Source organism: Chaetodon trifascialis, chromosome 2 (assembly GCF_039877785.1).
Source record: "Chaetodon trifascialis isolate fChaTrf1 chromosome 2, fChaTrf1.hap1, whole genome shotgun sequence".
NCBI classification, from domain to species: domain Eukaryota; kingdom Metazoa; phylum Chordata; class Actinopteri; order Chaetodontiformes; family Chaetodontidae; genus Chaetodon; species Chaetodon trifascialis.
Genome location: NC_092057.1, coordinates 13,056,837 through 13,127,777, shown reverse-complemented (window position 1 = coordinate 13,127,777; position 70,941 = coordinate 13,056,837). Strand labels below are relative to the sequence as shown.

At 41.4% G+C, this 70,941-nt stretch overlaps 5 protein-coding genes across 7 annotated transcripts; 2 read left to right on the top strand and 3 right to left on the bottom strand.

The window, feature by feature from the left end:
* The first annotated feature begins 14,274 nt into the window (after positions 1–14,274).
* On the top strand, positions 14,275–19,581 carry cdk2ap2 (cyclin dependent kinase 2 associated protein 2). Of its 2 annotated transcripts, XM_070977542.1 has the most exons (5): positions 14,275–14,329; positions 16,432–16,587; positions 17,008–17,099; positions 18,000–18,120; positions 18,498–19,581. In XM_070977542.1, exons 2-5 carry the CDS (start codon positions 16,533–16,535, stop codon positions 18,563–18,565), a joined length of 336 nt encoding a protein of 111 aa, XP_070833643.1. In that variant the 5' UTR covers positions 14,275–14,329; positions 16,432–16,532; the 3' UTR covers positions 18,566–19,581. The 2 variants fall into 2 exon arrangements, with proteins under 2 accessions (XP_070833643.1, XP_070833635.1); XM_070977534.1 differs by lacking the exon at positions 14,275–14,329 and having other exon boundaries at positions 16,316–16,587; positions 18,498–19,257.
* Positions 19,582–19,652: 71 nt separating this feature from the next.
* aip (aryl hydrocarbon receptor interacting protein) lies at positions 19,653–23,459 on the bottom strand. The gene is made up of 7 exons (XM_070977523.1): positions 23,329–23,459; positions 22,583–22,765; positions 22,312–22,500; positions 21,813–21,989; positions 21,567–21,708; positions 20,883–21,106; positions 19,653–20,773 (listed from the first exon to the last, which is right to left on the bottom strand). Exons 1-7 carry the CDS (start codon positions 23,425–23,427, stop codon positions 20,768–20,770), a joined length of 1,020 nt encoding a protein of 339 aa, XP_070833624.1. The 5' UTR covers positions 23,428–23,459; the 3' UTR covers positions 19,653–20,767.
* Positions 23,460–25,001: 1,542 nt separating this feature from the next.
* Positions 25,002–28,631, bottom strand: tmem134 (transmembrane protein 134). Its single transcript, XM_070983781.1, has 8 exons — positions 28,440–28,631; positions 27,701–27,960; positions 27,559–27,626; positions 27,382–27,468; positions 27,221–27,297; positions 26,690–26,734; positions 25,479–25,532; positions 25,002–25,363 (listed from the first exon to the last, which is right to left on the bottom strand). Exons 2-8 carry the CDS (start codon positions 27,914–27,916, stop codon positions 25,281–25,283), a joined length of 630 nt encoding a protein of 209 aa, XP_070839882.1. The 5' UTR covers positions 27,917–27,960; positions 28,440–28,631; the 3' UTR covers positions 25,002–25,280.
* A 2,237-nt stretch (positions 28,632–30,868) lies between these two features.
* Positions 30,869–34,764, top strand: serping1 (serpin peptidase inhibitor, clade G (C1 inhibitor), member 1). The gene is made up of 10 exons (XM_070986570.1): positions 30,869–30,916; positions 31,055–31,163; positions 31,265–31,426; positions 31,550–31,852; positions 32,085–32,297; positions 33,115–33,258; positions 33,388–33,591; positions 33,674–33,813; positions 34,137–34,359; positions 34,517–34,764. Exons 1-10 carry the CDS (start codon positions 30,869–30,871, stop codon positions 34,762–34,764), a joined length of 1,794 nt encoding a protein of 597 aa, XP_070842671.1.
* A 337-nt stretch (positions 34,765–35,101) lies between these two features.
* Positions 35,102–70,260, bottom strand: doc2g (double C2-like domains, gamma). Of its 2 annotated transcripts, none has more exons than XM_070982369.1 (11): positions 70,071–70,260; positions 67,284–67,689; positions 66,688–66,767; positions 66,018–66,092; positions 59,923–60,032; positions 53,055–53,181; positions 52,694–52,750; positions 51,870–51,994; positions 43,561–43,642; positions 43,182–43,278; positions 35,102–38,358 (listed from the first exon to the last, which is right to left on the bottom strand). In XM_070982369.1, the coding sequence occupies exons 2-11, from the start codon at positions 67,669–67,671 to the stop codon at positions 38,219–38,221; spliced, it is 1,281 nt and encodes a 426-aa protein (XP_070838470.1). In that variant the 5' UTR covers positions 67,672–67,689; positions 70,071–70,260; the 3' UTR covers positions 35,102–38,218. The 2 variants fall into 2 exon arrangements, with proteins under 2 accessions (XP_070838470.1, XP_070838478.1); XM_070982377.1 differs by having other exon boundaries at positions 67,284–67,794; positions 70,071–70,190.
* Between the last annotated feature and the right edge of the window lie 681 nt (positions 70,261–70,941).

Here is a 70,941-nt window from a genome sequence, read left to right as displayed (position 1 = left end):
GAATATGTTGTAAATGAAACAGTGGTAGGAGCATCTTAAAGTGATCTTTTTGTCCATTTTCTTGAAGAGGGCTGGTGGCACCCTCCCTCAAATTGCCCTGCATGCATCACTTAGATGTTCTTCCACAAAGGAACCAAAACCCTCACTGAACAGCTCTTTCAACCTGACAATCTGCTCCACGTTATGACGTCATTCTGTCACTGACGTCACAGGTGATCAGAGCCTTTCAGCTGACAGAGGTCATCCTGACCAGCAGTGTCCACTCAACACCTTTACAAAGCAAACACTTGCAGGAGTTGCATGTTGGAGGCATTATGGGACAGAAACTAAATGCATTCTGAGGATGACTCAGCCTTCATTCGATTCCGCTGGCACTAACCTGCAGGACATTTGCCCATTATGAAAATGCCACAGCCATATCTTTGTAATGGTGGAAGCAATTTTACAAAAATTACTCGCAGTTGCATACTAATTTAACACATTTTCTGCAGTTTACCCTCAGGGTGTTTTCCTCTGCCCACTCTCACTGATGTAGACCTCTTATTCTCTTAGTGATGATCCCTCACCGACTTCCCATTTGTGAACACTGCAGTTTAAAGTGGCATCCAGCCAAACACAACTTCCAGCGTTTGTTCAGGCTTCTGCTTTTATCTTTGCACCATCCGAGTGCACCCTGGGTTTTATATAATTCTGATGAAACTTTTATAAATTCCAGTGTTAATATTCATTGGTATTTTTCTAAAAGTTCCTTTTGAATGTGACTTTGAAGCGAGCTGCCACTTTCAGTGAACCACAAGAGGTCTGGGGTTCACTCACGCTAATATTTTGACCCAGACAGTGAGACTTATTGTATCTGACTGACATGACACTTCATTGCTAAATCTTCTATGATGTGTTATTCTGAAATTGTTTTTGTTGCAGTGCTCCTTACAAGGATAAAATGTTGGCATATGTTAAATTTGGGCTGCACGGTGGCGCAGCAGGTAGTGCGCATGCCTCACAGCAAGAAGGTTGCCGGTTCGATCCCCGGGTCAGACGGGGCCTTTCTGTGTGAAGTTTGCATGTTCTTCCCGTGCATGCGTGGGTTCTCTCCGGGTACTCCGGCTTCCTCCCACAGACCAAAAACATGCTCATTGATTGATGACTCTAAATTGTCCGTAGGTGTGAGTGTGAATGGTTGTTTGTCCTTACATGTGGCCCTGCAATCGGCGGCGACCGGCTCAGGGTGTACCCCGCCTCTCGCCCATTGTAGCTGGGATAGGCTCTAGCCCCCCGCAACCCCGAAAGGGATAGGCGGTATAGATAATGGATGGATGTTAAATTTGTATGTTTCATACATATATCATTTTTTTTACAATAAGTATCAAAGTGGTGTAGCTCAGATCACCAGTACATGTTTATGAGCAGTGTTTTTCTTACTAGGAAGGGGGCACGGGGTTGATGAGACGACTGCTAAGCAGCAGAACGCTGTTCGAGCTGAGTTTCTTGTGATAAAACTGGGCATTTTTAACAAGGCATCAGGAATTTTTCCAGCCATGTTTGTAGAAACAAACCTGGGTATATTAAGCCAAAAAAGAGAGATCTTTTTCTAACACTACCAAGTGTTTTTTGTGCCTAAACTAATATAAAAATAAAAGCTGATTTGTAAAGAAATGGAGAATTTGAATATGAGAAAATGTAAAGTTTCAGCATACCTGTGGTTTGCAGAAACATTTTGTTAGTTTGATTGTTGCTTATTTTGTCATGAATATTTGAACTAGGTTAAGATCTGACGCCGAGATTTCAGGAGTTTTAACAAATTTCAACATTCCTGTTTAAATACCTGAGGGTCAAAACTCCAGCAACACGTAGTATAGAGAAAAACTTTATCATCAGACAAACGCGTTTCAGCTTGTGGCCATAATCGGGGTCAGTAAAATGTTGCTGGGCTTTTGACCTCTTCAGACCTTCTCTGGTCTCCATGACACTTGGAAGAAGGTGAAGTTGTGCCAGAAGTAACCGTCCATGTTTGAACAAGGACAGCCTTTCAATACCTTGTGTCATTTCAGTTTATTGCCAGGCAAATATTCCACAGCTCACATGAACAGCACTCAGCATTCAATGTGGTGCTTCAAATCAATGGCACATATTGATGCAGCAGTGATGGCAATAATGGGACTAAGGTCCGTCCAAGACTGGAATTATATATTTGTTTTCATCTGCAGTTTTGAAATCTGACATAATTAGCATTAATTCACCAAAGTGACAGTGGTGATGATAAGCTTTAGAAAAACCACAGCACTGAAACTGCTCTGACAAATAAATAAGGACGTCAGACTAAATTCTGATGAAAATAGACTCAGTTCTTGTCCTCTTGGATCAAAGTGCAGCGTTTGATACAACTGACCATCATATCTTAATCTTGAACAGTTGGTGGGTCTTTCTGACTGTGTGCTAAAGAGAGAAAGTCCTACCTTAGTCCTGCAGATCGTGTGTCTGAGAAACATGACCGCTGCTTTGGGGTTGAGAGCTGCCTCGGTCCATTTCTGTCCTCACTATAAAAGCTGCCACTTGATGATGTCTTGAAAGAACAATATATGTTTCCATAGTTACACAGATGACACACACTGTACATCCGTGCTGAACCACACAATGCTGCAGCTATAGACTCCATTACTGACTGTCTTCTGGCAATAAATGAGAATGGATGAGCAATATTTGTGTTTAATAATTTGGGGAAATTAACTCCCTGCATTAAATCTGAGGTTACAAATCTTGATGTAATCCTAAACTCAGATCTAAGCTTCAAATGCGACATCAACAAGGTGACAAAAACTTCCCTTTTCCACCTTAGAAACATTGCTAAAATTTAAACATTTCTAAATTAAAAAGATGCTGAAAAACTGATTCATGACTTTATTTCAAGCCAACTAATTTTTACTGGTCTCCTGAAAAAAACAAAACAAAACAAAACAAAACAAAACAAAACAAAACAAAACAAAACAAAACAAAACAAAACAAAACACAGAGCAACTCGGCTACTAAACAGAACCAAGGGGAGAAAGCACATTCGTCCAGTTTGAGCTGCTCTGCACTGGCTTCCTGTAACACTCAGGGTTGATTTTAAGGTCCTCCCAGAACACTGTGACCATCTGCTGCTGGACTACTGGAGGTTGAAAGAAAATCAAGGATGCGGCCTTCGTCCATTACGCTCTATTCAGCTCACTGAGTATTTTCCAAACAAAGCTAAAAACTCATCTCCTCACTTCAGCCGTTCACTAACACTTCCTGATGCAGGTCTAAATCTTTGTGCTGTGGCTTGTGCTTACACACTGCTGCATTCCTTTTAAAATGTTGTATTTTACTTGATTTCATGCATTCTGTGTAATCTCTTACGTACATTTCATTATTTTATTATGTGCTCTCATGCATTATTCTATCTTACTTTACAGTCATTATCAAGTGGGTTTTATTCTCCATCTTATTTTACATTCATTTATCTGTTTTTAATGTCCTTTCTGTTTTTTCTATGTAAAGCACTTTGAGCTACAATTCCTGTATACAAATAAAGATAAGATTTTCAGATTTATCATTATTATCATTATTACTACTGTTGTTTCAGTTTACATTAATGACGCAAATGAACGTCCAGCAGCGCCAGAAAAGTTGAAAAAAAAAAACCAAAACAAAAAACCAACAGTTGAAAAAAACAATTCCAGTGAAGTTTTATTCAGTTGCCTTTTATTATGAAATACAGTATTTCTTTGTCAGTATAGGAGCCAGAGTCAGATGGTTTTCCCCCTTTGTCTTGTGCTCAGGGTTTAATGAAGACATAATGTTCCATAGTGCTGTGAGACCACACAGAGAACATTTCATTTTTCCAGCTTCTGAAATGTGACTCTGTCCTACTTTTCAATTCATCTTTAAAATGAGCCCTGCTTTGTATCAATAATAATACTTTAATGGTCTCAAATAGAATAGTTTAACAGTCACAGGGCCCACTTTCCAGCATTAAGTTCTTTCATATTATAACACTGTAAGTACATTTTCCGAGCTATATTTATATATAGCCATATTTTGAGTGAAATTTTCTTACTTTTCCTCCACCTGTTTTCTCTAGTAGCCACAGCAGATGCATGCGTTTAGGTGCTGATTCAGTCACTCAGTGGATCTATTAAAAGAGGAAGACACCCCACTGAAGTTACATCTGCACAGGGCCCAGACATTTGTGATACTTCGCTTTAAGGGTCCTTTCAGGTACATTGCTATTTGAGCTGCTGGGCTCAGCGGTAATTACTGGTTACTCGATTTCTTTGAGGCAGCAAAAGCTGTTGTGATACTGTACAGGACATTGGAAATAATGGGTTTCAGAGCACAGCGGTGCCGTTGTCCTGCTGTGTTATGAAGTCGTCTGTTGAGACCTAAAGGTTTACTGGAGGAAATGAAAGAAGGTCTGTCCTTAGTAGACTAAGTGAGTCGTTAAGTCTTTCAAAATTGTTTCTCATTTTATCTGCTGTTCCTTCCATCATGAAGTACGTTGACATTAGATTAATATTCCCATGCTGCCTTTGACATTCTACCGACAATACATACTGGTTATATGAGCACTGGCTCACATGATGATGGTTCTGTCTGTTTCTAACTCAGCTCAGTGTGGGTGAAGGACAGTCCTTCCTCCTGAACCTGCTCGCACAGAACTTTTCAACACAAAATTTTTCTTTCTTTCCTTTTTTTTTTTTACATTAATGTTTCAGTCACATGTTAATATTTCTCGCTTCAAATCTTCTGCATCCGCTGGTTGACAATGTGGACGTCAAGAAGACATGATTTATTTTTCTTTCACTTTTTTACTAATCACATAAAGAAATGCAAATAGTGATCATTCATCAATGGTGAGCAACATGATTTAATGATATCCCGCATTGATTCATGCATTAAATCACCACGAGTCATACTTTATTAAGCATTACTTAAGTATGCATGTTAAAGTTTGCAGGTTTGTCACTTATTGTAGTGGTTATAATTGGAAGAATATTATGTTGTTTCATGAACATACACGAGATAAGTGTTGCTGAGGCAATTGAAATAATCTGTTAGAGGCTGATGTGTTATTGACTGGAAAAAAAAAAGACGTGGACATGAAAGCACAATCATAAAAAAGTGGCCACTTGCAACAAAGAACTCTCAGTTCCCCACTATAATCTGGCCAAGTGATAGTAACAGGCAATGTTGTGATTAACAGCGTCACACTGCTGTGACACTGCAGACAAGAGCAAACAATTGAGTTTATATGTGGCTTCTACAATTTATAACTTGTACATGTACAAAGAAGGAGTCCTTCCTGAAAATAATTTTCCTTCTTCTCCATGCTGATTGGTGTCTTTTAAGACTCAGAAAATCTGTAGTCCTCGCTCTGTGCAAAAACACATTACTTGGCTCTAAGCATGTACTCATTATTATGCACCTGGAAAACTCACATGCCAGAAAGCACTTTGTCTTTGTCTTTGGACTCCCTCAATGGTCTCATTGAGGCTTCATTAGCGTATACTGTTTATAATCATCATCATTGTCTCACTGTCGGCGGTCTAACAGTTTCTGAAACATCCCTGTTTTTCCTGTTTGCCTCTGGGTGTTTTTTTGATCAGCCCTCAGTTTACTCCTCTGGTTTAATTTCATTTTGTCTATTTAATCTACCTGCTGCCAACTTTATCCCTGCTTACATTTCTGAGCAGTATCTCCTGTCACATTTGTTTCGCCCCCTGTGTAGCACGGAGGAGCAACAAACAAAATGTGCCAAAAGAAGATTATAAGTAGAAATGGGGACGAGCCAGTCAGTCAGATAATTGAGCTACTTAATAAGGACACTGTGACTACTGTGCGTACAGACCAATATCAAAGTTCAGTGAAACAAACAACTTTCATTAAAGCACGAGTGGAGGCACAAATGTTATTTGCATGTTTACCAACCTGGCCACTTATTCTCTGCCTCTCCATTCTCGTACCTTCTTCAACACATTCATCATCGTACTGGTTTTGTATGCTCCACTTGCTACATGTATGTGCTCATCTACATGACTGAGCAGCAGAGAGTTGAGCAGTAGGAACCTCCAAGGTCTTTCTGACAACGTATACTGTGGATGAAATGTTGACAGCTGGATGTCAAGAGATTAACACACTACGGACACAAAGCCACAGACCCCTCCGAACACCAAAATAACAGGAAGCAGAAAACGAAAATATGTAACAGCGCAACGATTCTGTCAACGTCATTATAAAAGTGTATAGAAAGAACAAGCAATGTTCAGATTCGCTGTTTTCAGTTAATAGCAGCTGGGGGTCTTGGTGAAGCATGTCATGCTCTCACCTCCAGAGTCAGAGTCTTTTCTCCTGGATTGGATGTAATGACTTGTTTCATATGGCCGCCTGTTGAATAGAATAATACTGCCTTTCACATGAGTCCCCATTCTAAATCTGAAATTTAGAAAATCCTTAATGAGTGGTTGGTTTCCTCGTCTCTTCTTCCCGCCTGAGTGAATGATGTGCTTGAGTTCTGCCTCTTTTGTGTTTGCGTCCTCTTTCCTGGTCTCCACAGTGGTTGAGAGGATGCTGTGCTGTGTTCTATTTTGTTTTGCCTCTGTGTCCTTATTTAAGAAAACTGTAAACCCAATAATATATTTTTAGTCACGTAAGCTCCTTGCACTAGCTCCAGATGCAGACAGAGGTAAGGGATAAGGCTGGTGCTATTTTATATTTTTACTATGAACAAATTCCCTGCCAACCATAAATTTAGGTACTCTGTGTAGCCAATGGCTGATTTAGTCTGATATGAGAGATTTAATAGCTAAAAAGACTCATCATGCCAGCATCTAAATCAGTGGTGAGAGGTCTGGCAGTTTTCTTTTCAGGAAAAATAAAATCACATTCTGTGAAAGCACTTTTCCTTTTCTAGTGTCTTTCAAAACATTGATGATCCTCTTCAGAGAATCCTTGGCCAAAGATAATGAAAAAGTAGGACCTTGATAAAGCTGATAACACTTGTCTCACTCAAACACAAATTTAGTCTCATCTCATATTGACCGTCTGTCTTATCACGTACTCAGTTCTGTCTACTGTAAAAATAGAAGGTTTCTCGCCTTTCCCTTTCATTTACTTACATTGCTTCACTCTCGCTCGTCTCTCTTCCTGGCCTGAGGCAGCAGATTAGTCTTCTCCCTTCAAAGGCATTAATACAGGAGAAACACACTCCACATCACAACCAGCTGGAATCTGAGAGGAATTGAGCGGAAGGTTGAAGTCGCCTGTTGGCAGTGCATCAACATATTATGACAAAATGGAAGAAAACTGACAAAGAAATGACCACTTCCATCTAAACTCATGGTGGCTACCTGCCCATGCATGTGATTTTCCTCCCTTCTTGCCTCGCACCCTAAAATTGGCTGTGCACCGCACGTCACTGCCTGATGGTTGACACTCAGAAATGTCAAAAAAGCCGGCAAAATAATAAAAAAATAAGAAAATACAAGTAGAGCGGCAGGATGTCAGTGATCATTTCACTGCCACATGAGTGAGTCAAATCGATGGCTGAGAGGGATTATTTTATGAGCATACGCATTGATTTTTAGAAAAATCCTGCATAGAATACCTTTAAACCAACTGCAGCTATACACACTCTTGCCTTTTGAGGATGTTTGCTTGAATGAGCAGCAGGAGACGCTTGCCTAACCTCTATCTGTGATTCAACCGGCAAATCTCTGCTCTCACCTTGAAATGTACAATGCGTGACCTTGGTCTGGCGGCGGCAGCAGCAGCAGCAAGGTGAGCAGTATGATTATTTCCATGGACAAAAGCCTCCTGAAGTGAGATGAGCAACTATAATGTGATGATTATTGAGGTTCAATTTTCATGAAACATTAATATCTACTGCCTATGCGAAGGCCAAGGAAATTATGTGAACAAGCAGAAAGCTTTCAAGAGTGAAATTATCAAGTTATCTCCTCCATACCCTCCTTGAGCACTTGACTCCCCTGGCTGCTATGCTATTGAGTGACTGCTTTGAGCATCATCCAGGAGATGTCTCCAGAATGTCAACAAGACTAAGCAATTCCTCAATGAAACACTGCCCCTTCTCCAATCAACAGTGAGTCACTGGAGATGGTGGAGAGCTTCAAGTACCTTGGAATCACCCTAAAAAAACTCACAACTAAGCAAAAAAAAAAAAGAAAAACAACAACAAAAAAAGCCAACTCAGGTTTAACAGTTTCTCCACTGACATTCCACAAAACCTGCATATATTTGAATCAACGTTTTAAGGTAAACTGAATTTATTTTTTCAGTACACTGTCAGAGCAGCACACAGTGATGTATGCAGAGACGCAAACGAGAGGAAAACTGACCTCAGCACATTAACTACAGTAATGACTGCACTTTGAAAGTGTCAAGGCAAGTTTTAAACGATGAGTCACAACTTGGTTAACAAGAAAAAAAAATCTCGAGCACTCTTTCTTCTGTAGCTTGTCTCCATGGAGGCTCCTTGCATTAGATACGGGTACAATGACACAAAGGAGAAAATGGGCAGAGATCAGATTGCATTGACTTCCCAGCAGGAGTAGCTCATGCCTTTTAGCAGTTCAGTTCTCATCAAAAAGGTGTCAGATGCAACCAGTAAATAGTTAAGTTACTGGGGGGGATCAATTGGTTTGTTGCTTGTCTGAGATGGTGATGCCCTTTGATTGCGGTGATATTGCAACTGCTTTCTTTCAAGGTTAAGGAGAGTCTTTCCTTCTCTAAATACCTTAAATTCAGTTTATTTAACCGACTGCACAGTGTTAAAGTCTGACAACTATGACCTGTTGACAACAGCTACCCACAGCGCCCCCAGCTGCAAATGTGTTGTAGATGCATTGCTACTGCACCATGCTAAAACCACAGATGAGGGATTAGTACTACAATGATGATGCAAAGTGTCACCCAGTGGTTTTGATAGTTAACTCTTCGACTATACTGTGAAATCCCTACTTGAGTTTGAGATGGATCACCTTAGATGTGAGATTAAGTGAACAGAGGCCATGAAAAGGGTTTAGAAACACTGGACTGAAGTAGCTGATTGTAGTTCAATCGAGCTCCACGTCAACCAGCTAAAACAATAAACTGCTGTTTATACATTGATGCCTCAGGACTGACAATCTAAATGTCATGTATCAGTTCAGTATTGCTGAACAAATAACCTACTTTTACTTTTGTTGTTTTAGGTACTGTTAATTTAGCAGATAATACTTAGCACTTTTACTTCACTAGGATCTTTGCATTATTGGTACTTGGAATTTTAATTTCCAGAATGTTTTTCACAAGTCAGAGTTACTTTAAGCATGCATTAATTTCTGTGCAATAATAGCATATGTATGGCTCATCTTCTGGACGCTTATTTTTCTGTATTAGCTATTTTTGATTTATATTTGAATACTGATCAGCCTGCTGCTGTTACCGACCGCTGTTGCCTTGTCATCCTCTGCTGTCCTCATCCAGTTCATTTTTATTCTCTGTTAACCATCAAAGATGCTGAAATCTAGCAACACTGGGGAATGTAACCACAGGGGAATAGCAGATGAAGGCTCAGTCGAGCAAACAACAAAACGAGGTTGACAGCATTTCTCTGTGAGCCATTTTCAACCTTGCAACACTGTTAAAAAGCATTTCCTGTTTGGTCTTGGATCTCTGATCCAGGTGAATGTTTATTCACCAGCTCTCACCACATTAGTCTTAGTTAGTAAAAGAGTAAAAACCCCTTTTTTCCCCACAGAGTATCATATCAACACCAAGAAATACAGTTGCTTGCTTTTTCTTGCTGTGAATTTTGTTTTGAATTTCCCTTGGGGATGAATAAAAAATCTATCTAAATGAGTGCATTAAATGAATCTTGGTGAACATCTGTGCAGCAGATAAACCTAAAGCTCTGTTTACAGCAGCGATTACTTTTGTCACAACAATACAACAAACGCTCTCCCAACAAAACAAGATCCATTAGTGCCACAAGATTATAGATTTCTGATATTTTCCCCATCTTCCTTCTGCTGAAGGAGCTTTAGAACTACAAAGCTTACAAAAGACCACACTGTCCTCATGATGTATTGCTAACACTAGATATTATTGTTCTCTTTTATAGCCTCCCATCTATATATATATAGATTTTTTTTCCACTTCCATCACTGAATCTTTTCCAGCATTTTCTCTTTGCTTGGAATTTCACTAGGCATGTTTAGAACTTATCATACTCTGAACTGTGTGTTGCTTAGCTTTTGCTGTGTCTCAGTCGTCTTTTGCTGCAGAGGAATACACCAAGAACATATGGTTTCTCGTTTCAACTGTCTACAACCTCATCACTCCAGTCATAAAGAGTCACAGTCAGCTACCACCGCTACCTGTATCCCTTCATTTGTGGTGTGGAAACGGTGCACTAATGTGTGAACACTTGTTCTCACCAGAACTCTGACTCATTCCTTGTTAAAAGGAGTTGTCATCCACAGCTTAGAACACTGCAACTCTGTCTTACCACAGCTTTCTGAACTAACAACATATCATCTGGGTTTCTATGGTGCTGACCTCCTCCAAGTCATTTTTTACTTTGCTCTCATTGTGAAGATTCAAGACTCTCTGAAATGTCAAATACACCTCAATGTTGAGCCAAATACTTGCTTGTAGTTCATAGAAATTGTAGCCAATGTCTGCTCAAGTATCTCTGAGCAAAAGCCTGGATACATTCCATCTTAATTACTCAACAAATCACTCTGCACCCAGTGAAAGAAATGCCTCTGACGTCAATTTGTTCTCTGCTCGCTTATATCTACTGAGAACCTCTGACATGTCATGGAGTGATTATTTTAATATTCTATGCCACAATTAAAAAGTGAAACAAATACCCTGTAATCATTCTTACTGATTGTGACTATTATTATTATACACTGTAGCTAAATAGACAAGTATGTAATCTAGATCTAAAACATTGTATCAGAAAAAGGAGAAAACACTTTTTTTCATCTCATCTTAAATCAAAAGATGCAATATCTTTTTTCTCAAAACTGTGTGAAAATGTAGGTAAACAGAACAAAGGCCAAACATTTGCAAACCAATCCTATTGTCCTTGAATCCTATTATGTTTAAAATACAGCATGTGTCGTGATGTTGCTAAAAGTGGAAACCTTTAAGTCAAACAAACAGCAGGTGAATATGACAGAAATTTCTGTCACCTTGACAGGTATTAGTCACATTTGTGCGACATACATGCGAGTACATGATACCCCTACGGGTCAAACAAGGAACATTCTGCTCTTTTCTTGTTTTCTTTTCATTCACACATTCTTTCAGCCAGGAAGCCACATTGAGAAAGAAAAAGGGCCATCGCATGCGCAGATAAATAAGCCCTATTGCATAATAGATTGGAAATCATTTTCACACTGCTAGCTGGCTAGCTAGTGGCTCAAAGCAACGCAATCTAGCGAAGCTGTACACTTTTCCCACTCAGTTTTAATGATGTAGTCCTTTTATATGCATATTCAATGAAACACAAATACCGATAAATCCAATGAAGTTAGCCTGCCCACTTTAACAAACGTCAAAGCTTTACCATTCCAATGGCCCGTGCGTGGGAAAACTTAGATTATTTGTTGTTCTATGTCATCGATTGACATAAATGCTACATTCACATTTATACTCATACTCTAGAAAGCTTAGATTCATTGATTGATGCACCCCATGTCAAGAGATAATCATAACAGGAGACACAATAAACACCAACAGCAGACAAATTAACATTTTTGAAACTGATGTTACATTGAGGCAACTCACCATTCAGGTCTCTCTGTGATCACAGATCAACAACACTCCGCCAAAAAATGACCTGGCAACTTGGTCCTGATGATCCACTGCAATAAAATATTGATATATATTGATAAATATTTAGTTCAAAACATGAGAATAATGCATAGAAAGATGTTTTCTTCTTTTAAATTCACAGCTGATGTGCTGGTCTTCTCCTTGTCACAGGATTCAAAAGACACCTCACTTGACCATTCGCGGTCTGCTTTGTGAAGCCTAGTCACCAGAGAGGCCAATAACAGTCTGAGTTAAACAGCAGGGGCTTCTTTCCTCCCGTGAAGTTCAAGCCAATCTCAACTGATTTTGCAGATGATTGATGTTTCAAATGAAATTCTGAGATTTAGGAGCGAATAGCATTACTACTAGATCATAGGTATTGCTTGTAGCAACTTTAATTTCAGACTTGACAGATTAGCAGCAACAAGTTCAAAGTCTCTTGAAATGTTTGATAAACCAAACACTAAATAGTCACAGGCAGACAAAGATCCAGGAAGTGCAAACATCAAATTTCAGAGTCTCTTTCAGCATTTGGTGAAGCACACACACCAAACAATCACAGGTAAACAACAGTCCAGGGGCCCGTTGCACAAAAGTACGATTAAGACATCCAGGATAAGTGACTGAGCTGAGCTCAACCAATCCAAAACATGAGCGTCCAGGCTTAATCGGTTGCACAAAGACCAAGCCAGGGTGAGCAGACACAGATTCAACAAGCCAGGTGAAACCTATCCTGGATAAGTATGTGCACGCGGCTTCCTCAAATAGACCCCGCCATCGATCACAGATTCACCGATTCACCATGGCAACTACAGCGGCATCCTTTTCCCCGTCGGAGGCCTCATGGAGGCTTATGAGGAGGTGAAACACCAAATTAAAAAAAGGGCAACACCGCCACAGTTATAAAACAGCGAGAGAAAGCGTAGCAAAGTATTACAGACCGCCTGAATGCGTAAGTAGTGCACAAATACCCACTCACTGCTCCGCTGAAACCATCACAATTACAATCCAAATAGTTAATTAACATCTCCGAAAACGTAGTTGTACTCTGATTATGAATCAGGTGAAATTGTAAGTGAAATTGACTGCAGATGTGAGTGAAATTGTGTAAATGTAACTCCATCAGACTGCATAACTCCTTGATAATTTCCCTTTGGGATAAATAAAGTTGATCTTATCTCATGTATGCAGTTTCATTTGCATATATATATATATATATATATATATATACACACACACACACACACAAAGTGTACCAGGGAACAGATGAAGTCAAAAACAGGCTGGTTCAGCAATAAGAGCGCAGGCCAAAAGTAAAGAGAGTCTTGCATGAGAGTGAAGAACAGTCTGGCCCTGAGCGAGTGTGGGAGAGCAGCTTAAATACTCAACTGATTGTGAATGAATCTCAGGTGTGTGATCAGGTGAGTGGGCAGGTGGACGTGGCTGGCAGGGGAGTGAGAGTGGAAAAGTACTGACTGCGCATGTGAACAGATGAAGGACAGTGGCAGCAGGTAAGAAACTCAATATAATGTGACAGTATGATACCTACAGGAAATCAGGGAATAAATGTCATGATATCTATAATAATCTATATCTATAATTTATGACTGTTTTCCTTTTACATTGTTAAACTTTTTTTGGGAAGCTCCTTTTAAACATTTTTGTCTATTCAAATATGCTTTATTTGTTTGACAGAATAAATAGTAATGGGATTCTCTACATTAGGTATTGTACATTTGTTCTGAAATAACAACTGCATCATCAACATTTTGGAACAATAATAGAAAAAGGAATAGACAGTATAATCAAATTACACAGATATGAATGTGACATTGTATTTGTTTTTCTGTCTTTCAAACTTAATTGAGAACATCATCACACTTGTTACATGAAAATTAAAAACAGACATCCATTTAATCATTGCTGTAATAAATAAATAGAATAGTTGCACAGTGACTGTAATTAAAACAAAATTCCAAGACAGAAAACTAGTGTAAATAGAAAGTAGGAAAAACAGAAAAAGTAGAAAGGATGACTAATAATACTACACAAAAAATAAGGTGCAGAAGGAATTTAGTTAAATCCCTTTGAATAACTCCTGAAGCAGCCTTGTATGCACACATTTCTGTCTTCTGACGAGTCAAACAGATTGTAATTTCCTAATTCAGCAACACCTCATTAATTGAGTAGATGAGAGAGATATTTGACTTTTGAATATGACATTTACGTTTAGTGAGTCAGCAGTCACCCGCTCTTGTTTTCATTGTAGCCAAAGAAATGAATTTCATTTTGAATGTTTGGTGCTGAAGAGATCCTGAACACGTTTGGGACAGACGTCATAGGAGACTGCCATCATCCAATCGTATGGCTGGAAAAGTAAAAAAAAAACACAGTAGTACACTACGCTTCTCCTCTGCGCAGACTCGCGCACAGAGGAAGAGCCAGTCTCCCTTCCCACAGAGGATTTTAAGTCTGCTTACAAAAGGTAAAAAATACCAGTCGTTTGGGTCGTTTGTGGTCTTCTCAATGATCTCAAGCGCAGATAACCTTTGTGTCGTTCGCTCTCTTTACGTAAAATATTAACGCTGTAGCGCGACTATTTCTCTGCGCGTTCTACTTATGTTGTTATGCTAACCGGTGAAAGCTAGCTAATGGAGCTAACATTACCAAGTAGTAGTTAGCTCGGCACCTTCCTCTCCAGCTAACGTCAGCTTTTGTCTCATTAGGCACCCCTGACTCTGGTTCGTTTGCCTTTGAGCGATCACGTTAAGAAGTCTTCGCTCTGAAACGTTATTACGTACCCGACGACACGAGGCTGATCAAGTAAAATTAACGTGTGACTAGTTATCAGATGTAATATCTAACGTTAACTTACCACATTTGAATGATATTGCAAGCAGGCAGGATGAACTGCGGTGGTTATCGTTGGTAAACCTCTGTCTCGTCTCACACATACACATGTATATAAATTAATACGTCTGTTATCAGTCTGTACTGTGCCAGCCCGCTGCTCACTATAATGTACTGTAAGTAAATGGCAGAAAAGCTCCCCGTGATCTTATTTAAGCAAGGGACGTTCATTCGTATAGTAGGCTACATTTCAACCAATGAAAGACAATTCAAATTGCTTTACATAATACACAATCGATGTTAAATACATCAGGTACAACATGTATTAGACGTTTAAATGATGGTAACCACTTTAACCACTGGGAAATGATCATAACATAGCCGAAGGTCTATATTGCTGTGTGGTGCAGAGTAACTAGATGCTTTAATCCAGTAGACACTGGGAATGATTAGCGCCACTAAGAGGATTCAGTACAGACACTCATGTGTTTTACTTTAGTTGGTGATTTTCTAGTACACTTTAGCTGTTAAAGGGAGTTTTAGTTACATCTAATGTAACTTTATATGGTGCTGCTTACTAAAGCTAACTACTTCGAAGTCGTCAATAACTCCATGTGGCTAGTTGCCATCATGAATTGTAATTTTGATTAACTGCTTGAAGCTGGTGTTGCATGACAAGGCAGGGTCACAGACAACATGGCCCACAACAGCCCAGATTTGACTTTAGCCAGGGACCTTGGTTGCATCTTTCTACTGTCCATTATAAAGGCGCAGAAACATCCACAAAAGACGCATAATAAACCTGAACCTCAATCAAAGCTGGAACTGTGTATAGTGACAGGTCAGAAGTCTTGTTCTATAATGTAGACATGCCTGTAATCAAGGCAACGTATGTCATTTTCACCTTGGCGTTGGCAAAAGTTTGGAGTGCTTTCCCATAAAATGTCAGAAAATGAGAAATGTATCAAGGTTTGACCATTGCTTTTTGCTTTTGAGCCTCCTTTTTAGATTGCTGTATACATCCCTGATTCCAAAAATGTTGGGATGCCATGTAAAACAAGTAAAAAAAAATGCAATTATTTGCTTACAGTGGTTTTCCAAAGTGTTCCAGAGCCCATGTAGTAATTTCCTTTATCCAATCATGTGTTCACAAAGTGGTGAACCTCTCTCCATCCTTGCTTGTGAATGACTGAGTCTTTCCAGGATGCCCCTTTCAGACCCAATCATGATACTATCACCTGTTACCAATGAACCTGTTTACCTGTGGAATGTTCCACACAGGTGTTTTTGGAGCATTCATCATCTTTCCCAGTCTTTAGTTGCTCCTGTCCCAACTTGTTTGAAACATGTTGCCTCATCAAATTCAGAATAAGCATATATTTACAAAAATCAATGAAGTTGATGAGGTCAAACATTAGATATATTCTCTTTGTCCAGTTTTCAATGGAGCATATGTCAAAAAGTATTCGCAAATTATTACATTCTGTTTTATGTTTTACACAGTGTCCCAACTTCCAAGTCTAACTTTTTCCAAATCAGGGTTGTATAGCCTTGTGTTAAACACTCAACACAAAAACCAGCCAGTGTTAGTTGAATTTTACATCTCGCGTCTCAAATGAATATTCACTACTCTGATAATTGCAAACCTTTGGGCTTTTTGTTATTGTGAGGATGAATATAAATTTGATACTGTCTCCTTTTATTTGTTTATGTGTGAACTTATTTTCTTTGTATCAGCTCTTAGGAGCGCATCACCACCAGTAAAGCTGTATAAGCACCGGGTTGACGGGACCGAAGGAAGTGGCGCATCGTACGGGGAGCTGCCAGCTGAAATCGCCATGAGTTACAAGCCCATTGCTCCTGCGCCATCTGGCTCCAACCACACACCTCCAGGTTCTAACATGATGTAGCTTTCGTGTTGGGCATGCAATTATTTGCCAGTTTCCATTATGGATACAAAATGTTTCACACCAATTGTCATGGAAAATAATTCAGGTCAACAGTTTACCAATATAAATCAATGGTAGACTAGCCAATATTACACTGCATTTAACCATTATTATCATGCTGTGATACTAGTTAAATGTGGTGAGTTCCTCTGGTTTCACCATTAGTCAGCTAGTTTAACTATGTTGCCAGTGATAAAGCACTCATTGGTGTCTTTAGTGCAAAAAATAATAGACTTTGCTTCATCTTATGTGTATCAGGGCCTTTACAGTGAATTATTACTTATAACTTAATGGGATTGAATAAAACGGGCAGGTTTCTTCTCTCAGCTCTGGTGTTTTACATCCATTCTCCCCTTCTGTCCAGGCTCTTCTGTGCCCTCTCCATCTCTGCCCTCATCATCCAATTTCAGGCCAGCTTTCAGTGACTTCGGCCCACCCTCCATGGGCTTTGTTCAGGTATGTCTGCAGTACAGTTATCCACACTGTTAAGCTGCCTTTGGTAATGCCACATACATGCATTCACATTAACAGGTCTACAGGTCAAAGGATAGAGCCTGTACCTGACAGCATGGCTGTGTCAGCCACTTGGATAATAGTCCTTAGTTGGGCTGAAGCAGTGTGATACCTGCAAGGCAAATTAATGAATAATTTACCTCAACCTTGCATACTTGTACAAATGGTACAAACTATTGCAACAAAAATCGAAGGAACAATCCCCAGTTTTGGAGAATTTCTCTTAGAACATTTAGATATACATCAATGTGGAACAGTGTCTGCTTCTGTGAATCAATCTTGGAATATCTTCAGAAAATGTCAGTAGTTAATAAGTAAGTGGTTGCAGACAAAGATGTATTCATGGAGCATAGCAAATATTGACAGTGCTGCACGCTGTTATTATGAGGCAGCTGCAGGCATGTGACCTATATAGGGGGTGGCTGACTGGTTGTTTGAGCGAAGTGCATTTAAATAATTTTTGTTTGAATCATTTGAAACAGTGAAAAAGAGGAACGGACTTCATTACTGCTGTGAGAGCATGACAATGGAGAGAGAATTAGCTGGGAACAGCTTGGAGACTATCTATTCAACAAACATGTTCAATTAGTAATTACTTAATTGGTGGTATCGCAGTTCTAAGTATCATTTTGATAAAATATCTTGAAAAGAAAGACACCCGATCCCAGTGCTCTCCTCTATTTAACATCACACTGTATCATTTTAGCAAGAATCTACATTTTTCATTGTTCTTGGTCTTTACTTGTGATTGGCATTTCCAGCTGTGACAAAATGGAAATGTCTTGATGGATCTTTTTTTTTTTTCTCCCCCACACATTACATGTTTGTGAAAATCACAAACAGCCAGTCAAAGTGTCTCAAGGGTCCACCTACAGCGAGCTGCTGTCAGTCATTGAGGAGATGAGCCGTGAGATCAGGCCTACATATGCTGGGAGCAAGAGCGCCATGGAGAGGCTAAAGAGAGGTATATTTTACTCATCCAGAACGTCATGGTTTGTGTATGTGGTGTATAGGTGGATGCCGTTCTTGCTGTTTATTTTGGGCTTTTATTATGGAAATGAAAGCCCATAGCAAGAGTGGTGACCCTGGTCATAGCTAATCCCACAAAGTAAACCATTTCTTTTGCTCTGTAGCGAAGACAGGACTGGCACAGCATTTTTTGTTTTGCCTTTAACCTGAACTGCAGCTCTGTAACTATCTCAGCAGCAATGGCTGTTCTGGGACACGTTCGATTTCTGTAGCTGAGGTAGATTCAGACAGAAGGCAGAAATTGCTACCAATTACTTTTACAGTTGACCGCCGATTTGACACTTGCTTGCACATTGTGTTTGTGTTGTTCAGGTATCATCCATGCCCGTGCACTGGTCAGGGAGTGTCTCGCAGAGACGGAGAGAAGCGCCCGCACATAACCTTTTGGAAAGATCCCTTCGCCCCTCCACTCTTTCCCTGTAGGAGCCTGTCCTCATCACAATCGTCTGTTTTACAACCATTTTTTATCCTCCCACCTGTTGCGCTGTCCTCGCTGGCTTTTTATAGGTGCATTATGTCCATCTTGTCTCCACTGGTCCCTGCTTTCCAACGCACCCATTTTGTTCCGTACAAACTTTCTGTGACGTGTGGGGTGTATGCAAAATGCAGTTTTGTATCTATTTTGAAATAAGAGTGTGGGGAATTTCAACACATTTTTAAGTAGAACTCCGGGTAAAGACCTTATTAAAATGGACGGGGATGTTTAAAGTATTATTTGTTCAAAAATGGCAATTGACCAAGAAGTTTTTTGTTTTTTTTTGTTCTTTTTTTTAGTGATGAAATCAGTAAACCAACTGCACCTGTGTAGTTTCTATTCTGAACATCAGTCTGCAACCACTCAATATTTTTTGTGAATTTCAGCATCTTGACTAGACCCCATTTTCATTCACCCGTGCTTGGTTTTTTTTTTGTTTTTTTTTTCCATATTTTGTAGTGTGAACACACATTAGATGTTTCTCAATCCCAAGAACTCTGTACATCTCAAGTCAATTTGTTAGAATGGAAATTTTGTAAACCAAATTTTTGCAGTTCAGTATGTATATCTTAATTAAATAACAGAAAAGAAGACTTTACACGGCTGTTTCATTTGTGAAACATGATTAATACGTCGCTAAGTAATTAGTGGGTAGACACCGTCCTATGAAGTGATCTTTAATCTATCTTAAATGATAATTGACCTTTTGAAAAAGCAGGTTGACAGAAACTCATAGCACAAGGTCCTCTATTATGATTGTTGCAGGGCATTGAGCTCACCAGCTCGACTCCATCCGCTGGTGATGGCGGGTGTACAGTTTATGGACATTTTAAGATTTTTTTTTTTTTAATTTAATATTGTGAACATCTTTTACTCAGGAATATGCTGACATTGTTCCTCTAAATGGAGTGATACAACAGGATACTGATTTGTCTTTTTTTTTCTTCTAATCATTTGTCTGCATGTCACGAATATTTAAAAAAGAAAATAGCTGGGGGTAAACATTTATTTTCAGTAATATAATCACAACCTCAATAACATCTCACTTCAGACAGATGCAGCTACCAACTCACTGCCTCACACGAAGAGTAATGAGTAGCTCATTTCTAAGCAAGTGAAGGAGATACTGAGGGATTTGCTGAGTACATCTTGACAAAAACAACATAATTGTATTTCTTACTACATGAAATAAGTAAATAGGAGAAAGCAAAGATAACACAAGTCCATGCGTGTTGTATATATAATGATTGTCACAGGCCGACCGCTCAGTTTCCCAGTCACATCCACCAGGAGATAATGGTCTCCTGCTTATTCCAGTGCTTCCCCTGTGACCAAGGCAGAGCAGGGAGTCGGTGGTGCAAGGCAGAGGTGTGCATGTGAGTACATGATATACCTTGTGCAAAAATTAAACTAGGGGGAAAAAAACAAAACTGGAGAGCATTACTGTCTGGAATCCATTTCAATCTTTCCTTGTTGGGCTACGATTATGAGTAATTTTAAGATTATCCAAAAGCTCTCCGCATGTTTCACAGAAAAGCAATACAACATAAAACGTGAGCTACTTGTTTTTAATACGGTGGCAAACGGGTGTTTGCTATTTGAATTGCCAATACAATGACTTTCCTCAAACAGCAGATAAATTTGTCATTGAATCCACCAAAAAAAAAAAAACTTGCTTCAGGTAACATTCTGAATGTCGCCCATCCCTGTGAGCAAGTGATTTACCAAGAATGTGTTCTGAAAGCACGACAGGCCAATTAAGAAAATGGAATTCAGGAGTTCCCTCATGTTGAAGACCACAACACTACAAATGAATGGTGCTGCTAAGCCAGAACAAATCTGAAGTTTCTATGGCATTTAGGACTTTCATTAAGCCGAGCTGACAACAGAGGGCAGGTTTTAGAGGAAGAAGGCTGGAATGAAAATCGCACCTCAGGCGACTTGTGTTTGACCTGTGAGGATGTTTCTGCGCGTGCCATGGAGGGCAGGGTGGCAGAGTGTTTGGCTTGAGTGTAGGGATAAAACTGAAACAGCAGCAGTGTCCACCGTTTCTCCTCCGTCTTGAAATTTACAGGCGGCATCCTCTTGTTCCAATCCACTGAGAGATTCAACCCTGTGAGGGGGAAGAGTAGACACATGTAGTTCACTTTGTTACAACAAATAAGCTGAACTGATGGCTAGTTTAAAAATTAAAATTAAAAAAACACTCAAAGCAAACTGACTGTGGTGGCAGTGGCAGGTGGTGTGCTGAACAGGCCTTTATAGCGATTCTTTTCCTCCTTTTCTTTGGTGCGGATCCTCTCCTCCATGACCCTCAGCTCCTTGGCAACAGACTGTTCCAGAGAGGGGTCGAGCTCCAACACTTTAGCAAAGTCTGCCCGTGCCTCCGTCTCATTCCACACTGCAGCGTGGGCCTTAGCCCGCTTGTATAACGCCTTCACATTGTCTGTGAGGAAGGGGACGAAGAGAATGAATCAAAATTTGTCATTCGCACATAAATGCAAGTTGGCAACAAGACCAAGGACGCAATCATGGAGAACATAAAGCCCCAATTCCAAAAGAGCTGGGACGCTGTGTGAAACATAAAGAAAAACATTATAAGGATAATTTGATAATTATAGTTATAATTTGCTAATCCTTTCTGACATATACTCAAAAAACAACAAAGACAGTACAAAGTCGATATAATGTTTTACCTCATCAACTTCATTGATTTCAAATCTACACCAATCCCAAAGTAGCACTACAATTAACAATTATTGGCAATTAATTTCCTTTCGATCAACTATTTGTAACCCTAAATAGAGTTCTCCCTCTCCGAAATCACAATAAATAACAATCTACAGAAGGAACAGAAATCTTGCATCTCATCTGGTTCTTGTTCAGCATGAGAAACAAAGCCTCACCCTCATATTTGAAAAGCACGGATGTGCAGTGTTCGATGACTTCATAGTACTGGCCCTGGAGTAGCTTGCACTGGCAGTAATTGAGGAGCAGTGGTGTGATCATATGGTCTAGCTTTATCCACGCTTCATCTCCAGGATGCTCCTGAGAGGCGAGACCCAGAGAGGAGTTATAGGATGCAAAATAGAAACTGAATACTAAAAAACTGGGCCTGATGTTTATTCTCTTGTATTCAAGTATACTCTCACCTTCATCTGTAGATTTTTGAGGCAGGCGATGCCATTGTAGTACTTCTCTGTGGCTTCCTTAATTTGGCCCCGTTTGAAAAGCATGTTGCCCTCCTCGTGGATCTGAGGCACAAGCTGGAGTTTCTCTTCATCAGTCATAGCCCACACATCAAGCTGGAACGATCCTGGAGGCAGAACCTGGAGGAGAGAGAGACTTAAGCTGACACTTGCACTGTCGGAGGGTAAGAGTGAAGGAGCACACAGCAACTGTTAATATTGATTACGTGCACCACTAAAATCTAATCCAATTCATCACAATATCTCTGCAATGAATCCCATCTGAGTGGGAGGCTTATTAACTGTGTCATATTGGACTCATTATATTGAGATATTGAGATCAATTTTTTTTCACCCTTGTGTATGCAAGTATTGTAAAATAATCAAACAATACTCCATTCTCTATAAAAGAATAAAATACCACCATTAACAGTAAATTCTGGCCTGTCCCCTGTCAGCTCACCTCCAGCAGCTCAATGGTGAAGACTAGAGGCTGTGGGCTGGCCTGAAGCTCATCCAGGTCCTTGTGCCCTAAGGAGTGGTGGGAGTGGATCTGGGCAATGCCGCAACAGTGCCTCTGGCCTTCCAGGGGGTCCTTGCCAGCACTGATGTTTCTTAGGGACTGGGACACAAGCGGGTACAGTGCTGTGTGCTAAGGGGAGAACACAGATGGTGAATACACATACAGTAGAAGACCACTACCTGATCGCATCCCAAATGGTCAGATCACAAACCTTAGTGTCGCAAGTAAATTCTGAAATTTCGCCTTGTCTCATGGAGATGACCACTCTCTCCCACGCAGCTAGTTTAAACTTCTTGCCCAAGATGAGCTCCATGGGTTTGCTGCAGCCCCCCATGGTCCTGGAGTCATCCAGGACTGTGCCATCACACAGGCTGGTGCGGTAGTGGAAGACCACCTAGGAGAACAGAGAAATGATGAGCACCGGCAAAGATTAAACAAAGCTCAACAAAACATCCGGTTAAAAGAACTATGGCTACATCACCCATTTAAGGACACGACATCGATGCAAACGATTATTTGTTCACTACTCAACAAAATAGCATATCTGAGAGGCCTGGAGAACGTTTACACTCCATCCTATTCTGGCCAATCACAACACTGGAAAATTGATCGACACAATTTGTCGACCAATGAGAACTCATAAACAGACACCATTCTGTTCCGCCCACTGTCTTTCCATCAGATGAAAAAAAATATATAGGAAAGCCTTAACTCGGTTAAAAAACAGACCTTGTCAAATCTAATGTTGTATCACCCCAAAAGCAGAAACCTCAAAAGCTCGCCAGTGGTGTCTATATACAGGCGCAATGCGTTTGGTGTAACATTAATCTGTCAGAGTATCATGTGTTAGCAAAGATATAGCTGGTGATAGCATTAGCTAACGTGCTTCGTCGCAATTCCTAAACGAATTAAGAGGACTGGATTCAACTCGTCCAATAGGTGACACAGTAATCTTACCTTGGTTCCATTGGGAAAGGTCGATAGCTCTCCTTTACCAGGACTGATCAATTTCTTTCTTATTCCTTCTTCGAGAAGCTTGCGTGCCTCTTCCTCCATCCTTGACCGAGTCTTTTTCACGGCAATTGACGATGTTTGCCGAAGCTTGTCGTTTCGTAAGGCGTCAGTGCGCCCTCTACACGTAGACAGCGGAAGTGTCTTTATTATGGTTTCATTGCCACGATAAAAGGCACAAAATCAAAAATATTCAACTGTTTTGCATCCCAATTCATGAGAATTTACATAATGAATCAAGTCTTTATTCATGTTAGATAGCATTTTATTGGTCATTTATGGATTTTAACTTTCATGAACAAAATAATTCATCATGTTTTACATCACCAGAAGAAGAACATTACTTCTACGTTTCAATTAACGTTACAGTAACAATGTACAATTTTTAGGTACTTGTACTTTACATAAGCAATTCAATTTAATGCTACTTTTCAGAGGGCAATAGTGTGCTTTATCACCATTATATTTAACAGCTTTGCAGATTTTAAAGCTCAAAGTTTTAATATACAAAACTATGAGTTTACAAGAAGAACCTGCTGTAGCCTTGCTTCTCACAGTGTGGAGGCAGCAGTCTGTTGCTGAAGATAGAGATAGATACTTTATTCATTCCCAAGGAAAATTCATGAAGGAGCTGCTTAAGCCCCCCACCGTCTCATGCATGGTTGGGATGGGTTGTCCGTGATTGATTGTGCTGCAAAACCACCACATCAGACACATAGTTGCGAAGCCTCACATACTGTGATCTATTGGTGAGGTAGTTGATGATCCACGCAGACAGGTGGCAGTCTACTCCGGCTCCTTCCAGCCTCCCCCTGAGCAGTGATGGTTGGATTGTGTTGAAAGTGCTGGAGAAGTCAAAAAACATTACCCTCACTGTGCTCCCAGTGTTCTCCTGGTGCGTCTTCCACACCAATGCTTGGTCAATACGCAAGCTGTAGAGGGTCCACCTCACTTTACCGTACTTCTATTTGAGTAACTTTCTCTGTGTGAGGCTTGCATTTTTAAATTGTGGTACTTTTGCTTAAGCTTCTTCATGCTTCTTCCACCACTGTGGATCACAGCACATACAGTACCATATCACTGGCAACATCAGTTATATAATGCTCTGGTGTGCTGAAAGAGAGGTTTATAATCTTCTTACTAACTTCAAGTGGTATGGAGCCACATTGACATTGTTTTTTTCCATAGCACTGAAAAACTACATTGAAAAACAGCAATGTGACTTTCCAGAAATAATATCCCAGTTTACTCTGGACAATCCAGACTTCACTGTGACTATTTCTATAAAAAAAAACAAAAAAAAACATGAAAACTAATGACATAGTGGCAGCTTTGCAGTTCTATGTATAAAATGCATTGACATTGTTATGTAAACTTAAATCTGCAGACTAGATGTCACACTATGTTTTACTTTATGGTTTGTTAACCTTGCCTTGGTTGAACTTTTCACTTCTTAAAAACAAACCTCACCAAAGATCATTCCTTACCTGAGCTGCTTAGCAGGCTATGCTGCAGGTCTGACCCCACAGCAGATTATAGACCACTGTCCACAGTCTCAAAGCATATTGGGAACAGCTCTGACATTGGCCCAAAGTGGAAATGATCTCAAATGACTCAAATTAAAATATACACAAGTTTTATTGTCATTTCACAGTCATTATTCACACGACATTGAAAACACAGGCAAGACCAAGCTCCTTCTTTTTCATGTACACATACAGCAATTTCAGTTCATGTAGTGGAAACACAGTCAAGGCACTGAGTGGTTGAATTAGTAGTGGTCATTACAATGACAAGAAAAAACACGTGACAATATTTTTTTTGTTACAAGTGACAACATACAATTCATTTTAAGATGGCGAAACAGAAATGTAGTGAAATCATAGTCTCACAAAATGTCATTTTTCAAAATAAGGTAGGTAGAACAATTTGAAGCCTCTTCTCCCACGGACAGCACAGCAGATGTATATCACATGGTACACTGGGGGAAATAAAGGGAATGATGTTGTTGACATCAACAAAACAAGGCATGCCTTTACTCGTACAAGCCCGAGGTCAAGTCAACAACAGTTCAAGGAACCAGATGATCAGTTTACCTCCAGGGATGAAGAGAAGAAATCCAGGTACGAAGAAAATGGCACTTGAAACACCTGAAACCGTCAGAAAAGAGATACAGTCACCAACGCTTTTGAGTGCAACCACACATTAAAGGCACAGTTGAACATGTTGGGAAAGTCGCTTATTTGTGCTCTTGCTGGCAGTTAAATGAGATGATCAATACCACTTAAATGCCTTTACGATAAATATAATAATACGATAAAGGAGACTGTTAGCTTAGCTTAGCACAAACACTGGAAACAGAAGGAAACAGCTAGCATAAAGCTCTATCCAAAGGTAACAAAATACATCTAAAGGTCACTAAATACACATTATATCTTCTTTGCTTAATCCCTACAAAATCTGAGCGTAAATGATATTATTAGGGGTCGGAGGTCATGTGTGGGAATATTTCTGGACCAGATGGACTAACTTCCTGGAGTTTGGCTGTCTGTGATAGTGCCAGACAGCAACAGCAGACTACAGGAAGTTACTGCATATATACACATAAACCACAGAAGTGTACATAAAGGCACATAAGAGTATTTTCTTTTATGTTTTAGAATGAGAGTCATTTCACTTTCAACATTTTCCATCTTCTGGCTCATCAAAAATCAAGATCCTCATCTACAACCCACACATCTTAGACCCAACTGTCCCAAATGTGTTTGTTTCTGCAGCTCTGCTCCTTCACAACAGCTCTCAAAGTAGAGCTAGAAGACAAGCAGGACAGGTTGCCGTTTAGTGCTGGGTTGAGAAACACGGCTCCATACAGTGAAAAGGACTTTGGCCTTGATCGTCTGCTGCTTCTCCACCATATACCCAGCAGAGCGTGTGTTTAATGGCATCACAGGAACAATACAAAGACACAATTACACAAAGAGCTGAAGTGCTTCGTTCGTGGGCAGCCAGGATACACAAGCGTGGAGTCCAATAAAACATACAGTTTGAATTATCATTTAACTACACAGAGAGTGAAGGAAAATAAAGATGTTTTGTTGTTGCTAATAAAACGTTTGTCTGTATCATCTACACTGTTTTTCTTTACTTTTCTGATGTTTTCTTTTGAAATATCCACTTCATGGATTTCGCACTATGTGCTTATTGATAACGCTTAACTCATTGCTCATAATCTTGCATCTGGGCTGGCAAAGTTTCATGTGTGTACACAGACATCATAAACTTTACTGACACGGCTCCTTGACTTTACCTGCATTTGGATTCAGCTGTATGACAACACCTGTGAAAATGAGAGCTAAAAAGAAACAATACAAAATCGCATCAGTGAAGTTAGGAGACAACACAGCACATAAAGTATTTAGACACTTATTTTCTATTAACTTAGATAATTCTGGCAAAAAGCTGTTATACAAAGAGGATAAACAAGGGGGCAAAGTTCACTGCACCAAGCATGTCACTGAATGACACGCCACTAAATAAACTGGTGTAGACCTGCAAAAGTGGGAGTATGTTTATGTGAACTTGATAAGTACACATACAATTTCATATGAAACACTCTTTTGTCAGATACAACCGGTTTCTGTGCTGTTTCCATATTCAGTTTGCATTTTAGTCATGTAAATGCAATCTGATCTACTTCACCCAAAATAATGTGAATACCTGAACCATCTATGTACATTTCAGAGCCTAAGCCTGAAGTAAAAACACATGTATTTCTCTTTGAGGTAAGACTATATCACAGCAAGGAAATAAATAAAAAACAACTGCGCCTCAGACTCACCGACTCCAGTGATGAGGAGAAGGAATGAAGCAAGAACAACTCGCCTGTTTTTCTTCACCAGCGGATGGGACACCCACCTGAGCAGCACATTTTGTTTTATTTTTTGAAGTAACTGTGTTTGTTGTTGAGAGCGTACGTGTGTTTGAGCTGTTTAAACGTACCCGCAGCAGTGTGCAGAAAGCTGCGTGACAGAACTCAAGGTGCTGAAGGACCACTGGGAGCTGCAGTAAGACAGAGTCGCAGGGTCGCTGCGGAGAGAGCAGACACGGACCCACATTCAAACAACATGCAGATGAAGACGGAGAAGCAAGTTCAACAACAAGTTCTGCGGCACCCACCTGATTTTGAAGAAATTATTGAAAGAGGAATTGCCGTTGCTGCCCAAGGCGTCTTCATTTTCCAGATTCTGAAGAAAACAATAGAAGAGTTCCTGTTTCAAGTTGACAGCTCACTGCATTTGTACACACAGTAGATTCGTACCTGATACTTTAGGTTGCTGTGTTCAATGGAGCCAGCAGCAGCAGCAGGCGAGGGATGAGTCTGAGGTTTGGAGAAACTTAGAGGACCAAATGTCATCTCCCCTCCGTCTCTGTCCTTGTCTCGGCTCTTCCATCCCTCTGGCTCTCCATCCGACACAACTCCCTCATCGTCTCCCTCCAACACAAAGGCATCGTCGATACTAAACTGCGTCGCCATGGTGGTCGCCTCTTACACCCTGGGGTCCTGTGCCTTGATGCTCACTGTGGGTTCACATTAAAAAATCAGTGTACATGTACTCAGCTGTGAAACACACTTTGTGATATTTTTAGTGGGAACATTAGTTGTCTACGATGCTTATTTATGCATGGGAGGCCAACTGTAAACCAGTTATGGAGTTAAAGTGAACATTGTGGACTTTTTTTGAGATTTATGGTGTAATATTTGACCTTTCCACTCTGAGGATTGCGCTCTCAACATTTAACCTACGCGTATACACAAATAAAAAGTCTGAAGCTCCGTATCATCGAGCTAAGCCACAAACTTTACCGGTATGAGTAAAGCTAAACGCTACATCGCAATAAAGTTAGAAAACAGCTGTAGTAAGCCTGAGCTTGGCCGACATGTTCGAGCGAGCAGAGTGAAGTAAAACAAGGCAGCAGCTAACTGGCTGTGTTGTCGGTCTCTGCTATTGTTTGTGCTCTTTCCGCTAGTCGATCAGATGACCAGGATAAAAACTTACTGTCTTAAGTAAACCTCTTTTCCGGGGAGGCCGAACTCGACTCCACGTTGCTCAGATAAAGGTCACATACTTGTACAATCTGTAGCAATTCTGTAGAAACTCAAACTCTGCCAAGCAAACTTTATTTTGTTCACGAGTGCGGAGAGAGCTTTCCTGAAAGTTTTCAGTCCCGTACTTTTTTTTTTTTTTAACACCCGGCGCTCGATTACACATGACTGATTACGCCCAAAGATCTTGTCGGGAGTCAGACCACTTAATCGAATGCGGGTTTGTCGATCGACCCACTATAATTTATTTTCTTTGTTTCTTGATTAATCGGTTAGATTTATTATTTGGCTTGTTAAATTTCTGAAAATAGCGACACCTCCACAATGCGCCGATTAAATGCAGTGGGTTCAGAGTGAGTGGGACATTTAAGATCGTGGATAATTTACCATTTCACTGTTGACAACCAATCATATTCACTGATTGTGTCATTTCTTAATTGGTTAAATGTCACAGCTGTGGGCATGCTGCCACCAAAAACCACATGAACCTCATGGTAAGACATTCAATCGATTATCAGACAAGAATCTAAATTCTATTTTCAAATAATCCACACACTCATGATGTCTTAAAGGTGCCAAATTTACAGTAATGTTTTTAGTTTTTAGTGGGATACCCAAATAAATAAGTAAATTATAATATACTGAGGTTTTGAAAATGTTTGTAATTGTATTGTAATGTTTGTAATGTTTGGAGTCTTAAAGGGTAAAACCACCTTGAAATAACACAGAAGTCATCCTGTAATTAATATATTAAACTGACGAGAACTCAGGGATTGCTACTATGTTATTTGTTCATTTTTAAAGGGTTTATTAAGGTCAGAATTTGGGGTTAAAACCTGAATTGCGGGCACCCATAAAGTGCCCTGTAAGGTTTTTTTATATATATATATATATATATATATATATATATATATATATATATATATATATATATATATATATATATATATATATATATATATATATATATATATATACACACACACACACACACACACACACACACACACACACACACACACACACACACACACACACACATATATATATATATATATATATATATAATATTTGGGTCATTAATTAATTAATTCTAATAATCACGTTGACTTCAGATAATCAATTAACATTAATTATTAAAATTATGAATATAAAGAATAATATACAAATGAATTATTGTATTAACAAGCTATTGAGAATACTACACTTTTTCCAACTTAAACTAAAATTGTTTAAATGTACATGAAAATACATGAAGCACGTGTCCCTCTGAGAGGTATAAAGTTGTACAAAATGAAACTTACTGGTAAATCAAACTTGGGAAAAGTACCTCCAGCTGGGGGTCATGATATGACGATTACCACCCAACACATCAATAAAAACCTGAAATGTACTAATTAATTTAATGATTTCATTGGAACACTTAATTTGCACACTGCCTACTTTGTTTTGCTACTTTACTGATATGTCATGACTGATGTCCACAAATGTGGCAGCACTGTTTTCTGCCAATTAGGCTGCAATTTAGTACAAACCTGGCTTGTGTTCGCTCTCCATGACATCCTTGTCTGTGTGTAGAACCCCATGCCACCTTTGGCAAAATCAAATTATGGAAAACACTCCAGGCAAAACATGTTTTATTAAGGAAATTGGAAATGAGCCAAAGTGAAACTGCTTATCCCCCCCCAATACTCACACTCCACTTGTCAAGAATGATGACGTGCTTTTGCACTGACATCAAAAGCAATAAAATATCAGATCTTTGCTGCAAAAACAAAGGCAAAATAAAAACAGAAATATATCATTCATTCCATTTGGTGTCTGTTGCCAACATGTGAAATCATGTGATTTCCAGCAAGTCAGAGGACCTGCATTAAGCAAACAAACATCTCTAAACCAACAATCACAGATTAGTCATTGTGGGCTGCAGGTCAGGGCAGCAGACACTCAGAGGAGGTAGATGGAGTGAACAGTAGTCGGATGTGGCAGAAACATTGCTGGTAACAAACAAGCTGGTGACTGAATTTGGATACATTTGGAAATTGGAGAGATGTGAGTTATTTAATGTTTTTCTGGCTTTTTGCTGAATTCATCACTTAACAGAAGCAACATTATTCACAGTATATTATGCAGAGCTGTGATAAACAACTATATGTTCTGTATTTTGTGAGATTAATCTCTGACAACTGTTCCTAATGCAAGTAGGAGTTATAAATGATCACTATGTAATATTTTCATAGTGGGGAACATCACTATGTTTCACAGATTGCGCCACATATTGATCTTTTTCCCGGCTTGGTGCCATATTCATTTTGAAACCCTTGCTTGCAAAACAGCTCCATCAACTTGCTATCTCATTTTACTCCCTTTGCTCTGCTCTAGATGAGACTACAGGCCATACTTTGCCTCTTTCTGCTGCTCATTTTTGAGGTAAACCTACCTGAGAATTGTCTCTTCAGAGCTTTGCTGAAATATTTAACAACATCTTTCATAACCACTGATTAGCTGACAAAAGGGATAGTTGACTCCTGAATATGGCAGCTTGTTTAACGCTGTGTTTGTGTTTAGCTCTCATCATGCACACATCTCCGGGTCATACCTGGTTCCACTGTGGATCTGCCCTGCCTCTCAATTCAGACAGAGTTCACTGAAGCGGCCATCATCTGGAAATTCAAAGGTCTTATTGCATTTCCGTATAAACACCACCTCCATTCTAGCTGTTTTGCAAAAGTATACAGTTAAATATTTGTTCATTTTGATCTTTTTTTTTGCACTCAGGCGAAAATATAACTGCTCAGTCGCCTGGCACGACTAAAATTAAAAAGGATGGCTTGTATCTCACCATCTCCCCTGTAACTGCTGCCAATGAGGGCGAGTATGTGTGTTTGGTAAGGGACGCCAATATGGAGATGATAAGGTCTTACGACATCACAGTTGATGGTGAGGAACATCGATTCTCTTTTATCATACATTCACACATTCTCAGTGGTGCATTCTGAATTTGGGTAGATTCAACAAAACTCTTATACACACATTGAATGGTGTTTGCGTCTCTCTCCACAGCATCAGTTCGCTATACCATGAAGGCATTCAAAGGCTCCACCATTCAGCTCCTGTGCAATTTCCCACTTTCCAGCCAAGTCGAGGCCAATGCACTTTGGTTCAAAGAGACAGGTCTGGGCGAGAGGACGCAGCTGAATACTGGAGACGATTCAACAGATGGTAAAAGGAGAGTGGAACAGCTTTATCCACTTGACCACGATCAGACCATCGTAATCAGAGACATTGTCATCGAGGATTCTGGAATTTACACCTGTGAATCTGCTGAGGGGGAGAAGCTGAGCACTGTATACATTGATGTTGAAGGCAGGTTTGGCAATCTTTTCCTTATATTACTGTTACACAGTGTGTGCAATTTGGAGCCATTAATTATTACAGTAACTGGCAAACCAACAAGCTCCAAATGAGCTTTTCAAAAGCAATTGAAGCACTTTTGCAGACCAAAGTTAGCAGCAGACTAAATAAAAGATAAAGATCTCATTTCCAAACCATGTTGGTGATGTTGAGAAAACTGACCGTGTGCTCAACCTTCTTTCAGTTCGTCCAACCTCTGCTCCTTACTCATGCGGCATCACCACGCCATGGGAGCCCTGCCAGGACGAGAACAGTCGCACGGGAGAACCCATGTTACAGGAATCCATGGGAGAGTTTTCCATGAAGCTGTATTCTTACCTCAGACAATCACAGCCCTCTGGCAATCTGCTCTTCTCTCCTATCAGTATCAGCGGCGCACTGTCCCATTTGTTGCTGGGTATGGAGCAAGTGCCTCATTTTTAAAATCAATTGAATGATTTGTGATTGTGCTTCAGTATCTTTAAAGTCTCGTGATGTCAACATATCCTGTGAAAAGACCAAAATGAGATGAGGTATCGTTCTTGGGTCAAAAATCTGATATATCTTGCTCTTCTCTGCCACAGCTCTCCATTGTTGTTCAAAACACATCGGCAAGCCACACAGCTATGATGATGAACGTCAACTGTAGTTTACGTTGAGCTTACACCGTCCTGCTGCCAGAAATATTTGCTCGTGCACCAAATCCATTGATGAAAATAGTTTCCAACAAAGGCACAATTTCCTCCTGTTTGACAAGCGTTTGCTGAAAACTCCAGTGCCCAGCCATTTAAGTTCATTATTTAGCCTTTGTTTCAAGTGGAAGTATACCATCATCACCTTTTCTCAAATATTTATGCCTTCAGTAGGATCAAATGGGCTTTGGGCTGAGTGCCACAGACAGGCAGGGGAAGTCAGAGACTAAGTGACAAACTGATCCATTGCTGGTTTTGGTCTTTACATGAGATTTGTTGAAAAACGATAAAAAAGAATAACACCAACCTTATACTTTAAGATTATTTGGTACAACCAGCAGCATAATGCTTTTATTGCCTGCGCACATGTAGGCAAGATAAACTTTTATATGACTTGGAAGTTACATAAAAACAGTCTCACTCTGAAATGTCACAGGAGCCTTTCTGTACTTTTTAAATGTCAGACATGTCTCACGGCTTTCCATATCACTCCAGATTACAACATTTCTACATTATGTCTTTTCTTGATCCCGCTCCCTTCAGGTGCAAGGGATGACACCCGCAGAGCCATTGAGAGGGCTGTCTGTGTGCCTCATGACTTCCACTGTGTTCACTTCCAGATGAGGAAGCTCAGAGAGAAGCTGGCCAGCTCCTTGCAGATGGCTTCTCAGATCTTCTACAACCCACGTACTAATCACTGTGTGAAGATCACAAAATAGCAGAAATTCAGTCAGACATACATGCAGAGAGTGCATAAAGAGCAAAAAGGATCTGTGTCTCTATAGCTCATCGTGGTTTCTCTGCTCTCTTCCTCAGAAATGAATCTGAGCGAGTCCTTTACTAACCAGTCCATCCAGTTCTATGAAGCCGAGCCCGTCAAGCTGCTGGAAACCAGCGAGGAAAGCACGCAGATGATCAACAGCTGGGTGGCAAACAAGACCAACAATAAAATCAAAGATTTGGTGGACTCCGTATCACCCAGCACACAGCTGATCCTGCTCAACGCTGTCTCCTTTAGTGGTCAGTAAAGTGTGTGTGCACAAGTGTGTGTGTAAATGTGAAAATGGTGGAAACTAATAACCTGTGTGTATGTGTGCATCAGGCCAGTGGAAGGTCAAGTTTCAGCAGAAGCCCAAGAAAGGACTTTTCACAAAACTAGACGGTGATATGGTAAAGGTGCCGCTCCTCTATCACAACAAATACTTGGCAACTATGGCGTACGTCATTGAGCTAAAGGCACAGGTAACAGTCAACGCCCATCTTAACCCAAACATTCATGCAGTGCATCACACAGCTTTCCAAACTGTGAGCAGTTGAAGGAGGATGTAGAGGAAGAGACGGGTTGTGCCAAAATGTGTACTCCTTATCAGATTCAGAACTCAGTTTCATCAGACTACACAGACATCAAAGACACATTTAAACAGAGGAAAAATGTGGGGCTCCATTGCAACATTGTGCTTCCTGTGTACATTTCCTAAAGGACTACAGGAACTGTAGTTCAAAACTTTGCCTGCGGGAGGCCCCCTGCTGTGTCCTGACACCTGGATTTCTTATTTTGCCAACAGGTGGCGAGGTTTGCTCTCACGGGTGACAGCAGTCTTTACATCCTGCTGCCTCGCTCCAACACAGCGACTGACCTGCAGCAGGTGGAGGAGAAGATGACGGACACAGCTGTGCATCAAATGATAGAGCAAATGAAAATCACACCTCCTCAGAGCGTCGAGGTCACTCTGCCCCAAATCAAACTGGATGTCCAGCCAGACATGAACATCCTTATCAAGAAATTAGGTGTGTTCGCCTTTCGTGTTCTTTCAGCGTCTGTCAGACTCACCTGACTCACACTACAACATGACTGCAGCTCTTTGATCTCTGTGTATCTGATCTTACTTGTTTTTACCCTCCCATCATCTTTCCTCACTTTTCTCTCCCTTTCTTTCCCAACCAGGACTGTCATCACTCTTCGAGGGTGCCAACCTGTGTGGCCTCTACTCCGAAGACAGGCTGGTTCTGGACGATGCCAAACACAGAGCCTTCCTCGCACTGACCGAACAGGGAGTCGAGGCCGGAGCCGTCACCACTGTCTCATTCTCTCGCTCCTTCCCCTCCTTCTCTGCCCTGCGGCCTTTCATTATGCTGCTGTGGAGTGACCAGGCCAACGTGCCACTCTTCATTGGCAGAGTGACTGACCCGTGAGAGAGAGAAAGTTGGGGGGGGGGCAGACAGATGCAGAAAAGAGAGAGAAACAGGCAGGAAAGAAACAAAGATATGGTAAAGAAAGGCTTTCTGATGAAGTGAAACAAGTGTAAGATCTTACTTTTCAGACAACGCACTTCAAAGTCAGTATCAGTTTTGCTTCAAGTAGTCTCTAAACTGAGCAGTGACCCTCACGAAAACATATATACAGGCCTGTAGGTGCTTTGTTTTCAAAGATGCCGATTAATAAACAGTAACACAACACAAACGCTGCCTGTGGTATGCTTTTGAGGAATTCAGCACAATGCGGATCACTCAAAGGAAGACAGACGACCACTCAAACAACTTCATTTTATTTTGCGAAGTAGTTACACAAACCCACCACAGGATGGCAGTCATACTGTGTGATTGACATTGACTGTGAATGCACAGAGACTGCAGTAGTGAATTCCCGTTTCATTCACCCCTGCCCTCCATCATTGCCACTGATATCAATTTAAGGAAGACGAGAGTCAAAATCTGTGACAGTTAAGTTTTTGTTTTTTTTAATTAACAACTTGCTTGATAAAAGCACAGCATCTGAGCAAAAAAAATACCCTGAATCATTGTATTCACAAACAAATACACTGATGGTGAGAGACTGAATGATGGCATAGACTGTAAACACATCAGCATTCAGAATGATCAGCTAAGCTTGCTCTCTATTAATCAAGCTAACAGTGATTGCTAAACATGCAGCTGTATTGCAGATAAAATGATTACATAAGCAAAGCGGGGTCAATAGACAAGAGTCAGAAAATTTGGTGACTGTAAACAAAACCAACAGATCCAGAGACAGGAATAAACCACCATCCAGCCAGAAATGTGAACTCTATTAGATCACTGTCACCCAGCCCAGCCCCAATCAAGGTTCTGAGTATTCCCAGAAAAGCATCTTTGATGCCTGGATAACATGATAATATTGTTGTTTTGGTTTGATTATCTCACTGCTGACGCGCTGGGTGTTTTGATGTGCATAGAAAAGTACAGAATAAACCCACCATCCTTGCCCGACCCTCTTGTTAAAGTCATTATGGTCTAACTGAGAATGTGTTCAAGCTTTCTGCTCTAACACACAGTTTAGTTCCCAGCTTTGATATTGCCTAAGCCCTTTTTATTCGAAACCTAATTCACCACCGAACGATCCTTTTTTTTTGCAGTCAACGATGAGACACAAGGTTGTTGAAGGACACCAAGAATATGAGCAGCCGGATCGATTCAACAGTTAGAAAACTCCCGGAGGCCACTGACCGACTGTGGGTGTGCTTTTGTCAACCAGTGCATGGCCAGAGCTGTAGAGATAGATGGGAGTACATTTGATATCCTGGCAGGCATTTAGATAATTCAGTGATAGTCTAGCCCATGTGCACCATAAATACGCAGAGATGTGCACGGAGACACATAACACACATGTAGGTTAAGTGCTCTATTTAGCGTAGTTTTCCAGTGTCTTGGATCCTGCCGTATGATTATCTGCTGTCTCCTGCTGCCAAAGTGTTTCCATGCAGTGTGTAATCCCATTTTACCTCCTGAGGTTAATTGTGTGTGTGTGAGGATGTGTTGTACTCATGCTGTGGGGACATAATTCTGTGTACACAGTCACATTGTGGGGACTTGTCCTCCTTATGAAGTCAAAACACAAATCCCCATAAAGTGAATCATTCATTTTAGGGTGAAAACTTGGGTAAAGGTTAGGTTTAGGTTAAGATTGGGGTAAATGTTGGGATTAGGCAAGCTGAGGTCGTGGTTATGGTTAGGCTAAGTCTCCAGGAATGTAAGTCGACCATCTGTCTGTGTCTGTTTATTTCAGCAGGCAATTCTGTGCCACAGACACAGAACCAGTCATCCCAGCGGTCTCACCTCCTGCCCAGAAAATGAAATGTATGCCACCATAGACCTGATATTTAATAGGCCATGGGATGAATGCAACATAGATCACAGCAATGACTCCCTCTGATGGTTTATTTCAGCTCAATTTCTTTTAGATACTTTTTTTTTTTTAGATCATCTCAGTGGCTGAGGGTGTCCAAAAGCGGATAAGGGCAGATGTTCAACCTTTGGCCAGACCTCTTCCCATAAATCAGATAACAGGACCGATCAAATGCCGGAATTGTCAAATTAATATATAACTGCTGTGATACCGCCCTGCGGGGAAAAAAATGTTGCATCATCTACCGCATCATCTGTGAACTCTTTCGGAGCAGAATTGGAGCCGCTGAGGTAAACCTGCTTGGATCCTGTTGATATCTAGTTCATGGTGCTGCAGCAAGTGAGAGCACGAACGGGGACCTCCAAAAGCAATATCCGTTCTGCCTGCCGCGGACACGACTACAGCCGGTCAGAGGGTATGCATCAAAATATATTCTTAAAGCTGCTCTGTGACTGTCTGGCAATGAGAGAGGCAGATGGCAAAGGTCTGGCACACGTGATTGACAACTTGTCAGTGTCCTCCAGCCAGGAACACTCACACCACTGAGGCCTGTGGTGGTGGCAGAGGATTTCTCTCTCTCTCTCGTGTGTGTTTTTCTCGTCCTTTATCATTATTCCTTCGCACCTCTGTGCTTCTGAAGTTGAAACGTCTTGAATGGGAGCGATGGCGTGACAGACAGAAAATGTAGGCACTCATATTCTCATAGCCCTCATGCACACAAACACACACACATACACTGACACGTTAATGTCTGATATGAAGGTGTATAGAAAGCCACTGTCACTGAAAGACAATGAAGGACATACAGTAGGAACACTGAAACGGTAAAGGTACAAATCCACCAAATGCATCATTTTGTGCTTTATAATACGGTGTGTTGTTTTGCATCAGATCAACAATCACTAAAATAGAGTCTTCTCAGACCAGAATCACCCTCTCAGAACATCCCCTCTCCTGTCACTATATACCACATTATGAGTCACTGGGGCGCATACACGTTCGGCCCTTTTCACTGAATGAATTTTGAGTACATTAATTTCAAATTTCATTAGTTGTAAATTTGAATGATAGAATATGAGCGACTTCCACAATACAGTAAGGTCTAAAGCACAATTTTGTGAGTACTGTTTTGTTACGTCAACACTTTAATGAGGACATCGTCACAATTTGGTTCACCTTTAGAAAAAAATACATTTTAAAAAATGTATTCAGATACACATTATTACCATCACTAATATTAGTATGAATATCATATACTAATACTTGGTGCTGTAATTATCGGTGTTACATGACGGATTTCATTTTCAACATTATTATTATTGCATGTTTTTATCCTTTGCTCCTGTTACGACTTTGTTTGGTCTCTGTTGTCAGCTATCTTTCAGTGAGACAAATGTGTGTGTGTGTGTGTGTGTGTGTGTGTGTGTGTGTGTGTGTGTGTGTGTGTGTGTGTGTGTGCCTGTATGCATGAATGTCTTGTGTAATCTAGTCCGGTTTGTCACTGCTCGGAGCTCCTTGCTGCGTGAGCGTATGCCAGTACTCCACTTTCTTCCCTTTGTTTTTGAGACACTCGAACCAGTGTTTGAGTCTCTGTCCACTTGCATTGATGCCCAACTCCACTCCACCTGCAGACAGAGAGGCAGAAACAGAGAAGAAGAATCAGGAGGTGATGGAACATTGTTGGGGGGTCGCAACAGGGGAAAGGAACGGAAGAAAGAAAGACTAGTGGTGGAAGAAGCACTCAGAACCTTTACTTAAGCAGAAGTACTAATACAACAATATAAAAATACTCCATCACAAGTAAAACTTCTGCAGGAAAGTGGCCTCTGTGACTCTTCTATTATCATATATCACTCTATCTAATTACTAACAGTAATGCATCAATGCACATTTAGCATTTTACTGTTGTAGCTGCTGGAGGTGGAGCTACATTAAACATCTTTATACACGGTTCAGTAGTTTAGCCAAGTGGTTCCAAACGGAGGGGTCAGACCTCCCCAGCGGGTCACTAGATAAATCTGTGCGTAGTGAGATGATTAATGGGAGAGGATAGAACAACAAAAGAAGTTCTAATGCAAATTGTATTCGTTGGGGGGTGGGGGGCAACTTTCCTCTTTATCTGTAGTCTTCGCTTTTTTGTTGAAGTCGTGGATAATAAGTTTATTATTATTATTTATTAGTATTTTTATACTCTTCTCTGGCGACCTGATGAATTTAAGTAACATAGTGGCCCTTTTTTGTCTAATTTTTCTCTCCACCAACTCCTGAGGGAAATATCTGGCTCTTTAGCTGCTAAATGCTAGTTGCTAACTGCATCAGTCTACACTACCTGCTCACCACCAAAAGGTGCATTGTGTTTTTAGAGCTTTTTACTGAACCTGATGCAGATGAAAACGATGAGAAGCGAGATAGTGGAGCAGAAAAGTAAAGTTGGAGGCCAGACAGCTAAACAATGAGCTAAAACTCACAACGGAGCTTTGTGAGGCTGAAGAGAACAACATATTCAAATGATAATTCTCAGTAGGTTCATCAGTATAAGCCTTTCACATTCCATTCGATACAGTTCTACTGTACATGATTTGAATGACGGCATGTGCAAAGTTTAGTGACAAATGGTGGAACAACGCAGACACCTAAAACATGACAAGGGGCTCCACTTTGACAAAAAAGTAAAGAACCAATTGTTTAAGTTCTAAGAGTGATTTTATTTAACCTTAGCAAAATACTGCAGCTACAGCTGTCACATAAATGTGGTGAGGTATAAAGTACAATATTTCCATCAGAAGTGTAGTCGAGAAGAAGTACAAAGTGGCATAAAATACTTATAATGAAGTACAAGTACGTGCAGTACTTGAGTAAATGTAATTAGTTACTTTTCACCACTAGTGGAATGAGAAAGCAACAAGGGGACAAACTGACAGACAGTTTGTCTTCTTAAAATCTAATGTTCAGATGTAATTGAGCTATGGCTATAATGTACATCAACATTCGTGACAATAAAGATGCGCATTATTTGACTGGCAGACAGAAAGCAAAGCAAGGAGGCAAACAAACATTCAAGACATATTCCTCCAGGCAGTGAGGAAGAGAAATAGACAGATAGCCGGGGGATTACAAGAAAAAGAGATTTAGATAACAAAAGATTTATTGAAAGAGCACGAGGGGAATAAATATGCAGAGAAGCAGGAAATGACTCAGGTGGAAGTGAGCTAAGGTGATGGTGGAGAGGCAGACTGTAAGACAGGGAGATGCAGGCAGTTGTCACACTGAGGTTATTACAAAGCCATTCCCTTGGCTGTGATTGCACAGTTAATGGAGCGTTGAGTTTTAAACATGGTATTTTGGCAATGCTGCCTTCTAACAGCGCCCTGGAAAATGCCAGCCGTGAGCAAACGAGGCTCGATTGTTGATCTGCGTCTCATCTGAGTGCCGCACTGAACGCTGCCTGGGATGCTGCTTCTGGGAGGAGAGGAGCAGCCTTTAAGTGCTTCCTAACCTGTATCCTCCTTAACTTTCCCTTCACACGCAGACACACATAACTCGGAGAGCAGGTCAGAATCTGTTGACAGAGCTCCGATAGGATAATCACGCACAACACCCCGCTAACACTCCCACCACCTCCGAACAGAGATCGATGAAGTGTTCCAGGGCCTGCGGGTTGCTGGTGACAAATGGTCAGCCGTCCTGACATGCGTAGGGGGACAGAAGAAGAAGAAGGATGAGGAACCAGAGCTGGAGGAGATGGAACAGACGATCACGAGGCTGACACGCAGGCTGGCGAGCAGGTGTGTACCAGCACAGGTTTAACCCTGCTCTCTGTCTGCTTATTTTTACCCCTCACAAAATTTTCCTGTGCTGAACATCTGTCTCTTTCAACCCAACCAGCAGACACACAAGTACGTGCAATGCATTAAGTATCTGGCAGAGCTGTAGACCTGAAGGCATCAATCCGCTTTAAACGAAGTGATTGGCAGACCATCAGACAGCGTCTGAAACGCCGTCCCGCACATCATTTTCCCTTCTTCTTTGGGCTTTGTTTGTCCATTTCTGTAACCGTAAAGCAGCCTGATGGCAGGCTTATTGCCCCACTGAACACTTTCACCTAGGAACCAGTTTGGTTGAAGCATACGAAACCCTTAAGACTTGACCTGTCAGACTGAACTTAAGACTTGATTTGACTTGAGACTTAATGAAACAGCAACAGGCACGCCTTGAAATAGCCACACAGCTAAATTCAAACTCAGCTCTGAACGCAAACTGTTCCAATGAGGTGTCATTTGAATGATGAGCATCAACACCTGAAAAATTAGCAATTTTCTTTTTCAGACTTGTGACTTTCCCTTGAACCGAAACTTGCTTTGAAAAGACTCCTGACTAAACGATCTGACTTGGACTTGTCTCATTTGACTTGACTTTCACTCGCCCCAAAGAAAATTCAAACTTGCTTTCAAAGATTTAAGACTTGACTTAAGAGCAATGACACACAAATCAAACTTTTTCTCCTCTGGTACTAAATCCGATTCAGCTTGTCTTCTGAGAGCCAATCCAAATTTACTGGACATATTTTGATGGTAGGCAGCATGAGGCCAGGGATTTCTTTGACACTGAAAACTGAGTCAGTGGCTCACTGTGACTAAATGAATGTACATATTTCATCACTGAATCACTGAAATATATGACATTGATGAAGAAACTGCATTTAATGTTGATCAGTCAATCAATGCCTGATCTGCTTATTAACAGCAGTGTTTGCACTGAGACTGGTCTAGAGCAGTGGTTTTCCAAGTGGGGGCCAGGGCCCCCTGGGGGGGCCGCCAGGGGGCGCTAGGGGGGCCTCAGAAAATTGGAGGGAAGTTAAGAAAAAAAAATCAAAAAAGCAAAACATGTTAGTTAATAATATTCTTATGCTAAACAAATGTAATAATTATTGAATATTGAACACACACACAATTGAGAGAGGTTTGATTTCTTTTGTTCTGTTCTTGTCTGTCAACAGTTTCTTGAAAAGTTCATTATTCAGTGGGAATATAATACAGTGTTGAAAACATGTTCGTTAATATTCTTATGCTAAACAAATGTAATAATTATTGAATAGTGAATAAAAGTAAGAAAATCATTCTAAAAGTTGATGTTTCTTTACATATTTTGTAGCATTGTCGGTGGGTTTGCAAAGGGGGTCCCCGGCCAGAAGCTAATGCTGTTTGGGGGACCATGGCATGGAAAAGTTTGGGAACCCCCGGTCTAGAGTATCGCATCGGCTCACCCCTACTTGAACCTTGATTTGTCTCGATTGACTTGAGCCTTGACTTGTGCCAAAAGACAGTATTGGTATCTATAGTGTCTCTGTAGCATTTGTATTATGTTGTAAATTTACAGCTTTCATGGGAGGTGACATAAATGTACAACTCAACATTCAACATACAGCTAGAAGTCAGTGGTTTAGATTTGCCTCATGGCAACAAACAAATTTCCCATCACTCCTTGTGTATCGATCTTCCACACAAGTCAACTTGATATATTGCAGGTGTTTACTTGTGTGCTTTTGCCCTCGCAATTTTTCTCTCAGTGTCAAATATTTTCCTCCACAAATCCCTGAAATCTCACTTTTTATCATGTGCCATCCTCTATATCTTCTGCTGAGCCCATTAGCCCACTTGTTATTGCTCTCACTCTTAAAATAGTGCACCGGGATTGTGTTCGCCAAGCCTCTTTATCAACTCGTTTTCTCCATTCTTCTTTGTCTCTGTGTCATTTTTCTCCCAGTATCCATTAACATAACTGGCAGGCTGCTGTAGCTAAACCTGTAATGATAATAGTCAGAGGAATGGCTGTTATCTGGGGCTGTACATTAGACCGATGGCCTTTTCTCCCAGCTGGGCTAATAACTCACTGGGCTTATCTAAACAGAGTGCATCCCACCCACCCACTGCCTCACACACGTGTGCACACACACATACATTAGACAGAATAAAATGCTTTGATCTGTAGGCCTTCAAGCTCACAGGGTGGTAATCCATTTTCACTGTGCCTCCTCACCACTTCCCCATCACTTCCTAAGCTCTCATGTGCTCCATTGCCGTGATATAGACATCAGGCCATGCCAAAGCTGTTTAGCAGTCTGATGAAGGAGCAGCGATCTGATGTGCCAAGTCCACGAAGGATGGGGATCCAGAGCAAACGTCTCCCTTTTTCATTTCTAAAGCCTCTCCATTTCCTTTTCTACTCAAACCTTCCTTTGCTCGCTCAGTCGTTCTCCTCAAGCCTCATAATTACCCCTCATGTCTCCACAATTTTTTTTACTCCCTTCTCCGCCCACACTCGGCCTGGTTTTTATGTTTTCTGCAATTGCACCACTTTCATTCAAACACTCTCGTACAGTCATCTCTCCTTGCTGCTGCTGCTTTCGTCTCCACTCCTCCCCTCCACATCTCAGTTTTTCTCTGCCTACCTATGAAGTCGTTGCTCATTCCCAAGTCGTAGTCCCACACAGAGATCTCCAGGGTTTTCTTTGCCAGCTGGTCCAGGGATACTTCATATGAAAACTCCTGTGCAGGTGGTGCACACAAGAGCATATTTATATCAATGATTCATAAACACGAGAGTTGAAAGGAACCGAATGTGTAATTTAGTGTATTTTCAGTACAAGCATGCAGATTGACACTGAGAAGGAAATGTCAGATTTGAAGTCACTTCAAAAAGGTTTGCTTAATTGCCATGCTCATTCAAATGTCAGATACGCTACAGAACATAACTTTGAGCTCAGTAAAGAAACCAAAGAAGTTGGCAGGTGTATTGTGGTCACTGGCAGAACAGCAGATAAGTTGTACCTCATTGAATTCGGGGTTGAGAGTCTTTTTCTTCACTGAAGTCTTGTATTTGGACTTTTTACCCATATCTGGCTGCAAGATGCTGAGAAAGAGAGAAAAACAAGAGCAAAAGCTAAAGAGGACATGAATGCATCAGGACCTTGTACACTCTTTGGGTTGTTCCAAACTCAGGATAACACATAGCTTGATTTTAAATGAATAGTTTTGGGAAAAATAGGCTTATTTTTTCCAGTTGCCCTTTAAAGCACTTAAAAGTGCCATGACCTGGACAGATGAAAATATTCAGTCATTAGGTGAGAAGCTTGATATTCAACATTTGTTAAAAATGAACAAAGTCAGCAGCCAGTTAGCTTAGCATTAAGACTGGAAACATGGACAAAAAGCCAGCCTTACACTTAAATTTATCAGGATTAACAAACGGTGAGATTTAGAGGTGCTAGTCGGAGGATTTGTCACCTTTGTAAAGACCCAGACTAGCTGTTTCCCTCTTTTTCCCAGTCATTATGCTAAACAAAAAGATAATGGACTGCTGGCTAAAGACGTAGCCTATATTTACTGACAGATATGAGAGTGGTATCAATCTTCTCATCTAACTTACAGCAAGAAAGCGAATGTGCTTTTTCCTTAAATCTTAAACCATTTCTCTGGTTCAGTTCTTGTTGTAGCCCATATTCCTTTGAGAAATGGGAGTGATGATCAATGCAGGATGAATGAAGTAACTGTAAATATGCGTATGGTACAATAGAGATCCTCAAATACATTTTTCTTTTCCAACAAGGCTCTTTTCCATCAATTCTGAGATCAAAGTAATCGTTCATTTTACTTTTAATCTTTTGCCCTGACGATAAACTTTGCTGAATGGCAGAAACAAAGGGAGACAGAAAGTTTGCAAAATCTGTCTCAGGGATAATTGTGACCCAGAAGTCAGTTTTGAACAAAGGCAAGGACAGAGGGAGAATGAAAGAGAAAGAGAATGAGAGAGAGAGACAGTAGACCACAGCAAGATCATAATCATGCCAATGTTGGAGTACTATATGCTCCAGCGAAGAGGCAACAGACGGATTGCTAGAGGGCAATGGGAGTCATCATCAGCATAAATTCCAAGTCAAGATGTTCAGGCGGTGAGATATCTCACTCTTCCAGCCCCCGCCAGTGACGAATCCTGGCCTGACAGCTGATGCATGAGATGGGTTTGGGGTTGTCACTGCAGAGCCGGAATCAGAGCAAGTGAAGGATGGAGGGATGGAGGAGGGGAAGGAACAGGAGGTGGAGGAGGAGGAACAGACAGAAAGCAAGGTGGTGGCATAAAAAACTTGAGCCACTGTATGATGTCAGTGCTGGAAATGTAATTTTTCATGACATGAAAGGAATGGGCTAAAGTTGTAGACAGGTATGACATCAGTCCTACTACCTGTTGCTGACAACTAAAAGATGCAAACACAGGATTTTCTTGGTTCTGTCTTCACCAGGCTTGACCAGAGCAGCCTTAATATCAGTGTGTCCAGATGTTCACAGCCTTATTGGCTTTCCTACAGCATGCCCCAAGGCTCCAAACCCAGGGGGCTTGACCGGCCAAATTTTACTTTTTTCTTGCGAAATGGAGAAGTAAACATCAAAGGAAACAATCTGATGTGGAAAAGTCTTTCTCATTTTTGGTGACACCTCAGTTTTTCCAAGGTGGGAACCACTGAATCAGAGAAAATGGTTAAGATTGCATTCAAAAGCCTTGGCTTAAAATGTTTGGCTTTATAAAAAGGCTCTGAAGATTGTTATACAGCTGCCATACGAGAAACTGACATGCACTCAAAAAGTTACTGAAAGGGGAATAAAGCTCTCCTAACTTGTTAGCTTAACCCAGTCGCTAAAGGGACGATAGGTTTGGTTTTATTCAAAATAATTGTGCCTCATAACTGCAAACTGCTTCTCCAAACCATTGCTCTTTAGTGGAACAGCTTATTTAAATGGAAAGACACAAATTCACTCATGAAGCATGAGGACACACATCTGCACGAGGTGAAAATTTTCAATTTTCAATTTTTCAGACATGTCTTGTGTCAGTGCCAGCTAGCTTACAGCTTAAGTCTGTGCCATTGGTAAAGGGCTATTTAGGTCAATAAAACACAAACAAAACTTGTGGTAAAGCTTCACTTTCTGTCAGAACACATCTTTTAGAGATTATTCTCAACAGCTGCTCTGGTGAAATGCCCTCTGGAAGGACATATACAGTAGATAAGTACTTCTTTGGTACATACTAGTGATAAACCTACTGTGTACCTATGACACTCCAGATTACAGTGTTGCTCCAGTGAAAGCCGCTCAGTTGATGACATGTTACCAAACAACTGTGTGTCACTCATCACAGGCTCTGTTAGGTGTTTATTGTATTTTAAAAGATCATTTGCTTCTTAAGCTCATCAGCATTCATCCGCCCAAATACCTGGTGCTTATGGCCTTACTGCTTTCAGAAGAAAGGAAACAGGAAAAAAGAAAGGAATCAATTGAGAGAGGCAGCCAAACAAAGCCTCTCTTTGACCAGCAGCATGCAAGAGGGTGAGGTGAAAGCCTGGGGGACATCTCAGTCTGAGCTGTGCCAAATCACATTTTGCATACGGCTCCAAAGCAGTTCAGACGGGGGCTTCCAATTTCCTGAATAACAAAACATCATTTGACAGCAACATTCATAATAATTACAGCATAAATAAGAAATATTTCGTACAGCAGCAACCAAACTATGCTGAAATTACCGTAGAAAATTCAATGTGAAGAATAATTCATACCATGGAAGGCTGGTCCACAGAGATAGGGAGGATTATCCCTTCAGTTATTGTTTGCTGTTTCCATAAAAAGTAGGTTGTTCTGCAAAATACAGTAAGCTAACTAATCATACATTTTTGGGCTGTACACATTTACTATTTTCGCCACTTATCACAACCTCTACTGACTGATAGGGAAACAGGGATTGACGGCTGTTCTTCTCTATAATGATGATGATGTTTAAATACTGTTCTATGAAACTATTTTGTTTTCCTCATATGGAGCAATTTGAAGAAAAAAAGACAACTTGTGTCGTCATGAGGCTGTAGCTCTCTCAGTTTAACAGATCAAGTGGGTGTCTTTCAATCTTCCAGTGCAACATTTCTATATAACTTTGTGTTGCTATTTCCTTTGTTGCAGCAGAGTTTCCTTGCTGAATTTCATACTAAAACATCTGTAACGTTGGAAGATACCAGCTTGATTTGATTAATCAGACTGCTGTTCATATTAGCTATGGAGGAGCTTCAGAATGACTCTCTCAGGACAAGCACTGTGGATTTTATCGTCCACGTCTGGTTTATTCATACTGCAGACAGGCACACACATGCAGTGGACACATACAGCATCTATACAAAATACAATCGGGGGTGTTTGCATGCAGATGTCTTCCACATGTGCGCACTAGAAGACAAAATGGCAACTTCACAATATTAAGAAGATGAACTTCCTTGATTGTTGTACTTGGCTGAACAACAGCTGTGTGTGACTGCTTATGAATGCCATGATGCAACTGTCTGTAGTTTATTCTGCAAGGACTGGACATTTCCTATAACCGGGGAGGGCAGGGGGGTACAGGTGGAATACTTTATCTAGCATTAGGCAGGTGATTCAATTACATGCATTCCCTTGAAGCAGGAAGTTTTTACTATATCGTGTCCTCTGAGAATAAAGTGTGACCCTGTTACAGACAAGAGTTCAACTGATCAAAGTCCACATGACAGTAATTATTAAAAGCTCTATCACTGCAGATCAATAGCAAAATGTTTGAAAGCACTTATTCATGCCGATCATATGCCATCATGCATAAAAAAAACATAAATGCACTAAAAACATAAAACATAGGACCTAGACAAACCCATTGCCGATCACTGCATTAGCATGCGTCCTAGCTTGTCTCATGGACCCTGTCGGCCATGTGGATACGCTAGCATGAATTGGGGTTTAAATTGGAGTCATTGCATTTTCTTTGTTGCTTTTTAATGTGGAAATCAAATTAGTCCTGTAAGAGGACAGGGATGATCACAAGCTGAAATATAAAAAAATCTACGTCATATTAAATTTTTTCATCTCTTTTCTGTCATTGCCTTTTATGTAATTGACCATACATGACTCAATCGCATGGCAAATTGAAAGCTCTTATACTACCAAGGTGATGAGAATTTGGAGCCTAAAACCATCCCGACGGTGAGTTTAGGTTATAGAGAGACAAACAGAAGAACGAGAGTGTCCCTATGAATGAAAGAAACAGCACAGAGAAACAACAAAAACACAGAAGTGACAGGGAGAGATGGGAGGGGGAGCCGATGTTAAAAACAGAAACCAAAGTTATGACACAGATGCGAAAACAACACAAAAAGTGACAAAAAAAAATGAGTGACAATTGGAAAGAGGAGCTAAATATATGCCTGCTGCAGAGAGGAGTCGTGATTTACACTTCAGACAAGTGTTCAGAGTGAAAAAGAGAGAGAACAAAAAGGTAAAGTATGGCAGTATGCTTGGTCAGCATGAAAAACCTGACGTGTTTTGCACTTTTTCTGCCCTCACATGTCTTTTCTCTGACAGAGTAATTTATTTTTTAAATATTCTGTGTGACGAGCAGGGGGAGAGAAATGTGGGTCCTTCTGAAGGATGCAAACTCATTTGGTCTTTAAATGCTAATTTGTCCTTTTAAATGGAAGACAAATTAGCTCTGAGATAATTCTGACCTTGTGTCACTTGAATGGCTTCTAAAGGCTGATTGAGAGTCACGGGGAGAAACAACCAGTTGGAAAAGCCCTCTGGACAAATGCATGAACGTGCACACATGCACACACAGCATGGATGAAGAGAGAGTGGCATCAAGATCAGCTATAGTTACACATTCCTCAAGAGTATTGCTTTGGTGCTGCAGCTGCAGGACATCACCGCTCTGACAGTGAAGTAGTCAGAAAGCTAGCTAAGCAAATTAATTCCCTAATCCTATGTCGACTTAATTGCCCTGAATACTCTAGAGATGCAATTTACCTCCGTCAGCAAATACATTCACTTCACACATGAAATTTAGTTCATGTCAATGACTTAATATCAAGAGTCACTTTGTAGAGTTCAGAATATTGGTGCCACTTGGGATGAAAGACTTGCTAAATACATTTTTATTTGCCAGAGAGTTCAACGTTAACGTCATTAAAGCTTCACAGCATTAATTATGTTGGAAATCACAAAAGGGTGCATTAGAAGAGCAGCTTATAGTCTGCAGATCAACCACTGAGCTGAGGTAAAGTGTTTGTGATCGATACAGAGAGTCCCCGGTACAAAGAGAACAAAAAGAAACTCTGGCAGGCAGACAAATGAACAATCCAAACTTATGCGCCAGAAATAAGAATCAGAGCAGTGGCTTAAACAAATCATGTAAACGAGCTTGTACAAAAAGAAACAGCCAGGGGAAAGAACAAGAACAAGGGGGACACAACAAAAGAGAATGAAATGCAACATAGCAGGTAAGGACAAAAGAGTGACAGAAAGAAGAGGAAGAGCTAGACAGCCCGGGTGCATGTGTGCTTTTCTGGTGGATTCAAAAACACTGTGCATCAATGGACCGATAAAGCACAATGTGTGCCACATTTCAAGTAGAGGAATAAATCAATACCTTGGAGAGAAAGAAGAAAAATATACATGTGTATGTGTGTGTATGTGTCTCTCAGCAAGAGAAAGAGTTTTCTTGCTGATAAGATGGAGCGTCCTCTCTGTTTTTTGTTCCACTCATCTCTCTACAGTACAGAAGACCCTCAAAATCCCCAAACTGTGGGTGAATAGTTCCCACTTACACAACCAACTGAAAACACCATCAGATAAACAATGTTTTTCAATACAGTAATTGTAGCTGCCCCCTTTCATTCAGACAAAACCTCCCAGTATTGAAAAAAAAAAGTCTTTGCTTCCCAGCTTCCTCTAAATTAAACTATAAAACACGTTGTTTGCCCCTCCAGAGCAACACATATTTTATGATTTGATGCCTCTATGGGTAAAGTTTTTACAGGTGTATCAATAACTGTCTGCATTTATGTGCCACTTTTATGCAAATTGATTTACAATTTGCTCCATATTCATCCTTTCACACACTCACACACTGATGGCAGCACAATACCATGCATGGTGACCATCAAGAGCAACGTGGAGTTCAGTGTTTTGCTCAAGAACAATTCAACATGTGGACTGTAGGAGCTGCTGAGTCACGTCATCATATACAAATGTAACTTTTTGGCATTTGCTAACATGAGTGATGCTTTCATTTTTCTCCATTCGCTGTGCATTAAGGTAAACGTTAACCACATAATCACATTTCCAAGATAGCTTGGGAGGTTGGTTCAAAATAGAAAAGAAAAAAAAAAGATATAGGAATAAATGTAATTGTAAAGTATAAAAAACAGCCAAACAAAAGTCTCTGCATGATACTGTACCAGTGCACAAAGGCAGAAGCATGTTCCAGATATAAACCTGCATCCAGCACACCAAGGATCAGGAGAATGCTCCAGTCTTTTTCTGCATCTTTTACCACCATCCTCAGGCCATAAACAAACATCTTGGTCGAAGGGGTCAAAACCAAGCCAAGAGTAGCCGATCTATTATTGAACCTTAAATAACCGTATTCCAAATCAAACCATTCTGTATCACAGTATCATCAACTGAGGAAACGAAAAGCTGCTTTAAAGCCTCCCACAACTGGAGGTGGCATTGGTCACAGGAATGGTTGTCCTGTGTGGGAGCTCTCTCACTCCTTGCACTATTGGTATTTAAGTTCACCAGGCAAAGTTTCACACTTTGAAAATAACTGTACCGGCTGAGAGAAGCGCTCAGTCTTACTGATGGTAAGACGTATGATGGCAAAATAAGTATAGGGCCACAAAAAACAATTGTTTTAAGTGTTAATCTATTATGTTTTGCATTAATTGCTTAATTGCTTATATAAACTGTATGCACGCCACAATTTTCCCTTCAAATTGCTTGTTTTGTCTCACCAACAGTCCAAAATCCAAACTTTTTCAATTTCCAACGATAGGAAAGAGAGAGCGGCTTTACATTTGTTCGCCCACGCTTTGGCATTTCCTGAGTTTGTGGGTGTTGTGCCATGATGGTGTCAGAGCAGGGCATCTGACTTCGCCCCCTCAATCCTGTCAAGCTGGTCAAAGGGTGAAGCGCGTGTGAAATAGAAGAGGTTACACACTGTAACTCCAGGTTATGAGAGCCCTCTAACCTTAGCTGTGTCCATAGCAAACACCAGTTCTAAGCAGAATGTGGCAAAATTACTCAAAAAATCAGTATGGAGACAAAAAAACAGCTTGAATTTGACAGTGCTGTTTATGTACCGTATCATACTATATTAGCATATGTTTGTATGTTCGCATAACATGTATTATTTCAGTATACACCACAACCCGTAATACACTGTGAATAATTTCCAAAATAAAGCTGGACTTGTATAAATGCCTTCTGCCTTTATGCCACAATTGACAATGTGTTCATTCTCCACAATTACATAGTTCATTGTTAAGATAACTTTATAAATTAAAATAGGAAAAAGATCACAGACATAAAGTAGGGTATGCACATCTCAATATGTTATCACATGCTCTGACAAAGACAATAGCCCCTTTTACACTACAGCTGTCACTACGCCTTGTCGTACTGCATGAAATATATGAACACAGAATGGGGGTTACTACCTCAGCAGAGGTAGTAACAGAGCCAACTCGACATCTGTGTAAAAAGGGTGAGCCAGCAGAACATGGGGCTAATATCAAGATGAAATGGTAAATTCACATATGGAACGCAACTGATTAAATTAAAAAAAAATCAACAATGACTACTCTCATGGGACAGAACATGAAAAGATGTGCTGGTTTTATTTCAAACTGGCACATTTTCCACAAATGTGGCTACTGCTCATGCTAACTTTGCACTAGTGAACTGTTGACTGTAGATTTCCACAAGGTTTCACTCAAAATGCAGATCACTCTGAGCCAACATGGATATTCCAGGAAGCTACTTTCTGTGTTTACTTTTGGTCATACACGGAGACAAGCATTTGGGATGATTCATGTAAAAATTATGTTTTTCATGGACCATTGTTGAACCCACCATGCCAACCTACTCACCCTGACTGTTTGCTGTATTATAAGGACATCAAGCCACTTCCTGCATTGGCAGGACATTGCTGTTGAATGTGGATTTGCTGATGCAGAATAGCTGCATAATTTGTAGGATACCAGATTTGTTCATGAATATCTGACTTGACTTACATTTTGACGAAGGGGTCAGAGTAGCCGTTGGAGTCCATGGCGGCCAGATGGGCACAGCGTATGATCCCAACCAGCAGGCAGCTCTTCTCTGTGTTATAGCACAGTGACACCAGGATGCGGCCACGCTGGGGACATGGAAAGCAATAGTGTCAGACGCAGCACCTGTTTTCAACCTGACATTTCCCTCTTCAGAGAATACACAGTGGGGAATCCTAGACCGGGGTCAGCGAAGTTTCTCCAAAGCACTTTTTCACTCATAGGAAGAGGAAAGTTGTGAATGTAATTGAAACAATGCAAGGCAGTAGATTAGCCGTGTTTTGTTCCAACATTTTCAATATGTATAATATGTAGGTGTGACTGTAGTGGCAACAGGAGTATTCAAATTAAAGTTTGTAATTAAAGGTCTTATCTGAGCCTTGCAAAATGATACTGCTGCCTTCTCCTTTTAATCTTCAGAGTGAACGATAAGTCTCAGCAGCCTAATCAGAGACCAAAAGCTATTAGCCTGTGTCTCTAAAATCATGACCAGAAATGAGATAAAGACCCCCAAAGGAGAAAAAACACTGGACCTGCATGTGTCATGTGAGTAGTTTTGCTTCATGCCTCAGACACATATACGGATTAAAAACGAATTGAAATTCTGAATTAAATTAATTGAACTTTCTTTTTCTTTAGAGATGGTGAAAATACAAGACAGATTACAAATGCTGAAAAGATAAGAAAATGTATTAGATATAGGAGGGTAATAGGAAATGAGAGAGGCATGTTTTGGTTGAAAATGGAAATAATAAGATTGGCGATGATAAAGCTGATGACAGTTTTACCTCCTCCTCTCCCACGACTGCCCCCTGTTCCACTGTTTGATTGTTAGTTTCTTTATTCTGATATGAGAGAGAAAGAGAGAGAATCAGACAGAGAGAGAGAGAGAGAGAGAGAGAGAGAGAGAGAGAGAGAGAGAGAGAGAGAGAGAGAGACATCATGGTTGTATCCCACAGAGCCTCCAGGTGAATATCTATTACAGTTTATGACGCAGCATTTGAAATTGATGTCTGATAGCCCCCAGGCCAACATGCACAATGGAAACAGGACACATCTTGATATATATGTTCCCAGAAATCCATTTGATATTTATGTGAGCAGTCTGTGCAAGGTCTCCCACACAACACACACATATAATATACGTACCTGTGCAATTCTCTCCAGGCCCATATTGTAACGCTTGCTCTCGCCCTCTCTCAGTTTCTTCAGAGCCACTCTCACCTCTCCAATGAATTCATTTCGTCCGAGTCTGTCCATGTCGCACACACACAGCCTTCATCCGTGGACAGCGCATACAGATGCAGAGATGGGGAAGAGAAGCGGTGAGTCAGAGAAAAGTTATGTGTGAGCCCTGCTGCTGCTTTGCTCCAGTCATTATTGTGAAGCAAGCACGGACCAAATATGCCAAATATATCCAAAGTGAATCTGAACAATCAATCAGCTCCTCTGTCTGCAACACAAGATGAGTTCCTGGTGGTTTCACATGAGCAGTCTCATGAATGCTGATAAGATGTGTGACTGCTGTAGAGAAAGAGGCTTTCCAAAGGATTTCAATGAATATCCTTCTTGGCTGATACTCCATCAGACACTAATTTGTTGTTATAGCAGCATGTAAGAATTAAAGTTTAAAGCAGGAATTGAAAGGACAGTGGTTATATCTTGTATACAGGTAAAGCACATTATAAAAGCTGCTGTCAATTCATGTGCATACATTTTGCGTTACATATATTATCTGAGCTGACTTTTGTGCTTTCAGTGTGATTTAAAGAGTTTTAAGATGCACTGTGGTACGCACACTCACAATGTCTCTGTGATTATGTATTTAGGCATAGCAGTCCTTGCGACTAAATACATGATCAGCATCAGCATGTTAGCATTTAGCACGTATAATGCTCGTCATGTTCGCCATTGTAGTTTTGCATGTTAGCATGCTAACATTTGCTAATTAGGATGAAATACAAAATACAGATGAGGTTGACGGGAATGTCATTGGTTTAGCAGGTATTTAGTCATAAACCAGTACTGGACAAAATAAAACTTGGACCTGATGATGGTCCAAGATGAAAAGCTAGTGGATCAACAGTGGTTAAAATGCATCTTCTGAGCTCCATTGATATCTACACCAAATTTCATTGCACAGACTCCCTTTTCTATTTTGTGTCTCCCTTTGGTTGCACTTTAAATGTAAAGAGAGACAACTGAATCAGTATCTTCTCCCTTATCACTACACTCTTGTGAAACAAATTCTTCCAAAGGGTGCACTCAGTTAAACTGATGGTGAGGTTTGTTGGAGGGTGAATATTATAATATCAGCTACAATACAGTCCTCACAGCCCATCACCTGCTGCAATATTCCCTCTGTGCTCAAATATTCCCAGATGGACTGATGCAGCTCTTGATTTCTTCCTTGCTCTTCACTCTCAACCTTTCCCTCTCACACACTCTTTCTCTCTACACACACACCTTCCCCCTCCTCGTGTTTTCTTCCTGTCTCTCTGACATTTGGACGTTTGACATGCTGGTTCCACCCTTTTAGTCATAACTGACGAGTATCTGTAGCAGAAGCTTCTGAATAACTGACTCATGACCGCGGCTGTCAGATGATTTTTGTGCCTTTGCTCTGTCATACATGTAGGGCGTCTGTGATGAGACGAGGGTTGCCGTGAAATGTGATCCCGCTTCCACCCGAACTTTTGGCTTCTGCTGTGCAAATGCTCCATCCGTTTCCTCACACCCTCTCCCACAATTTTCCGGCCTTAGAATTCCTCTAAAAACCAAACACATGTCGTGGAATCTGTTCAACCTGAGATGCCAAATTTTGTTTTATTCATCGACAAAATCCACCTCTTGAGCTACATCAGATTACCACCGCTCCTGCTTGGAGACTGCACTTGTATCTTGTAAAGTATCTCTCTAATGGTCTCAAATGAGTTACAACAAAAAAACGGACTTTGATGACAACAAAAATTACCTTGCAGTGGTATTCTTATAATTTCTTAAAACGGGCATTGCCATGTAATATACAACACTGTTTTAAAGTTTAACACCATATTACTTTTATTTCCATTTTATAAGAATTTGTGTGATTTGGGCATTACTTCCTGTTCCTAAATGTTTAGGGAACTCTTCTGTTTGATTGATTCAGTATGTTATATGTCAGATAAAATAAAGAAGATGTTAATATTGTGAAGATAACTTGCATGGCTACTTAAAACATACTCTACATTGATTTTTGGGGAAAATCCACTCCTGCTTGTTGCATCAAAAGAGATGCAAATTTACTGGAATTGAGTTGTTCTTTTTTTTTTTTTACTTCAATATCAATGTCTCAAAAGAATCAAAGTAGCCGTCTGTTGAATACTAATTGACTGATTTCTTATTACAAGTCTATCGTCATGCTAGCAGCTTTGTGAGGCTGTAAGAAGACACAGCAGTACTTGGAGCTAAATGTTAATGCCAGCATCCAAATATGCTCACAGTGGTGATAATAATATATTAGGCATGTACAATGTTTACCATGTTCACGATCTTAGTTTGCCATGTGAGCATGGCAGCGTTTGCTAATTAGCACTAAACACAAAGTAGAGACGGTAATGGCTATAGACTGTATAAAACATGGACACAGTTTCTGTGATGTCATAGCAATTTTTAGAACTTCTGCGTTGGCTTCATTTTTTAGTCCTGGATGTTTCCGATTGTGAATTACACATTGAAATTTGACTGGATGACAGCACTAGATGATTATTTCAAATCACCCCAAGGGGAGCATGAATGTCTGCATAAAAAAATCATGCCAATTCATTCAATAGCTGTTGAAACATTTAATTCAAAACATCATCGCCATCACTGAAGAAAAACTGAGAAGATCACCAATGTCATTAGGATTCATCATCTACTGACCATGAGCGTCTGCACAAAATTTCACAGCAATTCATCCAACCATTGATATTTCAGTCTGGAAATATGGCAAACTGAACAACATTGCCCCCCCATAGAGGCATGCTACAAACATAGAAAAAAAGCAAACAACCCCACTCAAACATATCATTTTCATCCTGACATCTAACACCTAATCACAGATTTTTTTTTCCCTCCAGACCACATCAATAGCTGACCATACATCTGACCTGAGGCATCCACTAGCTCTCTATCCAAAACCAAATCAAGTCCCACATTTGTCCCTATCTCCCCACATCCGAGGACAGTGCCAGTCTATTACGAAGCCTGACAGAGGGGCAGAGAGATAGAGGAAGGAATTGAGAGAGAAACTAGACCTGGCACTGACATCATGTTGGTAGTCCTTTAACACACGCGCACACACACACACACACACACACACACACACACACACACACACACACACACACACACACACACACAGGATCTCTTGATAGCTACCTCTCATCACAACACCTCTACATGCTCCATCCCTCCTCTGTTAACAGGCAGCCTGATCGTGAAGATGAGATTCTCCCCAAAGTCATAAATATGCAGTTCCCCTCATTTTTTAATGCATTGAAATGTACCAGAATGTGTTGTGTCATTTAAATCAGGGGAAGGATAGAGCTGCCACAGTGTCATTGTCACAGCTTTCTAAACAATTTGAAATCTGCCCAAAGGCAGAGACAGACTGCGGCTAGTAATAGAGAAATTTGGACATAATCTAAAAAATCATGTCAGCCTCACTGCAATCAAACAGTCTTCAGAGCAACTCAATCTGTATTCAGATATCAAAGGAGATTGATATATCTACTTGTTCCCAGTGCAGTTTCCCATGTTTCAGGTATTTTCTAGAAATTATTGACAGCTCACAAAAGCAGCCTTGAGACCAGCAGACTTTTACTGCAGATGATTAAAAGCTTTCCTTTAAATGAGTCAATTCTGATTTTCAGACTCATTAACAGACTAAATAACTTGCGATTTTTGCAGTGTATTCCAGTTCAGTTGACTTTTCAGTCAAGATCCCAGCACCTCGGGCAGCCTTGATGCACCAGTTGAAGGATAAGCCAACATCAGGCCAAGCATGAACTCTGGATTGAGGACATTAGTTATTAGTTTACTCAGCTGGTTCATTCTTAATAACAGAAAGGACCCCCAGTGGCCCGCAGAGATAAAGTGCACACTGAGGAATATGCGTGGTTGAATACAGAATATTAAAAAAAATTGATGCAGTCACAACTTGAGAGATTTTTTTTCTCCAAGCCATTTCATAACCACCTTCTATTTAACCGTCCCTCTCAATTTAAGTGCATTTTGCGTCGGCATAATGGCTTTATATAATCATATTAACGGCCAAAGAGTGACTGAATAGCAAAATAAATAAAGAAATGCACAAAACCAGTCCTGTCCCTCCACTTTAGACACCGCAGTACTGTTTTTACAGCATTTATCCTCCAGTACAAAGAGTGCAGTAGAATGGACTCGACACAAAAGAATTTTTTAATTATTCAAAGGTTTTTGGCTGCACTCCAGCTTTTATCACGCTCTCTGATATGGGCTTAAGTACCAAACAGTGGGAAAAAAGATTTTAGCTTAAAGATTGTCATGACATCCAACCCCATTTTTGATATAATTTATGGCTGGCAGTTTTCTGGAGTAGCCAGTCAGTGTAGATATATTCAACAACTGACTTGATTGACTTGAGTTAAACCCTCTCTCTCCTAATGGAGCACAGGTCATCCACAACTCCTTTCCTCCATTACTGCACTAGATTGCCTACCTTAAGCTTGAGAGATTCTCAGGAAACGATGCATGCAAATAAGTGACAACAGCTGGTTACTGTTTACTCTCTCCATCATGTCAGAGCTGTATTAAGTTACTGCCAGTGCGAACCGAACATTTCTTTCCATTGTCAAATGACAAGGTTAGCTCTGATTACAGTCACTCTACATAAACCTTTCTACAAAACAACAATTTTTCTGCTTTTTTTTCACGAGTGAATCATTTTTCATTTTTGCAGCCACAGTTAGCTGTTAAATGAAGAGCTGCAGGTGACACGCCACAGCAGCTTTACTGTGTGCTGCTCCGGGAAACTTCTCTTACCATGTGCAGCATGAAATCAGATAGTGGTTGTAATTATTTTTGACTGACTTCTTTATTGAAATGACATTTATTTGGCTGCACTATTAATAGATATGCCAGTTGCTCTTCTGTTAATTTTGAAAAAGTAGCTGCTGAAAAAGTGTTTGCTGTAGTATTAAGCCTCACTATGAGGGTATTGCAACTTTGAATTGTGATTACAATACCTAAATCAAAATGCTGGTTAGAAATAACCATTATTCTCACTTGAAAGCATATTCATCTTAACTAGAATGGCTTTGCTCTGACTGCAGCATGGCCCAATTTAACAATAAACTTTGCACTGTCCAGGCCTTCAGGCAGGTCTACAGAGAGGCTGAGTCTGGACAGAGTCCTCCTGCTCAGCGGCGCATAGAGCATGGGGATCAGAGAGTGCAGCACCTCCCTCCTCTGCGCCCCGCTGGGACCGACAGAGCAGGATGCAGCAGGGTACAGCCAAGTGAGTAAACGTCTCTCCAGGGATTCCTTTCTCTGTTTCTCCATTCTCTGACTGTTCGCTGTTTTCTGTGGAGTAATGAGAACAAAGTCTGTCTGTAGGCTGAGGCATGGTGCTGGCGCCTGAACGCATCGAGGGAGAGTTTGAACAGATTTTCTTCCTCTCTCCATCTCTCTGTGTCTGTCGCCTCCTTTCCCCACTTTCCTCGCTGTCAGGCAGCGTTCTATTCACTCCCGCTCATTTGCTGTCTTACGTATTTCTCGGTGTCCTCATTCTTTGTTTTTTTGGCTTCCCTTTGAGTAAACTCCTCCCGACCACTCGCCCATTTTTCTCAGCGAAGAGAATTTCCTCATTCATCACTTTATCTATTTCACTACTCTCTCTGTGACCCAGTCTCTCTCTCTTTCAACTGTCCCTTGGATTCCCTTCATCCCTCTGTCCTGTTATCTTCCTCAGTCTTGGCCTCCCTTGTTTCCTCTACCACACTGCCTTATCTGTCACTTGACATCATTCACGCTTTTCCTCCTGCTCTCTTTGTTGATCTTGGCAGTCACCTCTCTGTTTCTCTCTCTCCTCAGCTCTTGCTTGACACTGGTCACACTCCTCCCCCTCGTTTTGGCTTCCCAGAGCCCCCATGCTGGCTTGTGTCTGTGGGCTATGTCCTTGAACAGAGGTCAAGTGGGTTTCCTCTGGTTTGAAGGGTCTCTCCTCAAGCTGCTGTTTGTGTGTATACGTGTGTATTTTTGGAGAGGGAGAGTAAATGTTATTTCTGACTGTGTGTGTGGAAACGCTCAAGGACGTGTCTTTTTACGCGCGTGTATGTGTGTGCATGTGTTTTGTCCACATACAGAGTAGAGGCCATGCATGTTCTTTCCTGCCAGTGATTGCCCTTGACATACACACAAGCGGATAAACACACACCTGACTGCCTATATTTGTGTGTGAGGTGCAGATGAGATTCATGTGTGTGTATATGCGCTTCAGAGAGGGGGTGTGTGCGCGTGCCTGCATCTGAGCGCGTCTGTGCTCGTGTTTCCTCAGGATAAACAATACCATCCAACCCTATTATGAATCCGCTGAGCAAACTGACACTGATTGTGTGCAGCACACACGTTCACAAACAAAACACACGCGAAATGAATCAACTTACACATGCAGCATGACACAAGTGCGTCAGAGTTTTTGGGCCAAGATGGCTACGCTTGACCTCAATCAATCCATATGGAGAGCACTGTGGGAAGGAGGGGGCGGAGCCTTACCACACAGCGAGCACCTGAGCAGTTACCGCAGCAACAGCAAGTGGAACATTTGGCTGGCGTCGCCCGGCTGCAATAATGAATTACCTGGAAAAGCCCACTGGGAAGCATAGACGGCTGTTGCCAGTTCACTGGAGGATTGGACGCATGGATCTTCATCCCCCGCATAATAAACTGGTCATGTGGATGTCTGTGGAATAGTGCTAATTGGTGACCGCAGTGAAAGTCAGAGGTGAGCACCTACCTGAGTGTTTTGGTGGTCATGTCGGCTGCTGTGATGCCATGATAGACCAGCGTTTCGTTCCACACTGGGTTCAGCGTATTCTTCAGGGTTTTTGTGCGTAGCTTGTTAGCCTGAGGAGATAAAGAAGAAATATGAAAAGAAATATAGGGAAAGGGAAGGATCAAAAGAAGAAAAGAGAAATGAGGAATATTTTAAGGGCGAGGGAGCAAACTCGTCAGATCAGAACAAGAGGAAGAGAACAAAAGATCATGAAAAGGAAGCAAAATGAGTGACACCAAAAGATCAAGAAAGTAGGAGAGAGAGAAAAAGTGTGGGGAAACATCATTTATCTCTGTCCCTCAGGAAATCGCAGACATCTGCTGCCTACTTTGTAGAGGAGAGTGAGAGGACGCTAGGCTTCCCTCACTTCACCTGTCCGTCTGTCTCCTCCCCAACATGATAAGACAGTGCATTAGCACCAGCCAGACCTCCAAAACAAGCACTGTGTCTCAAACACAACATAACACAGCAGCCAATTAAACTGCACAACACAGTCAGCATGAAAAATTAAAGGCTTTCCAAGAGAGGAAATGCCCATGAGCCCTTAATAGCATCACCATCCATAAATAAAGTTAGCAGCCACTTGCAGTCTCTTTCCTGTGGTTGTCATTTGGATGTGTTCATCTTGTTCATGGTTTTATGTTTTAATATATGTACTTTAATGTTTATAAAATCCTTCGAGAAGTTGGGTTTGCATCCCAATATACTGCATTTTTACTGACTCCCTTGATACATACATTACTGCACACAACTGAAATTAGTTATGGACACATTCCTGTTATAAAATGTAGGTCAATAAGACCTTGTATAGCCAAAGGCAGAACTAATTGGCTGTTCTGAGCCACAGGAGTCGTCATCAGTGGTGGAAAATGTTTACTTAAATACTGTGAGTAGAATTTATTTAACAGCTATAGTTAGTCGCTGCAGATTTAGATTTTAAATACCTTTAGTGAGGGTATAGTTTTGATGAGGATTTTTTCCTCATCTGAAACAAATCCCACTAAAAGACAAAAAACAACAATAAATTGATCAAATTAACAAGTACAACCTTTCAGGTTTAAACCAAGAAGCACAACTTTAAGATCAGGCCTGTAAAATAAAAAAATCAAATTCACTCAAGGTCAGCATCAGAAGATGAGACAAATGTATGCAGCAGAGACTAGTGACCAGGTGTCAAGCAGGGGGCCATGCAGAAACAACAGCAGGAACATTAAAACAAAAAAGAAAAAAGAAGACAAAGAAAATGTGAAACTAGGAATTGGTTAACATTTTGACAGAACCTCCTCTCGGCACTAGACATCCCTCCAGGCAGATCCACCTGACTGCAGACAAACTCTTCAGTCAGGGCCATGTCTGAAATGCCCTGGGCCAGAACCCAGGGGTGCTTGTCAGGACCGTATCCAGGTACTCGAGATCCCTCCCACATAGACAGAACTTCAGGAGGTGCCTTACGATGAAGAATAGTCATCAGTGAGGCAGGAGGTTGCTTACTACAGCACTCTCACTTTTTCCTGGACTCCACCCTCAGAGGTAAGTACCACGGAGCACTGGAAAGGAGAAGGGAAGGGTTGTCTGTGTACTCTGGCCACAGCAGATGTTTGGACCAGGAGGCATGGAGGAGATGCACCACAGAGTTATCTTCATCTCCTGCTTCAAATGCTCCATCTGCCAACTGGACTGCAAATGGAAGTGGAACCCAGGGGAAAGGTTGATGTTGATGTCACTTATACGATTGCAAAACTCTTTCAAGGAAGAAGAGGTGAATTGAGGCTCCTGGTCAGAGACAATGTCTCTGACGAGACCATGCGGGCAAACAGCTTGTTGGAGCAGCAGTTCGACTGTCTCTTTGGCTGTAGATACCCGTAAGCTAGCGAGCAACAGCAGGCATGAAGGATGTGTCTATGTCTGTGTAAACACAGAGGAGAGGAAGAGATGGGACACTCTGTGACTGTCATCACCTTGGGATTGCCATTTGGATGCTGCCTGCACTAACAATGAACCACAAATATGGCATCTTGGAGAAATGGACCTCACACCTTGACGAACAGCTGGGTCTCTTGCAGTCTGCACACTGCATATGTTGCACATGTTCGTGCCTAGTCTTGTCACCCGAATATAAAGAGCAAACTTGTTCAGCTTGTCAAGTAGCAAGTAATTTACTCTGGCATCATAAGGAACTCCCAAGAGATCTGGATAAATAGATGCAGAGGTATCACTGGGAGTAGGAGACAAGAATAACCCAGAATAGGTCCTCTGGACCACTCAAAGTGTGGATTATATGATGATCCATGAAGAGTACTGAATGACTGGCAGTTGCATCTGAACGGTGAGTGTTCCTTGGTGATTACCTGACATACCCAGGCAGATGGGGACAGTCCTGTGAGTCACTAAGCAGAAGAGGTGTCCATCGAAGGTGTTTGCTTCCATTAGTTTGGTCAGGGGCTCCACGCCGATGCTCAGCTGAATGGTGAGTATGGTGTCCATAAAGCTGGCATTGGCAACAGAGTCAGCAAACATTGAATCTATATGGGTCTGGTCAAAATTTGCTGAGCATGAAGCATAAAATGGGATCGCTGATGAGCCCTGGCTTTTAGCAGGCAGGAAGAGATGACTGGTCTGGTCACAGTACAGGTGCCTCCTTGAGATGGAGTTGTCACTCCTCCTCCGAGAGCTGTGTCCAGCCAGGTTGCATTGGGTCAGGGGTGTTGTTCAGGGCTTCTGTTGCCAGTACTAGAAGGATGATGTGGTTAGGATATGTGTGGGGACGCATGGTGATGGTGCATGTCGGGGCCTGGCGGCTTGGACTCACTGGAGATGACTTTTGATGTGAACCTTCTTGACTTTGTTGGTTAGCATCTCCCACTCTGTGGTATCCCAATCCCTAGCTCTGCCCATTAGGTGGGAAATAATGTAAGCTACACGAGTTCACTCAGATGGAAGGTTGGGGGACTGGAAAGGCCAAGATACCTCAACATTTAGACCCTACTATGGGTAAAGCTCTAAAAATACTGGAGCCAACATTTCCCAGAATGCAACTCAGTACCGTCTTTTGTTAGACCCCCCTCTGCCTGGTAAATGCCCCCATCTCTCATACTGCACCAGTTTGTAATGCAGGCTGTCTAATTAATGACAGCTTACATCGTCAGGGTTATTTTTCAGGTTTTAGGGAGCAGCATTCAGAGTCATAGAAGAAATTACACAACTGCTTTCACAAACTCATGACGACTAAACTGAGCTTAATGTGTAACATCTGTTAAGTGCCTCTTTAAAAATGCCTCAATGAGCAACACTGTTGGGTGACATGTACCTGTAGTTTATTTTAAGTAAATCCCATATGGGCTGTCCAGACACCATAAATACTCATTAGACCACCAAATGTGTACTTATCCACCACTGAAAATAGTCTCCAACAAATGCACTATTTACTCCTGTTTGGGTAACTTTTGATAAAAACTACCTTTTAGGAAATTATTCATCTTTTGAAGGACAGTATGTCTTGACCTATTTTTGAAAAATGAATATTTTCAGCAGAAACAATTTGGCTCAGGGCTAAATGCCACAGATTGCCACAGAAGAAAGCACTGAGAGATCAAACACATAGTTGATTTTGCCCCTTTTGTGGCATTAGTTAAAAAAAAAAAAAACAGATTTATGATATATATCATATATATATACACATATATTTATATCGTATATACACACGCACACACACACACACACACACACTCTCTGAATGTCCAGCTGGTAAAGAAATCATGTCAGCCATTCTCTCCGATACTCCTGCTCGTGTCTGAAGCGTCGCAGATAACCACCTCATCTCTCTATCTGTCTTTTCCTTTCTGCCACAGCCAGCTTCTTGCTAACGCCTCAGGGCCAGATGCTGAACCCTCCCTTCCATCTTCTTTCTCTTCGTCTGTTTTTGTCCCCATATCCTATTGTTCTGCCTGTGCCACCTCCCCTCTTCCTCCCTTTCCTCCCATCACTGTCCCCTTTTCATTCCCCATTTTCTGCTGGAAACTTTTAGCTTATCTACAAGAGTCAGCCCTCCAGAGCTTGCTCCATGAAGGGAACAAGTGTTTTCGATTCATGTCGTTGTTTGATTCATTAATGTGCAGTAGGAGCCATGCACAGGCAGAGTCACGACTCGCAGTGGTGTTTCACTGCTGTATGTGCTCCAGCGTAACTCAATGGCACAACTACTTCTCAAATTATCATCACTCCTTATTGACTGAATTGGGCTGATTTTCTGAGCACATACCTTAACACATGCCACATCTACAAACACAAACACTTGTTCCCTCTTCCTGCCCTCTGTCACTGCCTGCTTCTATTTTCCCTCTACACCGGTGCTTTTGCATCTGTTTCTAAATGTTTTATCTCTTGCCCTCCATCTGTCCATCACACTCTCCCTCCGTTTTCTCAGTCTGTCTGCACAGATCTTTTTACATATTTCACAGTCCTTCTCTCTCAATCCCTACTTCCCAGAGCTTTGGATAAGGAGTCTGGCTGTGAGCAAATTTTCCATGCACCCCTGTTAGGAATGAACAGATGAAAATACCACTGACCATGACAGAGGCACTGGCAACTCCTCTGTCCATGCGTGTTTGTGTGTGAGAATGAGAGAGGGAGTGATAGAGAAGGAGGGACTTATGGAGGGAGCATCTCTGTGTGACTGTGACTAAAGCCTTAGCATGTGTCTGCCCATATGCAAGGTCATGCGCCACATGCACTACAGTGTGTGTTTGACAAGGCAGCATGCTCGGCTGTGTACTGGTTACAGAGCGAGTGCTGGAGGACATGAGGCTGAGAAAGGGGGCAGATGAGTGGGACCTCTTTGTGTGCCTATGCTCTCAATATTTTGAAAACTCAGTTATTTGCAGAAACCTTTTGTGTTCAGGATTACTCATTGAACGTGCCAAGAGTAGGTGTGTGAGTGTGTTTCCATCATCCTCACTTCTACATGTGCACGTGCCCACTTTTCCAGTGACGTGTCCCTCGTCTGTGGGCATTTAACAAACGGCAGTTCATGGGTACTTACCTACTCATTGACGCTTTCTCTGCGCCCCCATCCCACCACCTCTACCACCCCTCTCCCCCCCATCAACACTCGCCTGTTGACGTGAGCCGTGTAACAATCCTCCCTGTTTCCATGACAACCACCTGCTGCTGTCCTCCCCTCATCTGTCTCCCCCTCCCTCTCTTTCTCCACTCCCTCTCTCTCTCTCTTTCTCTCTCCCCCCTTTCCTCCCTCTCAGTTGTCTCCCTTCTCTCCGCACACTGTTGGTATTTCAAGGTCAAAGAGGGTCACAGCCAGATAGTGAGATAGAGACAGAGATAGGGGTGGAAAGTGGGGAAAGGAGAGTGATAACAATGGGAGAGAAGACAGACAGAGGAAGGCTGGAGGACAAAAAACCCCAGACGTTGTTATTGTTAGCACCTTAGACCTCAGACAGTTGCCTCATTCAACCTATCTTGGCTCGGCGTGCTCCCTGCGCTTATCATAACCTCATTTCGTGTCAACCTTGAGCCAAAATGGCCGACAACAGGTTGCATTCTGCCGGAGCTGGGGGTTGCTGATGTGGTGAGCCTTATCTTCCCTGCTGCTGGAGCTGAAAACAAGACAAGAGCTGTGCAGCAGACCACGACGTGTTTGTGCTCGATAAAGCAGCACATTGGACGAGCCACATTAAGTAGCAACCAACCAAAATGTGCCCTGCTCAACGGCTCAGAACGACACACTAAATTAGCTTGCTGCCATGTTTTTACGTTTTTTTGCAAGAGCGTTTTGACCTTTTTGTGGCATCTGATAAACAAGAATCAGCAAGGGAGGCTATTATTTACAAAAACTAAACAATTCTTTTTTTTGTTTTTTTGTTATCTTCAGTTGAATAATGTATGAATTGTTTGCTATTTTTAGTTTTTTTAGCAAATTATGGTCTTGTGCCGGCAGTTTCCGTGTGATGTGGGGCTTTCCTGGGGGAGTGTCAGTGTGTGGGACGGCCCAGTGTGGTAGCACGTTACGTTAATTGCCACTGAGGTAAGGTTGGAACAGTGACCTTGCTAGCGCCGGGGAGAAGATGAAGCTTGACGTATGGATCGGCCAGCCCATTGGAGTCCATGGCTTTCAGTCCCTGTGGACACAAGCAGACACACACACACATACCATAGTGTCAAAGGTGACGTCATCATGCCCTCAAACACTTCACACAACTGACAGGGTCAGAAAAAGACAGTGACTATGACAGACCTCCTCTACTGTAGTTACATCTCAATAGCGCCTCGGGGTGTTTCTTTCCATGCCTCTATTTTCTACCCTCCTAGACTCCTTTGTGTTGTCCTCATGGGAACCGTCCAACGCAATTTACATAATTAACATTACACAATATGTAATGCAAGGCTTGTGTCCTTGTACGATGGCCACACCAAATGGGTCTGCCACAGCAACGGAGAAATGTTATCCGACATTTCTTAGTGCCGTGAGATGATTTGTTGTTTTGAATTGACAAGCTGCTGGGGATGTGCGACAAACACGTCATTTCATAAAGGTTGAGAGAAAGCAATCTGACGTCTTGTGCAAACATAAAAGCATTACAGGAGAATTGTTTTCACAGGGCTTTCAAGGAAGATTATGCAACCAGACAGACAGACAGACAGACAGACAGACAGACAGACAGACAGACAGACAGAGATCTGTCTATATGAAGAACATATAGAAAATGTGTGTACCTTTGCCTTGTGAATTGTACAATGAAGACAGTTGTTCTCCTGATCAAAGAGCAGGCTGAACTCTAGCGTTCCCAGGTAGGCTGAAAGCAACACAAACCATGGCCATTACTGCCGGTAAAGGGACAGACACTCTCAGTCAGTCACACACACACTCAAAAGCTCTGAGTCATATTTGTAGCAGATGGCCTCTTAAAAACACGGCGCTGCCTAATATGAATTGATCTGTCTTGTTTGATTACTGTTTGGGAATGAGCAGAAACTTGCAGGCTGAGTCCTGCCATTGCAACACTGTCTAATAAATCATCGGCTGCTCTGTGTCACACACAAAGTGGGAGTGACAAACACTTTTGGGAAAATGCTTGAGTCCACATTTACTCTGCAAGCATATATTTTGCTTCTGAGGAAAATGCAGAAACTTTTTTTGAGTAAAAAAACAAACATACGACTGTCCTCTCCAAAGTTTTAGAATTGGAAGTGTTGTTTTTCTGCAGTATGGCCTCATGATTTGAATAAACAGGCACACACAAACCAAACACACACTGAACAAAGAACAACTTTTCCACCACAAAACTTGGTTCACCCTCCTCAGAACTCACTGTCATCGTCATCGGAGTCGAGCGCCTCCTCCCTGTCTCCATCGTTGCTCTCCCTCCTCTCCCCATCCTTGTATCCCCCGCCCGTGTCCCCGTTGAAAGTCTCCTCTTTTAGGATCTTCTTCTCCCTTGGAGGCGGAGGCGTGCAGGGGTAGTCGTGGAATCGTGGGAAAAAGTCTGAGATCTGTGGGATGGGGAGGATGGGGCCTGGGCACACATTGATGGCAAAGTGCTCCTGCATAGAGATCTTGACCGGCGAGGGGGGAGGCAGGGAGGTGGAGTGGGGTGTCGCCGAGGGGGAGGAGGCAGACGAGGAAGGGCTGGAGGTGGAGGAAGGGGGGATGGCCAGGTGGGAGGTGGAGGGGGGCGGCGGGGGTTTGGACACGCTCATGAGGACTGTCGAACGGGACTGTGGGATGACAATAAAGGAGTGAGAGGGAGAGAAAAAGAAATGAATGCGGAGGGACAGTGACAGCTGGGATCATAGCAGAGGGGAGGAACAAGAGGCTCAGAACTAGGAGAGAAAAACAAAACAACGGTCACATCCTCTGTCTCGTCTGACTTTCCAACTTTTCCATTTCTGTGAGTTTGGGAAGCAGCAGCAGGGGTCAACGTTGGCAATGAGCTGAAATTCACAGCACATCTAAAACATCCTGGAGGAAACTGAAATATGCGCCTGTTCTCGTCAGTTGATGCAAACCTGACTTCTCAACAGCCAAAATAGAACTTGCCAGAACCTTTGGCACTTCAAGTGTGACTCACACATTGTGTCAGCACACCAAGTCAGTGCTCCAAATTAATATTCAAATGTAGTGGTGTGAAGCATGAACAAGTGATGTCACTCGTGCATCTGCACTTCACTCTAATCCCTCCCTTATCTCCCTCTTTCACTCCTCTCTCTCTCATCTGCAAGTCCCCTGAGCAATATTTACATAATACTATTTGAAGCCTTTCTCAGTCCTTAGCGTATTTGTCACTAAATGAAGCGTAATAACTGTTGGTAAACTCCAAGCCAAATGCTATCATTTCCTATTTTCCTCAAAATGATTAAGAGGGACTCAAGACATGTTTTCTCATCTGCACTCCCACAGTGCCACTGTCTCGTTATTATTTCAAGGGCTAGTTTGATTTCAGTGATCACAGGGATGAACTTCAAGCCGCGATGTGGCAAAGTTTCCTTTGTTTGCTGGTGCTGTCCCAGATTAAGAAAAGATAGAAAAATGAATTAGGTAATGAAGTAAAACATGCAGCCGGCTGACGCAGAAGCAGATCCACGTCACTGACAAGCACTTTCACTGTACGTCACAAGTAAATCACCGCTGTGAACACTGATACTGTACATGTGAGGATGAAAGTTACTTTGAGGGTCATTTGAGGATGAACGTCACTTTATCATCACCTCTATATTGCAAATGTCCATCATGTCGCTGCGGTTTAGTTCAGTTTGTGACCTTTCCTCTATGTCTGTGCATTTTGTATTATGTTTAGCATGATGTCACAATTTTCATGTCTATTCACAGACTCTTTGAGCTCTGTTCTTTGTCTTGCGTTGCTTTGATAACTCACAAGTCAAGGTGCTGACATTCGGGCTATAACGAATAGTTATTATTTTCATTATCAGTCACTCTATCCTTCTTAGAAATGGATTTGTCATTTCATTTCGGGTATAAAACGTCAGAAAAGAGTGAAGGATGCCCGGCTCAAGTTCTCAGAGCCCAAGCTGATGTCTTTAAAATGCTCATTTTGTCTGACTAAAAGCCCCAAAGACATTCCATGTCTAATTATGAGACAGAGAAACGCAGCCAATTCCTCACATTTGAGAGGCTGGAAACAGAGGATGATTGGCATTTGGTTGAAAAAAGACCTAAACGATCAGTCCCTCATCTAAATTGTTGCAGATGAGTTTTCTGTCATTCAACTAATGAACTGTTCGGCTCTGGTTACCTTCCACCCCGCTTTCATAACAGGCAAATGCAAATGCTGTCTGACCAATTTGATTTGCCTTTGCCACACTGTCATTTTTGGACAAGTTCAGCATTGAAGTTTTGGTTTAAATGATCTTACGTGTCATCATATACAGCATGCATGTTGACTGTGCGTGTGCCTCAGTTGAGGAAAATCAGACACAGAATAAAAAAGACACTGAGGAAATTCCTCAGGTGAAAATTGTGAAGATTTTGTTGACTTTGTTTACATCAGTATAGCTATAACTCACCTCTCATGCACCATGAAACAAATTGACTCTCATCTAACGCACACTGACATGCATGTGTACATACTGGACGCACACTGAAGTGTTTGTTATTCAGGCACACCATTTATACCCCAACAGACCCTGACTTAACTCAGTTGTGAACTTACATGTCCAAGAGCACATCCCTCCCTCCTCACTTTACTAAGTTACGGCACTTAAACAGACACTCTCTCTCTCTCTCTCTCTCTCTCTCTCTCTCTCTCTCTCTCTCTCTCTCTCTCTCACTCACACACACATATACCCCCACACACACACACACACACACACACACACACACACACACGTGTTAAGACCAGATAAAGACCCCCAGACTGCCCGCTCCTATCTTCAATACACACTCAATTCATTCATTCACACCGTTCTTATGTAACAACGCCAAATCCATCGGTACCCACATACGAATCATCACTTGCAGCATGTTGCTCACAAAGTCAGTCGCTCTCACCCGTCTAGCATACGGTGCAGGGGACGCACATGCGAGCACATGTGCACACACACTCACACACACACGCATAAATATAGCCACAAATACATACCCAGGGACAGTCTTCATCTCTGCCAGCACTCCATCTTGCCCGCTCTCACGTCCTGTTTCTCACACACTGAGGAGCATGCAGACCAGCTTTGAGTCAATATATCCCTCTGTACTCTCTCTCTCTCTCTCTCTCTCTCTCTCTCTTTCTCTCCTTGTCTCTGTTTGCTCTCCTCTCCTCTGTCCCTCCCTCTTTCCCTTCCCCTGTAGTTGTGACGTATCTGGTTAAAATCCCCGTCAGTCCTTTGCAGACTGTGCATATAGTGCTGTCAGTCATTTCTTCAGCATTCGGGAGATTTAAGGAAACCCAGGGGAAAAGAAGCGTGTGTGTGTGTGTGTGTGTGTGTGTGTGTGTGTGTGTGTCTTCATGGTGTTGGTGGTGGGTGAGGTGTGTATGGGAGGGGGTTCATAGATAGAGAAAGTCACAGACAAGCAGAACAAGACGGAGAGACACATGAGGAGACAAACCGACATCACACAGACACACAGACAAACACAAGGAGACACCAGCAAAAACAAACACACAGGGAGGCAGATAGATACAGTAGATGGAGAAGAAAATGGGTTTGAAAACATTAAACGCACACGAAAGGAAATATTGCCTTGAGATGGAAAAAAAAAAAACCCGAGCCGAAGGACGGAGAAAGGAAATTAAATTCAATGTGTTGACTGAGCTGAACAAAATACTCCGCCAGCCATACAATCACGCCACCAGATTACTTTGTGTTGGCTACGACTCCGGCCAATATCAGCCAAGAATATGTGTGTTAGTGTGCGCTTTTGTCGGAATGCATCCGACTGTGGCAGCTCTCATAGCATCGTCTGAAATAAAATAAACCACAGACAGCAAAACATCAATAACACTGGACCTGTGC

Excerpts from the sequence above, each read along its gene's own strand:
- cdk2ap2 (XM_070977534.1), top strand. The coding sequence starts at position 16,404 with ATGTGTGAACTTATTTTCTTTGTATCAGCTCTTAGGAGCGCATCACCA. Across the intron at positions 16,588-17,007 it reads CTCCAACCACACACCTCCAG|GCTCTTCTGTGCCCTCTCCA; the intron begins GTTCTAACATGA and ends CCTTCTGTCCAG. Across the intron at positions 18,121-18,497 it reads CATGGAGAGGCTAAAGAGAG|GTATCATCCATGCCCGTGCA; the intron begins GTATATTTTACT and ends TGTGTTGTTCAG.
- aip (XM_070977523.1), bottom strand. The coding sequence starts at position 23,427 with ATGGAGGAAGAGGCACGCAAGCTTCTCGAAGAAGGAATAAGAAAGAAA. Across the intron at positions 22,766-23,328 it reads CCTTTCCCAATGGAACCAAG|GTGGTCTTCCACTACCGCAC; the intron begins GTAAGATTACTG and ends CTGTTCTCCTAG. Across the intron at positions 21,709-21,812 it reads TCAAAAATCTACAGATGAAG|GAGCATCCTGGAGATGAAGC; the intron begins GTGAGAGTATAC and ends CTCGCCTCTCAG.
- tmem134 (XM_070983781.1), bottom strand. The coding sequence starts at position 27,916 with ATGGCGACGCAGTTTAGTATCGACGATGCCTTTGTGTTGGAGGGAGAC. Across the intron at positions 27,298-27,381 it reads CTTTCTGCACACTGCTGCGG|GTGGGTGTCCCATCCGCTGG; the intron begins GTACGTTTAAAC and ends TGTGCTGCTCAG. Across the intron at positions 26,735-27,220 it reads TCTCCTCATCACTGGAGTCG|CTCTCATTTTCACAGGTGTT; the intron begins GTGAGTCTGAGG and ends GTTTCTTTTTAG.
- serping1 (XM_070986570.1), top strand. The coding sequence starts at position 30,869 with ATGAGACTACAGGCCATACTTTGCCTCTTTCTGCTGCTCATTTTTGAG. Across the intron at positions 30,917-31,054 it reads TTCTGCTGCTCATTTTTGAG|CTCTCATCATGCACACATCT; the intron begins GTAAACCTACCT and ends GTTTGTGTTTAG. Across the intron at positions 33,592-33,673 it reads CAACGCTGTCTCCTTTAGTG|GCCAGTGGAAGGTCAAGTTT; the intron begins GTCAGTAAAGTG and ends TGTGTGCATCAG.
- doc2g (XM_070982369.1), bottom strand. The coding sequence starts at position 67,671 with ATGAGCGTGTCCAAACCCCCGCCGCCCCCCTCCACCTCCCACCTGGCC. Across the intron at positions 66,768-67,283 it reads CGACTCCGATGACGATGACA|CCTACCTGGGAACGCTAGAG; the intron begins GTGAGTTCTGAG and ends TGTTGCTTTCAG. Across the intron at positions 66,093-66,687 it reads GTACAATTCACAAGGCAAAG|GGACTGAAAGCCATGGACTC; the intron begins GTACACACATTT and ends TTGTGTCCACAG.